General features: G+C 43.6%; 4 protein-coding genes and 1 pseudogene across 10 annotated transcripts; 3 read left to right on the top strand and 2 right to left on the bottom strand.

Moving 5' to 3' along the window:
• The first annotated feature begins 47,056 nt into the window (after nucleotides 1-47,056).
• On the top strand, nucleotides 47,057-54,491 carry LOC136499170 (cullin-3A-like). Its single transcript, XM_066494867.1, has 2 exons — nucleotides 47,057-47,423; nucleotides 52,266-54,491. The coding sequence occupies exons 1-2, from the start codon at nucleotides 47,242-47,244 to the stop codon at nucleotides 54,307-54,309; spliced, it is 2,226 nt and encodes a 741-aa protein (XP_066350964.1). The 5' UTR covers nucleotides 47,057-47,241; the 3' UTR covers nucleotides 54,310-54,491.
• A 197-nt stretch (nucleotides 54,492-54,688) lies between these two features.
• On the top strand, nucleotides 54,689-56,229 carry LOC136499174 (V-type proton ATPase subunit D-like; annotated as a pseudogene).
• Nucleotides 56,230-56,385: 156 nt separating this feature from the next.
• On the bottom strand, nucleotides 56,386-58,687 carry LOC136499173 (uncharacterized). The gene is made up of 8 exons (XM_066494874.1): nucleotides 58,350-58,687; nucleotides 58,133-58,215; nucleotides 57,943-58,026; nucleotides 57,497-57,572; nucleotides 57,282-57,354; nucleotides 57,084-57,157; nucleotides 56,909-57,002; nucleotides 56,386-56,790 (listed from the first exon to the last, which is right to left on the bottom strand). Exons 1-8 carry the CDS (start codon nucleotides 58,576-58,578, stop codon nucleotides 56,718-56,720), a joined length of 786 nt encoding a protein of 261 aa, XP_066350971.1. The 5' UTR covers nucleotides 58,579-58,687; the 3' UTR covers nucleotides 56,386-56,717.
• Nucleotides 58,688-58,712: 25 nt separating this feature from the next.
• On the top strand, nucleotides 58,713-67,649 carry LOC136499169 (uncharacterized). 2 transcript variants are annotated; one of them, XM_066494866.1, is made up of 6 exons: nucleotides 58,713-58,926; nucleotides 59,080-59,164; nucleotides 59,264-62,534; nucleotides 63,187-63,446; nucleotides 64,142-64,735; nucleotides 65,144-67,649. In XM_066494866.1, the coding sequence occupies exons 3-6, from the start codon at nucleotides 59,295-59,297 to the stop codon at nucleotides 67,554-67,556; spliced, it is 6,507 nt and encodes a 2,168-aa protein (XP_066350963.1). In that variant the 5' UTR covers nucleotides 58,713-58,926; nucleotides 59,080-59,164; nucleotides 59,264-59,294; the 3' UTR covers nucleotides 67,557-67,649. The 2 variants fall into 2 exon arrangements, with proteins under 2 accessions (XP_066350963.1, XP_066350962.1); XM_066494865.1 differs by having other exon boundaries at nucleotides 58,713-58,996.
• Nucleotides 67,650-68,145: 496 nt separating this feature from the next.
• LOC136499171 (uncharacterized) lies at nucleotides 68,146-70,838 on the bottom strand. 6 transcript variants are annotated; one of them, XM_066494872.1, is made up of 9 exons: nucleotides 70,708-70,811; nucleotides 70,527-70,552; nucleotides 70,260-70,442; nucleotides 69,980-70,129; nucleotides 69,143-69,221; nucleotides 68,893-68,961; nucleotides 68,731-68,806; nucleotides 68,612-68,656; nucleotides 68,146-68,509 (listed from the first exon to the last, which is right to left on the bottom strand). In XM_066494872.1, exons 3-9 carry the CDS (start codon nucleotides 70,428-70,430, stop codon nucleotides 68,281-68,283), a joined length of 819 nt encoding a protein of 272 aa, XP_066350969.1. In that variant the 5' UTR covers nucleotides 70,431-70,442; nucleotides 70,527-70,552; nucleotides 70,708-70,811; the 3' UTR covers nucleotides 68,146-68,280. The 6 variants fall into 6 exon arrangements, with proteins under 6 accessions (XP_066350969.1, XP_066350966.1, XP_066350967.1 ...); XM_066494869.1 differs by having other exon boundaries at nucleotides 70,527-70,630; nucleotides 70,708-70,793; XM_066494870.1 differs by having other exon boundaries at nucleotides 70,527-70,603; nucleotides 70,708-70,764.
• Nucleotides 70,839-71,266: the final 428 nt, after the last annotated feature.

Genomic DNA, 71,266 nt, shown 5'->3' with positions numbered 1-71,266 from the left:
TGATATGTATGTTTAGACTAAACATATTATAATTTAGATACATATTTATGTTAGCAACTAGTCATGTTAAAACTTATTTGCAAAAGAGCATTGTATATAATTATGTTGCTTTTATTTATAAAAACTAGTTGCATGCATATTAATCAAATTAATATTTAAGCATATATATATATAAGTCACTTGACATGAAAAACGATGACACTAGCATGTAGATCACATTGATACGAATCTAACACAATTGGAACGACTCGAAACGGACTTAAAACGAATATACGACAATGATATTATGAACTGGTGGTAATTTTATAATTACCTCGTCTTTATCCTTTGGCCTCCCGTATAGCCATCATATGACCATGGCAATAGCAGCTGCGCTGGTGTGGGCTCGACTTGTTGCACGAAGGAGAGGATGGCCGGGCTGGGCAACGCGGCGGTGACGGCGACGACGACGACGAGAAGAGGAGAAAAATCTAATTTACTACACGAGGGATTTTCCAAACTAGGGGCTCCCCTTATGGTAGTTTTGTTGTGCTTTACCCAAGGTGTTGGTACATATTTATGGGGAGAAAAATTCCTCATATCTACACCAACTAGCAATATGGCACTAATTGATGTTGCTTCCTCCATATTTACTAATGTGCCTAAATAATCATTAAAGCCTATTAGTAAATAAATGCATGGGCCTTTAGGATTTATTAGGATTATTGCACTTGGGCTTTGAGCATTGCGAAAAATAAGAATTTATTATTTTTGGAATTAATTAATTTCATGGATAAAATAATTCTAGAAAAATCTAGAATTGATATTCAAGCCATGAAAAATACTCTAAGACCTCCGAAAATTTGGAGAAATTTCCCAGAGACACTTTGGAACATGATGAACCCAAATAAAGTATTTGGAGCCCATTATAAGATAATTTGGAGTATCTAAAAATTAAATTATGCTCACAGACAAGTAGAAACAAGTTCTAGAAAAAGCTAGAAAAATTCCCGAGAAGTTTGTAGAGATTGATTGACGGACGAGGATCCGAAAGGAGTGATTTGCGTTACAAAGAAAAGATTTTAGGAATCTCCCAATGAAAACTTGAGCCAAGAAACAAAGAATTTGATTGTAGAAAAAGATAAAGGCGTACTAGAGAAGGAAAATCGACCTACTAACGTATTTTAAAGACTTTGCTCACTCTCAACACACAAAGAAGTAACAAGCAAACATCACATCATCTAAAAGCCCATTAAAATTAGAAAAGTTTGAAAATTCATATTTTTCCTATAACTAGATTTGCGCTAGCTCAAACTAAACTTGGTAAATTTTATCCAAATATTAAAATAATTTATTTTATTTAGTGTTTTCTATGAACAACCCAAAATCGGAAATTTTGGGGTGTGACAGACCGGCGGTTGGCTTGAGATTGCCTAAACTCTCAATATTGTTCACTGCACTCTGGGCAATTATTTCTAGTAGGCAATTTCAAACCTTCATTCCAATAATGTCTGAAGAAAGGACAATTCCATTGTGACTCAGCTTATTTTCTTTCATACCTCTCCTCTTCTTGTTGATGCTGGTATTCTTTCTCTTCCAACCAATGCTGATAATCTTTTTCCTTCTGCCATTGCCATTTATTCAACAAAATTCAAGATGTGACATGCAGCCTTATCACCCCAATCCTTGACGTATCTCCCTGCTCATATTGGCTCTTCTGTTGGTCACGACGCCTTTTAATCTCTCTATATTCATCAGCCGATATTTGCATCTTTGGATCGACGGTTCTGGTTTCTTTTGCCCTAGTTGATGTTAGGACTTTAGTCTTTCCTTTGAGCAACTTAACATCGACCATATTCTAATCTCTTGGGAAAGGATTATCATCAACTTTCATCTTTCGAGGTGTATCAAATTTAAGTTTCCCTTGCTGAATAGCCCTCTGTATATGTTGCCAGAAAATTCTACACTCGTTAGTAAAATGAGAAGTAGAATTATGAAACTTGTAGAACTTCTTATCCTTCAACTGATCAGGAGGTAACATAACATGATTGGTGAGCAATTTGATCTGTCCTCTCTCAAGCAAGATATCAAAGAGTTTGTCTGATTTTGTGACATCGAAATCATAGCTCTCCGCAACTCCTTTTCCCTAAGGATTTGGCACCATCACTGTCTTCTTACCCCAATTCCATTTGGTCGCAGCAATCTCTTCTTCTTCATCGTCCTCATTGCTATCATCAACTAAATATAGATTATAGGCTTTAGCAATTACGGCACTCTTCTGGAATCGGTTATCTCTACGTATATTCTGGAATTGGCTATTGAGTGCTGCCACTCGTTGAGCCAACTAACCTAAATTATCAAATTCTCGCCTAAGCAGCTTCTCTCTCTACGTTGGCAACATTCCTTGAACGGCCAAAGCAGCTAGCTGATCATTAGTCAGATTCAATGAAAAGCACAAATTTCTTGTTTCTCGGAACCTCTGAAGAAACTCAGCACCCGATTCATTAGTTCTCTGCCTTATGGTCATCAAATCTATGATTTTTTTCTCCTATCCTAGTATAGAAATATGTATGAAACTTCTTCTCTAGGTTAGTCCAATTGGCAATGAAATTAACTAGTAACGATGAAAACCAGGTGAAAGCTAGTCCTAATAGGGACAAGGAGAAGAAATGAACTCGATGAGCCTCTTCAATGGATGCTTCACCCAACTGTGTAAGATACCGACTGACATATTCTATTGTACTTGTGCTATCTTGGCCAGTGAACTTAGCAAATTCCTAGAGCCTATAATTTGTAGGAAGAGCGACTAAATCATACCACTCTAGAGATGAACATTTGTACGAAAAGGTCCGCCCTTTTGGTTTCAAACCGAACTAATTCTTCATCATCTTGGTCACTCTGAGCAACAACTCATCAGCATTTGAATCTGGATTTCTTGATAACTACTGACCCATCTACGGATTAAAATTTTAGGTACCTTGATACCCCAGATTTGGAATCATATGAAGAGTATTATAATCTGTGCCATAATGATATCCTTATGGAATCTCTATCTGTTGGGTCCTTTACTGATTTGTTGCTTGAAGTCTCTGGTTGTATATGTTGGGATCTATATCTCTAGGAATCCTTTGAACTGATGATGCTATTTTTTGAGCCAACAATGGTATTTGGCCTGATGTGCCAAAATTAACTATTTGATTCTGAACTTGCCCTGTCGACTGCTGCACATACTGCACTGATGATCCAAAATTATTTTGTATTTGATTAGTAGTGGTACCTTGAACTTGCTTAGATGAGCTCTAAACTGCTTGGACATCATCATTACCAGTAAGTGTTGCTTCTTGATGGCTAGTACCGGCTTGATTAGTCCCCTGAGTTGATGGATGTGGAATATTGTAATAAGCCAGTCCAACCTAATCAATTAGACATCCATGAAACACCCCTTTCATGGTATTGTGGAATGTGTTCAAGAAAGTTGTATTATGGTTCAACATGGCATCATGAATAGATTTGTTTACAACATCTACGAAGAAATGCCTATCATTAGCTTTGTCTATATCTGACTGCCCATGCATCAAAACTCTTGGTACTAGATATTTCTAAATAACTTTATTGTCACATGTCTTGGTGTAGGACAACAAACACTTATTTTGAAATTCTTCTATAGCTTTACTAATAACATCTTTATCCTCATCAGGTAGATCTTCATAAGGCACCATCAGAATGTCACTATTGTTGTGAGTTGCCATAACGATTGTGGGGTCCCACCGGGCGTGCTAGAATGTGTGTCGGTGTGAAAACATGGTAGCCACGCTGGGTGGACACGCAGCAAGCCAGAACGATCTAGAGATCTACCTGGCTTCAATGCAGGACCAGTTGATCCTGCGAACTCCCAAGGGTGTGCCAGTCAATTTGACCTACAATTGATAAGGAAAGAAAATTTATCAGTAATTTAGGTTGGAACATGCTGGTTTTGCCCATACAGTTCCAAGTATGCCGCTTCAGGAGCAGCCAGACAGGAAAATCAATCCACTACAAGAATAAATCAGATGTTAAGGACTATAACGCTCATCGGGTCATGATTGATTTTATAGTAACGAATACAATGCACCCAGTTTTAATGATCCTTTCCCTTGAGCTATTAACATATATGCATCAAAGATACATCACTAGCTAAATCAGATTTGATCAATATGTGGTGTAGAGCCAATGAATCCGGTGAAAAAGGGATATGCCACGCAAACAATCGACTATTAAATATAAAGGGATCTATGAACTGTCTAGATCTAATTCATTACCACCAACAGTGAGGTTTGACCAGATCAATGCAGCTATGATGATGATGATAATCTAAAACCAGAAAATCCATAGAATCGATCATACGTCAACAGGTTCATGAAAGCGTGCCATATCTGTGAAAGCGCAGACGAATTGGCTAAAATAGCCGATTTAGGTAGGAAAGGGATTACAGCATGTGAACAATCGACTATTTAATATGGACAGATCTATAAACTCATCAAATCTAACCTGTTATCCTTAACAGTGGGGTTCAACCAGATCGATGGCAGCCATAATAAAGATAACAAATCAAACCTTCAAAGTAAACAGATCCATTCATATTTAATAGAATCATGAAAACACACTATAAGCATTAAAGTACTGGCAATCGGCTATTTAGCCGATGCAGGCATAGCAAATAGCCAAGTGTAATACCTTGAGTGTTAGCCTTGCATAACTTGACTCGCATAGCATGAGCATGATCATAAAGCATTCATATACAAGCTTTGACATTTGAAACATTCGATTGAAACATGTGCAACATTCTTATTATTTCATGTTTCCATATGTATGTGCATATGATCATGAGTATAAACATGTAGATGATTGTGTGACCTTGCAAATAGCTTAAACATGTTTAGAATATCATCATGAATAACTTTGGTATTTAGGGCTAGGGCTAATTAGGTCATTAAGTCATAGTTTGAGTATGTATCATCATTTGAATGTAGCTTGTTTGACCAAGTTTGAACTAGGTGTTAGAGACCTTGCATGGAGGAGATCACTAAAGCAAAGTTGTAGTGTTTGACATAAGGAACAACTTTTATTTTTAGGTCATTGACTGATTCAGCTCCTAGCATGCTTGAATGGGTCCCACAAAAATTAGCAAAATCCAGATTTCAACACTTAAGAAATTTTTCTAAGTCTTGTACCCTAACCGTGCTGACAGCCGATGTTTGGGATGATTTTACTCCATTTCTATTGTGAATTAGAACAAGTTCGTTGAATAAGAATTGTAGCTGGTACTTCGAGCTTCAACTTTGGTTTAGGAAGTTTTGACTAGAAGTCCACGGATTAGGAGTTTGATCGACTCGAAAACCCACTGTCAGGCTCGGCTTCGTGGATGACTAACGAACTGAATCGAAATCTTCAGTGGCCGACCAGTTCAGGCCGTGGCCGCCACGTGGCGTGGGAAATGGCCGCGTGTCGCCGGCGTTCTGCCCAGCGCGGCAGTGACGCACCAGAGTGTGGCCTTGACACCACCAGTGCCCGCCCAACCCCTTATGCGCTCCCTTTTGCATTTCCTCTGCTCCTCCTTCATCCTTGCACGCAGCCGCTGAGCTCCCGTAGCACCGAGCAGCTCCGCCGTCGCCATAGCCAACACCAGCCTGCCCTCATCATTTCTCCACCACCGCAACCTCTCCACCCTCGTCTCAGCGACTCACCGCGCCCGCACTAGCTCGCTGAGAGCGCTTAGTAAGCCACAGCAGCGCACATGCTCTCGCCGGAGCTTCACCGCCGTGTTCCGTCGTCGTGGCCACACCGTTATAGTCTACCATTCCATGCGATAGCGGATGCGCTAGGTTCGCTGTAGGACACTGGTGCTCGTCCGAGCTTTAGGTCGAGCCACCGAGGTCATCATCGGTGTAGCGCCGTTGTCCAGCGCCACCGATCCGCCATGGTCGCCGCCGTCGTCACTAGAGTCGATGTTAGGGCCGGGCATGTAGTGCAAACGATGCGCCTCGTCGAGTAGAACGTCTGGTGAAGATGTCACCGCCGGCGAACTTGCCGTCGTCGAGTTCTAGCCGCACCCGTAGAGTAGCGCCGCCGGCTCTGTTTTGTCTCGCTGACAAGTGGGGTCAACTGACCAGTGTGTCCCGCGCGTCAGCGACTCCATGTTTTAAAGCCAGTTCATTTTGAATGCAGATTTCACATGTTTTGTAATTTTTGTATCTTCAGTTTGTTAGCTTCAAAAATTATGAAATAAATTTGTTAGTGTCCCTTAGGAAGTTTAGTATTTAGGAAAAATATGTTCTTGACATTTACAGTAGAAATTTTTGGAGATTTAAATAGGGATTTGAAATGTGCTTTTGAATGCATTCAAATTTGTTTATTTTATATCTAGAGTTCCTGTGCTCCAAAAATTATGAACTTTTTGTGGTAAGCTAGTCTTAGCATATATGAACTCTGGTAAAAATTTGAGGACCAGTGCATGTGTAGATTTATAGTTATAGATTTTTCTTTTATGAATAGTTAATCCTTGTGTAAATTTTTATAAATTATTTATGAATCCAAAATTCATGAAAATTTTTGGAGGTAATCCTAGTAGTATATGGATGCTAAGAAAAATAGGAAATCTATTGCTTGACACTTTTCAATAGGGTTTTCCATTTATGCTATTTCAAGCCTTGCTGCCTTATCATTTTTGTATAGGATGTTCTACTAGGTAAAATGACATGAAATTTTTATAGTAGTCCTTTGATAGCATTAATAAGGCACTGTAAATTTTTGAGAATTTATGAAGTACATCTGATATATGTTTATTATTTAACCTAAATATCTCAGTAAAATAATATAGGCATTTAAATAAATAGTTTGAGCTTCACCATTGTATTATCTTAAATGTATTTGGTATGCTTAAACTGTTGGTAGATTTTATGTTGTCAAATTTTGAATGATTACATGAAGTAGAAGTATTGTTACTTTGTATTGCATATTGAATAGTTTCCTGACAGATTCTGGATTTTGATGAGTTGCATGTTGAAAATGATGTGTACTATAAAAATGGTTAATAACAAAGTTGTAGAGAATTTGATAAGCTTTCCAGAAAGTCTAGGATCACTATATTTGGATTAGTAGAACTCCAGTTACGAGTGAAACAAGTAGCTACTGTTTTGCGGCATAATCGATGCATTGTGAAAGTAGATGATTAAATAATCGAGAAGAGATATGCACCTACTCAATAAACATGATGCACTTGTTAACATATATGCATTCGTAATACTTATGCCATACTCATGCATCTAGGATCGGAGGAAGAGATAACGTTGCTAGAATTCAAAGAAGCAGAGGAAGGGGACCAGCAGGAGAATTCGCAAGCCGTAGCTCCCGAAGGCGTGGAGCAGAACCCTGAAGAGCTTCCGGAGTGCCCTGACCACCGCCCTACTTCCTTTCTATGAGGCAAGCCTCGGAGCATTATAAGTCTCCCAATAATTTACAAATGTTTACTTAAGTACTTATGATTGATGCATTAGGTTATAAGAGTTGAATGGAACCACTTGATGCATGTAAATTCCTTGTCCAGATATTAACCCTTTAACCGGTATAGGTCCAGGATCAAATATATGCTTAGCCATGCTTAGATCGGTAGAAGTCGGGTGATGTCCTATCACCTGCGAGATGTAGGTGGATACCGGAGCACGGTTGGCTATATCTGCTATCGTGGAACAGAACCATGGAGTAAAAGTAAATTGAGACCGGACGGGAAGTCGATAGAGAAGCAACAAGACATGGAGGTCTTGGGTGTGGATCTATCCCCGTTTGTGTCGATTAAGGACCATACCATTGTTGGCGCTTCTGACAAGATTGAACGCATGCCTCTCACTTAGCTGGCCGGATAACTCGTTCCGACCGCGAAGCCGAGTAATTCAACTTAGGCCGGGATCCGTTCTGTTGTGCACTCCTTCCGAGGAACGATCAGATTGAGCCCAAGGGTAGGCTTGGCCTGAGCATCCTGGCATCTGGTGTTCCAGATTGTGTGGCGCGGTACGGACCCGCGAAATGTGTACCTGAGTTGTACCAAAGGTGACCTAAGGCTATCGTGGCTAGTAGACCTGGGTTTGTGTTAGGAATAAATTCCCAGCTGGTTGAAATCGATTCGAATCGCCGTCTCTCCCGAATAGTGAGAAACTTGGCTAGTCCCAACATCATAGCAACTGTGTTATGAAATATGATGGTTCGGATGAATATGGAATTACAATACCTGCTATGGTTACTATTGTATGCTTCTAAATGATATACCACATGTTTGGCACATGATAGTTGCTAATCTAGAAATGGATAGTTATAATTAACCTGGTAAAGAATTTGTAACTGTACCATGATTCAATTGCCTTTTACGCAAAATGTTGTCAAGTTATGTCCACTTATACATCTTTGCATAATCCTTGGAGTCGTTTTATTTCTGGTTCATGACGGGTAAGTCTAGCTAAGTACCTTCTCGTACTCAGGGTTTATTTTCCCATTATTGCAGATGGCACTGTGTATCATGGTTATTGCAAGAGTTGCTTCTATCCCACCGTGGATGAGGAGTAAGCCTTGGGCAGGCTTCTTTATTAATTCCCATCCTTGCTTTTGTGGACCGTGATCCGACTTGGCACTGTATTAAACTATGTTGGAAACTTTATTTTCGAACTTAATTGCTTCTGCTTTATTTATCAAACTCGGTTTGTAATAACTTTTATTCGTACTCTGATGACGAAATGTATCTGTGAACTTTATGTAGTATGTGGCATGTATGTTGAATCCTATATGATCTTGGTTGTTGTAAATCGTTTATTGAGACTCGTCGTGGTACTCGACGGACTACCGGGTTTATATGGGTTCAAGTATGACAGTGCGACCGCTTGCGGGCTGCCATTGTACTTGTACTCTTATAAATTGGTTGGTTCTGCGACAGCTTTGCAATAATGGGAAAATAAACCCTGAGTATGAGAAGGTACTCAGCTAGACTTACCCATCATGAACCAGAAATAAAACGACTCCAAGGATTATGCAAAGCTGTATAAGTGGACGTAACTTGACAACATTTTGCGTAAAAGGCAATTGAATCATGGTACAGTTACAAATTCTTTACCAGGTTAATTATAACTATCCATTTCTAGATTAGCAACTATCCTATGTCAAACATGTGGTATATCATTTAGAAGCATACAATAGTAACCATAGCAGGTATTGTAATTCCATATTCATCCGAATCATCATATTTCATAACACAGTTGCTACAATGTTGGGACTAGCCAAGTTTCTCACTATCCAGGAGAGACGGCGATTCGAATCGATTTCACCAAGGTCACGCCTGGTCGAAAGCAAATCTACCAACTAGCATACTCCGATCTAAAGTGCTAATAGTGGGGATCGACCGGATCATTATACCCATAATAGCGAGCTATAGACCAGATTCAACTAGCTAGTAAACCTCCTCAAGATCAGACATGCCATAGCCGCATACTATGCATGATCAAGATTGAGGTAGAACGACCGATAAAACATAATCCGTCGTTTAAAGTAAGAACCATCGCAATGTGACAAAATAAACAATGGACTAAAAGGATGTGAGGTCGTTCTAGATCGATCTCGATTGGGCAGGTTGATATTGCTAAAAATCGATGACAACAAGAATATCATCAAGATCGGTAACTTAATGAATCTACCCAAAGGATGTCACCCTTAGGTAGAGCCGATAACTTGACCTTAATCTAATTCGAGCAGTGGAGGTTGAACTTAACCGATGTAGCCATACTTGAACTAGATAAGGATCGATAACTAACTTATACTAGAGCTCGTAAGAGGTCAGCCGAACCGATGTAGACTTACAAACAAAAGTATAAGCCATGACGGTACTTATAGACAAGTCAGAGGTCGACCGGATCGATGCAGCCCTGCTTATTGAAGAACACGCTGAGATCTACAATACTCCTACTCCTAAGGGTGGCATGAAGCCAAAAAAAAGTAATTGGTATTGATTGATTGTTGGATCTCTTACAATAGCCAGGGTCTAATATTTATACCTGGAACTTAAACATGAATCCTACTCAAACATGACTTATTACAATCTTTGAAATAAAAGGAAACATTCCTAATTTAAGATAACTTGGACCCTAATCCATTCCTTTTTGTAGAGTCCAACATATCTTCCTCCCCCAATGCCATCTGTACGTAATCTGTTGATGTTATCTGCTGACGTCATCTATAAAATAGCCGATTTCCGACATCGCATCAAAACTGGCTGATATTGATTCACATCTGATCGACCCCTTGATGATACAATCTTGGAAGCTTCGAGTTCCCATGTTCTTCTCTTCCCAAATTTTGGTGTAAACAGTTCCAAGTGACACTAAAGTTCTGGAGATTTACTTTTTGAAAAACACAAAAAATACCACATAATGAGTTCCTGTATGACAAAGATTGAATTCCCACCAGAGCCATACATGTTATTTATGGAAGAAAAACTTCCACATATATGTTGCTTGTAATTGCATTGAGTTTTGTCAAGCTTTGTTGACCCTTATGAGAGGTTTGTCACGCTCTTAAGATCAAGATCACGTACACACCACCCATATATGCACTACTCCTACACTAGGGGTAGACGCAAAAACATGGTTTCCATCTAGATCCACCCAAAAATGTTCTGCTCCTATACTAGGAGTGAATACCAAAAACATGTTTGTTAGGTTTTTCATCCATCAAATAAATGCTCCAAGTTCTTGTTACTATCTCTCATAAGTTTTGTTATGGAAAAGGGACATGGGGCTATGCAAAAGTTATTCATAAAAAAAAGAAAAAAAGAAAAAAAAAAGAGATGAGAAAAAATGGACAAGTGTCTGAGATATTTAAAACAATGGGTACTTAGATGCCCACCTAAAAAAAGAGAAGAGAAAGAGAGATGAATAAGATAGCCCCTGCTCTCTAGCAAGTGTTTCTAAGTTTCAAAAGAGAGATATATTTTCAAGGAGCAAAATAGAATTAGGTTAGCCACCATATATTCCACACACATGCACATCTTGATTTGATTGTATGACTCATTTCTCTTTGGATCCGTTGTTTGACTTTATAATATATGCATTGCAAGTATGACCTAGTTTTCTCCCTACCTATGAACTCCACATAAGCCTTAGTAGTAGGAAGAAGAAAAGGCATATCATCTTTATTATCTTGGTGAGGATCCATAAATACCATATATATTGAGAGACTTGAGAGTGTCATACAATGGAATCTCTAAGTTTTATTTTGAAAACTTTTAAAAAACTCCAGAGACTTAAGACATAGTGCTTGACTTGATTGTTCTATCTTTCAATTACTCAAGACCCAAGTGAAGGTTGAGAAGCCCCATGGTTGAAGGTAATATGGGTAAGTTTGAAAGCCAGATTAGTTTATTCTAATCCGAAGGAGAATTTTTGATTGAACGCATGTGTACTTTTGAGAAGTGAAAATATTATAGCAACTCCTGATCCATTGCTGAGTTAAAACTTTGCTCAGGGACTGGCAAAGGTTAAGCTTGGGAGAGCTTATTGATGGTCACTAATACCAATTATAAACCATCAACATAACATGCATATATGCTTAATTCCATCACCAAACATAGGTATAGGGGTTTAAACTAATAAATTCCACAAGTTTTCGTGAATATATGACTGTAGAAGGATTTAATCAGAAAACAACCAAGGAGGACCTACTTGTCAAAGGAAATTATGGAATTTTGCCGCGTAAACAACTTGGGAAGGATCTAGAAGACACCAGAAGGCAATACACCGAGGCAGGGCTCGAGAGGCTGCTAGGCCTACAGGCCCCCCGGCCACCTAGGCCCACCAATCGCCCTTCGCCGCCTCATACTCCTTCCTATAATCTACACCATTGATTCTAAGGCGGTTTTAGGTCGGTTCATCCAACGGTTATCGAGGGAGTTGACGTGGATCGATGACGTGGTGATTCCATGCCCCCTACTCCACCTCAGCATATATATAGCAGCCTCTACCCCTTCCCTGAGGCATAAGTCAAAGCAAAAGATAGAGATCAAACCCTAATCTTCATAGCTCCATTCTAGAGCATAGCTAGCTAGGTTAGATCTAGAGAGAGGCAAGCAGGCTTCACTTGGATTCCCGTTCTTATCAAGAGCGTGGTTTGGTATAATTTTTGTACCCCCTCTCTTTTGTATCTCCATTAATTTTATATGCTTGCTACAATTGTTATGATAATATTAGTATTCATCTCATTCATGTTTTTCATTATAATGTTCATCGTCTACTTTGATTATATGCTTAGTATAGCTAGTTTATCATTATGTCCATGCATTAGTTCATATAGCGCTCACTCCACTGCGCACAGGGTGAGTGGTCGACATTGTGTAAGTGTGGTATTTATACGTTGTTTACCTGTGGATACACCCTATATTCTGGGTCATGTGGTAGATCATAGATGTGACACTCCCATTGTGTCCTTTGCAGTCCACTCCCCGAATATAGGCGCACGTAGGATCCAGTTACGAAGGAAGAACAAGCTCTGTTCTTAATCTTCCTTAGTAATATCCCTTATGTGTAGATATAAAGATGATCTTAGTCATGACTGCTAAGTGTAATTGCACTAATCATCGTATGCTTTGACTAGTAACTAAGAATGACTTAGGAATTATCTCTCTAATTTCTACCTGGTCATGCTAATGTCTTAGAAAGGAGTACTCTGGGTGGTTAACTATTCATTATCAATGCTCAATTATCATGTACTTATCATATATATCTTATCAAGAACCCTTAGTTAAGTTAGACCATAGTTAGTCTCACATGTTTTCCTATGGATACAATACTTAGAATACTTCCGGGTGAAAGCTACAGCTGTATCCGTGCACTTACAGATTTATCTGTGTGCGCTAATTTATACCAACAGGCTCTATAAAAGGCATGTGGCCAGCTCTACCTCACCCTCTTGGCCATTTGCATTGATATAGCAACCTTGTGAGCTTAGCCAAAGCCCTCCCACTTATCTCCATCATTGATTCACCATCTTTGTGAGATTGGGAGTGAATCCAAGTGCATTGCTTGAGTGATTGTATCTAGAGACACTTGGTGTTCGTGTTTCGCTGTAGGATTTGCTTGTTTCTCTTGGTGGTTGCCGCCACCTAGATGGTTTAGTGCAGCGAGGATCATCGAGCGGAGGAAGGTGATTGTCTCTGGCTCCGATCATGGTGATTGTGAGGGGTTCTTGACCTTTCCCTGGTGGAGAGCCAAAAGGAACTCTAGTATATTGCTCATGGCTTGTGGATCCTCATCTTATGTTGGTTGTGCGGCACCTGATTGTGGGTTAGGCGTGTGATGCTTATTAGCGCGTGAACCTCTAAGTGAGTCAATCGCCACAATAGGGACTAGCTTACCGGCAAGCAAGTGAACCTCGGTGAAAAATCATTATGTCATCTTGTCCTGAGGATTTCTTGGTATTCATTGTGATTGATTGATTGATCATCGCTTGCCACGGCGATATATCTTCACAACCTTACCCTTGTACTTACATTCCTAGTGTAGCTAAGCTCTTTAGTGTAATTAGTTTTCAGAGCTAGCTTGTGTCATGTCTAGTGGTTAGTGAGGTTCTTTAGTTAGTCTTTAAGAGCTCACTAACTTAGTGGTAGTGACATAGCCTCTTTGTGTGAATTAGATATCATAGTGACTAGAATTGTTGATAGGAGGCTTACATCTTGAGTAGGCTAGTGCAACACTCGCTTTGCTTCATAATTGTCTAACCACCTTGTTTAAGTGTTGCTATAGAATTTTTATAGGCTATTCACCCCCCCCCTCTATCCATTAGGGCCTTTCAAGTGGTATCGGAGGCGTGGTCACCGTGATTTGAGGCTTAACAACCTTCGGTGTCAAAATGGCTCAAATCAACAATACCAAGAAGCCACCCTAATTTGATGGCTCTAATTATCCTTATTGAAAGGTTAAGATGACAACATACATCAAGTCAATGAATAGAATGATGTGAAAGGTGGTGGAGACCAAGATTGAGATTACCAATGCAAAAGCTCCCACCACGGCCGAAGAAGTATTGCTCCAAAACAATGACATTGCTCTTAGTGCCATTCATGGTGCATTGGAAGAGAGGATATTTGAGCAAATCAAGAATATTGAGATGGCTCATGAGGCATGGAAGAAGTTGGAGGAATCCTTTGAGGGCACTTAAGTGGTGAAGGGTGCAAAGGCATACATTCTCAAGGAGAAGTTTGCAAGTTTCAAGATGAAGGAGGATAAGGGTGTGCCAGAGATGTTCCATAGGCTTCATGTGCTTGTCAATGATCTCAAAGCACTTGGAGGAGAGGTGAAGGACAATGACTTTTCACATAAGTTCTTGAGATGCTTGCCATCAAAATTTGGCACATTGGTCACTATTCTAGTGAGGAGTGGTTTGGACACCATGATACCAAATCAACTATTGGGTGATGTGATGACCGATGATACATGAGATGATGATGAGAAGAAAGAAAGGAAGGAGAAGAAAGATGAGAAGAAGGATGAGAAGAAGAAGAGTGTGGCATTCAAAGCCACATCATCTAAGGGCAAGGCCAAGCAAGACTCATCAAGTGAAGATGAAGGTTCATTCTCTTGGGATGATGATGATAATGAGAAGATGGCTCTCTTTGTAAAGAGATTTGGTAAGTTCATGGTGAAGAAGGGCTATCGTGCTAGAAGGAAGAAGTCTTTATTCAAAAACAAGGAAGAATCAAGAAGGTGCTTCAAGTGTGGAAGAAAGGATCATCTTGTTGCTCAATGCCCATACAATAGCGACAATGATGATGATGACAAGAAGAACAAGAAGGAGGACAAGAAGGAAAAGAAAGAGAAGAAGGACAAGATGACCTTCAAGAATAAGAAAAAGGGTGGTTTATATGTGGTCACTTGGGATAGTGATGCTTCCTCAAGTGATGATGATGATAGTGATGATGACAAGACCATTAAGAAGAAGGCTCTTGCAAGCATTGCCATTAATGAGAAGCCTTCTCTATTCGACACTCCATCGACTTGCTTAATGGCTAAGGCCACTAAGGTACAATCTGATGATGAGTGTGATGATGAGGAACATGATAAAAATGAAAATGATAGTGATGATGATGATGATGAACCAACTAAGGATGAACTACTTAACATGTTAGATGATGCTAAAGAACATTTTGACATTAAGAGAAGGGAACGCAAAGACTTGCGTAAGGAACTAAAAGCCCTTAAGCAAGCCTTTGATGAGCTCAATACATCTCATGAGAGTCTATAGGAAGCCCATGAGAAGCTTAGCAAGGCTCACAAGAAGCTTGAAAAATCTCATTCATCTCTACTTAATGAGAAAAATGAGAAGAAACATGTTGCAACATGTGAAGTAGGCTTAACCTGTGATATAATTGATGAGTCTTTCTATAAGCCTATCATTGTTGCTCCCATGAACCCTTCTTGTAGCACTTCCACTTCTAGCTCATCTAATAGTGATGGTTTCACTTGTGATTCCTCACTAATGGCTGAGAATGAGACCCTCAAGAAGGAGGTAAATGAGCTCACTCGTGCCTTAGGCAATGCCTATGGTGGTGAGGCCCGCTTGCTAAAGTGCTTGGGTAGCCAAAGGTTTTCTCTCAACAAAGAGGGATTGGGCTATATACCCAAGAAAGAAAAGGTGGCCTTTGCTCCTCACAAGACTAGTTTTATGAAGAACAATGGTCGGTTTTACAATAGATGCAAGCAAGTTGGGCATATAGAGCAATATTGCAAGAACAAGAACACTAATATATCCTCAATTAAGTTTGATTCTTGTTATTTGCTTACCAAGGGTGTGAATGGAGTGAAGGCCAAGTTTATTAGTACACCAATTGTGGGCACAAAGAAGAAAGCCATTTGGGTGCCAAAGAGCTTGGTCACTAACCTTCAAGGACCCAAGCAAGTTTGGGTACCTAAAAGGAATTGATCTTCTTTTGTAGGTCAATTATAAAGCTGGAGGAAGGCATTGGGTTCTTGATAGTGGGTGCACTCAACACATGACCGGTGATGTAAGAATGTTCAACTCAATCAACACCAATGATAGCAATGGTTATGATAGTATCACATTGGTGACAATGGCAAAGGCAAGGTCAAAGGGCTTGGTAAGATTGCAATATCAAATGACATGAGCATTCCAATGTGTTGCTAGTTGAGAGCTTGAACTTTAATTTGCTATCCATGGCTCAATTGTGTGATCTTGGATTTAAGTGCATATTTGTGGTAGATGATGTAGAGATCATAAGTTTAAATGGCTCTAATTTGATCTTCAAAGGCTTTAGATATGAGAATCTATACTTGGTTGATTTCAATGCTAGTGAAGCTCAATTATCAACATGCTTGTTCACTAAGTCTAGTATGGGTTGGTTATGGCATAGAAGACTTGGTCATGTTGTAATAAAACAATTGAATAGATTGGTTAAGCATGACTTGGTTAGAGGCTAGAAAGATGTGGTATTTGAGAAGGATAAACTTTGTAGCTCTTGTCAAGCTGGCAAACAAGTTGGAAATACACATCCTAAGAAGAGCATAATGAGCACTAGCAAAGCATTTGAGTTATTGCACATAGATTTATTTGGGCCAACACAATACACTAGCATCGGTGGAAACAAATATGGCTTTGTGCTAGTGGATGACTATACTAGGTACACTTGGACATTCTTTCTAGTGGACAAGAGTGATGTGTTTGCAACTTTCAAATCATTTGTCAAGGGCATTCACAATGAGTTTGAAACAACTATCAAGAGAGTTAGAAGTGACAATGGCAGTGAGTTCAGGAACACAAGAATTGATGAGTTGTGTGATGAATTTGGAATTAGACATCAATTCTTGGTCAAGTACACTCTACAATCAAATGGTCTTGTTGAGAGGAAGAATAGAACACTTATTGATATGGCAAGGTTCATGCTTAGTGAGTACAATGTGAGTCAATCCTTTTAGGCCAAAGCAATCAACACGGCTTGTTATTGTAGCAACCGCTTATATTATCACCCATTGAAAGAGAAGACACCAATGACCTCTTGAATGGTAGAAAGCCCAACATTGCATATGTGGGGGTATGGCCCCCAAGACATGGGCCGCACCATCGGAGGTGGCCCAGCCCACAAGATCAAGACGTGCACGGTGCTGCTCAGCGTGCACCGTAAGATATTGTATAGTACCAAATAGGCTACTTTACTTGTAACCCTACCTCCTCCAGAGTATATAAGGAGAGGTAGGGGTCCCCTAGCGGATAGGATCTATCAGATCGGATCTACATACAGATCAATACAATACACCAAAGACACAGGACGTAGGGTATTACATCGATCAGATGGCCCGAACCTGTCTAAATCGCTGTCTCTGCACCTTGTGTCACTATCTAGTTCCTGATTACGCGCACCCCCACTGACAAATCTACCATCGCGGGATACCCCTCGGTGGACTATCGAGCATATTCTATCAACAGTTGGCGTGCTAGGTAGGGGTGTGCGCTTGATCCATGGCGAGCCAAATGGACCTCAAATCAACATCGCGTTCTCGTCATCAATCTCGTGGAGACCCTGCCGATTCATGATGACGATTCATCGCTGGCTACATCAGCCCCTGCGATAACAGATCTGATCTCGGAACCACCTCCGAGGTCGCCTTCACCAACAACTCACTGCTCGCCGGGTGTTCGCCGTCAATGCCGACCAGATAACACCATACGTCGCCGACTAGACGCTCCGTCTAAAGCTAAGTCACGCTTTAATATTCTTCTAAATATTCTCCAATCTCCGTATATCACCATAATGTTTCTCCGAGTTGTTTTCTCCATAGTTGCTCTCCAAATGATTTTCCGAACCCTCGAGATTGAATATAAATATATTTTCATGCCAACTGATCGCCAAGCTGCATACGCCATTTCATCACCATTGCTGATTTTTCTCTAGAGTTCAGTTATTTTTACATCATGTACTACCCATTCTATATGTTTGTATTGTAGGATCATCGTCCACCTAGTGCTCGGACTTCTCCATCGATCAACTGGTCGGACCGCTTGGTTCATAGACTCCATCGCCGACCAGTTGATCAAACTAATTGCTAGCTACGCCGGTTACTCCTCGGCGCACGGATACTTCGTGCTTGAGGACTAAGTGGGCACACTTCACCGCACTGACATCGTCAGCTACGTCGATGCTCGGACCTTGCCACCTACGTCGAGAACTCCTTGGTGCTCGGACATCGCCGCCTACGCCGGGGACTCCTCGGTGCTTGGTCATCGCTAGTGACGCCGGAGACTCCTCGCTCCTCGGTACTCGGTCATCACCAGCGATGCTAGGGACTCCTCGCTCCATGGTGCTCAGACATCGCCAGCGACACCGGGGACTCCTCGCTCCTTGGTGCTCGGACATCGCCAGTGACACTGGGGACTCATCGCTCCTTGGTGCTCGGACATCGCCAGTGACGCCAGGGACTCCTCGCTCCTTGGTGCTCAGACATCGCCAGCGATGTTGGGGACTCCTCGCTCTTCGGTGCTTGGTCATCACCAGCAACACTAGGGACTCCTCACTCCTTGGTGCCCGGACATCGCCAGCGATGCCGGGGACTCCTCGCTCCTCGGTGCTCGGTCATCGCCAGCGACGTCGGGGACTCCATGCTCCTCGGTGCTCGGACATCGCCAGCGATGCCGGGGACTCCTCGCTCTTCGGTGCTCGGTCATCACCAGCGACGCCGGGGACTCCTCGCTCCTCAGTGCTCGGTCATCGCCAGCGACACCGAAGACTCCACGCTCCTCGGTGCTCGGACATCGCCAGCGACGTCGGGGACTCTTTGCTCCTCGGTCATCACCAGCGACGTAGGGGACTCCTCGGTGCTTGGACATTGCCGCCTACGCCAGGGACTCCTCACTCCTCGGCGCTCGGTCATCGCCAGCGACGCCGGGGACTCCTCGCTCCGCGGTGCTCGGTCATCGCCGCCTACGCCGGGGACTCCTCGCTCCTTGGTGTTCGGACATCACCGCCTATGCCGGGGACTCCTCGCTCCGCGGTGCTCGATCATCGCCAGCGACGCCGGGGACTCTTCGCTCCTCGGCGCTCGGTCATTGTCGCCTACGCTAGGGACTCCTTGCTCCTTGGTGCTCGGTCATCGCCGCCTATGCCAAGGACTCCTCGCTCCTTATTTCTCGGTCATCGCTAGCTACGCTAGGAACTCCCTGGGTGGTCGGACATCGCCGGCCATGCCAGGGACTCCTCGGTGCTTGGATCTTGCTATGTCTCGTTAGTATGCTATCAAGCTGCTCCATGCTATTCGAATCAGGGTGCTGATCTTGGGTAGCACGTCTGGGGTCTTGATACGTGCATGTCAGACGACGTCGGCAAGCTTTTAGACTTCTTTGACCATGCTACAAGATTCATTCTTCATCTTCCAGCAAGCTCGGGGACTAAGTGGGCACACTTCACCTTGTAGTGAATGTGCTTGTTCTCATCTTGAGGCTACGCCCCGGGGACTGGTTGCCTGCTCGGCTGGTCTTCTACTTTATGACCCTGGCACCACGTGACTGCATCACCTACTATTAGGCATGGGGACTAGCTGTGGGTGTATGGCCCCCAAGACATGGGCCGCACCATCGGAGGTGGCCCAGCCCATAAGATCAAGATGTGCATGGCGTTGCTCAGCGTACACCGCAAGATATTGTATAGTACCAAATAGGCTACTTTACTTGTAACCCTACCTCCTCTAGAGTATATAAGGAGAGGTAGGGGTCCCCTAGCGGATAGGATCTATCAGATCGGATCTACATACAGATCAATACAATACACCAAAGACACAGGATGTAGGGTATTACATCGATCAGACGGCCCAAACCTGTCTAAATCGTTGTCTCTGCGCCTTGTGTCACCATCCGGTTCCTGATTACGCGTACCCCACCGACAAATCTACCATCGCGGGATACCCCTCGGTGGACTGCCGAGCATATTCTGTCGACAACATATTTTTGGGTCATTGGTTGCAAATGCTATATGTTGAGAAAAGGCACTAGATTGAGCAAATGCGATAAGAAATGTGATGAAGGATTCTTGCTTGGTTACTCCACTACAAGCAAAGCATATAGAGTTTGAAATTTGGCAAGTGGTACTCTTGAGGAAGTTCATGGTGTGGAATTTGATGAAACCAATGGTTCCTAAGATGAGAATGAGAATCTTGAAGATGTTAGAGGCATTCAACTTTCAAATGCCATAAAGAACATGGATGTTGGTGAATTGAGGCCTAGACAAGTGATTGATGAAGAAGATGATCAAGTGCAAGTGCTCTCTAATTTCAAATATGCAAGTTGACATAGATCAAGCAAGTACTAGTGGCTCTCATGACAATGAATAAGATCAAGTGGCTAGCTCATCATCTCAATCCAATGAACAAGCAAGTGTAAGCAATAGTGTTTCAATACTCCAACCAACCAACATTGCAAGAGATCATCCATTGGATACTGCAATTGGAGATATTTCAAGAGGTATACAAACACGATCAAGATTAGCATCATTTTGTGAACACTTCTCATTTGTGTCATCCATTGAACCAAAGAACAAGATAGAAGAAGCATTAATGGATGTTGATTGGGTGAATGCTATGCATGAAGAATTAAACAACTTCACAAGAAATCAAGTATGTGAGTTAGTTGAGAGACCAAAGAACCACAATGTGATTGGAGCCAAATGGGTCTATAGAAACAAGCAAGATCAAGATGGGATAGTAGTAAGGAACAAAGCAAGATTGGTAGCACAAGGCTATACACAAGTTGAAGGTCTTGACTTTGGAGAAATATATGCCTCGGTTGCTAGATTGGAAGTAATTAGAATCTTGCTAGTCTATGCTTGTGCCCACAACATCAAGCTCTATCAAATGGATGTCAAGAGTGCATTTCTTAATGGCTACATCAATGAAGAAGTTTATGTTGAGCAACCTCCTAGTTTTGAAGATGATAAGAAGCCCAACCATGTGTACAAGTTGAAGAAGACATTATATGGTTTGAAGCAAGCACCAAGAGCATAGTATGAGAGGTTGAGAGATTTTATCCTCTCCAAGGGGTTCATTATGGGCAAGGTTGACACCACCCTTTTTACCAAAAAGATTGGCAAAGACTTATTTGTGTTGCAAATATATGTTGATGACATTATCTTCGGATCAACCAATCAAGACTTTTGTGAAGAGTTTGGGAAGATCATGGCTAATGAGTTTGAGATATCCATGATTGGAGAGTTGAGTTACTTCCTTGGTCTTCAAATCAAGCAATTGAAGCATGGTACATTTGTGAGTTAAGGCAAGTACATCAAAGACATGCTTAAGAAGTTTGGCATAAATGAGAGCAAGGCCATTAGTACACCATTGGGAACAAATGGCAATTTAGATAGTGATGCAAGTGGCAACATGGTGGATCAAAAGTTGTATCGCTCTATGATTAGAAGCCTACTCTATGTGACTGCATTAAGGCCAAATGTTATGTTTAGTGTGTGCATGTGTGCAAGGTTCCAAGCCTCACCAAGAGAAAGTCATTTGAAAGCAATAAAGAGAATATTGAGGTACTTGAAGCATACACAAAATGTTGGTTTATGGTATCCCAAAGGAGTAAAGTTTGAGCTAGTTGGTTATTCCAACTCAGATTATGCGGGATGCAAAGTTGAAAGGAAGAGCACCTCAGGCACATGTCAACTATTGGGAAGATCACTTGTTTCATGGTCATCAAAGAAGTAAAATAGTATTGCATTATCAACCGCCGAAGCCGAATACATATCCATCGGTAGTTGTTGTGCATAAATTCTTTGGATGAAGGCCACCTTGAATAACTTTGGAATCAAGTTCAAGAAAGTGCCATTACTATATGACAATGAGAGTGCAATCAAGCTAACCAATAATCTAGTTCAACATGCAAGAACAAAGCACATTGATGTTCGCCATCATTTCATAAGAGATCATCAACAAAAGAGGGACATTTGCATTGAGAGTGTGGGCATCGAAGATCAACTTGCTGACATATTCACCAAGCCACTTGATGAGAAGAGGTTTTGCAAGCTAAGAAATGAGTTGAACATATTGGATTTCTCAAATATGTGTTGATGCACCCCAACTAATATGACATGCCTCTCCTTCAAGCAATCTAAGGTAAAAGTTGATTGGCATGCATACATCTTTGCTAAGGACATGTTTAGTATATCTAGTCATTCCTCATGTGTTATAGGCTCATTCATGAAAATCAAAAGAATTTGATGCTTGTATGGTACCACTATTGCTTCTATGCTTGACTTGATCTAGTGGTAGCATATAACATGTTTGTGGGCATGCAATTCTAGCGTTTGGTCTAGAAAATTAGCCATAAGTGTTTAACTCAACATGGTCAAGATAACCCTTGAAATGAGGTGTGAATAAGCTTGTCCTTGGATCAAACCAAGTTAAATATTTTGGGCAAGTAATCTAGACTGAACCAAATTTGGAAAATGATCCTCACCTCATTGCTTGACATTAATAATCTTAACCTATCTAAAATTGAACCTTTGTGGTCATTGATGACAAAGGGGGAGAAGTAATTCACAAAGATAGGGGGAGAGAAACAAAGATAACATAATGGGAGAAATATGAAAGTAAGGGGGGATCAATTAAAATTTGAGCACACAAGTAGGGGGAGCAAGCTCATAAACTTGATTGATGCACTTGAATGTGTATTTCATGTGTTTGCTTGCATGGCACAAGTTTTAAATTAAAATTCCATGCTTGTGTGGTGTATGCTAGTTATAGGTTTGGATGATGAAATGAAAAACTAGAATGCATAGGTGATAGTTAGATATGCCTTGCTTTGTTTTCACAGGTAATACTAGAGCCTTGCTTATAATGTTGATCTTACGAGGTATCTAGTTCTTGTCTTTGCAAGTGATATCTAACTAACAATGGTGCTAAGGATGGTATATTTGGTGCACTCCGATTGGTATCACATTTCAAAGGTCCATCTCTTATACCTTAGCATCATTTGATAGACTTTACTCTCCCATAACTCTAATCCATGCATATATGCAAGCTTCAATCCAAACTCTTAGTACATATGTAGGGGGAGAAAATGCTATCGATTTGGGTTTATAAAACTTGTCCATATCCTTTTACACATGGTAAATATGCTTGGGCAAGTAACATGGATTCAAATGAATTCCAATTCATATCTTTGTGAAAGGGTTGTCATCAATTACCAAAAAGAGGGAGATTGAAAGCTCTAGTTTGGTTTTGGTGAATTGATGAAATTGCTAACCTACTTGCTCTAGTGATCATGAGAATAGGGAAGCACATTCCAAGTGGTGGAGCAAACAATGAAGATCATGGTGATGGTGAAGAGGCCATGGTGATCAAGTGCTCGGCTTGGAAAAGGAGAGAGAAACAAAAAGCTCAAGGCAAAGGTGAAACTTGACAGGAGCTTTTGTGTTTTGGTAATCAAGACACCTAGTGGGTGTGATCACATTTAGGATAGATAGCCATACTATTAAGAAAGCTAAAACTCATATCAAAATATGGTTATCAAAGTGCCACTAGATGTTCTAACTCATTGCATATGCATTTAGATCTAGTGGAGTGCTAACACCCTTGAAAATATTCGTGAAAATATGCTAACACACATGCACAAGGTGAAACACTTGGTGGTTAGCACATTTCAGCAATGGTGGATAAGTTGGTGAAGTGGAGACACTAATTTTCAGTGATCGGACGTAGCCTTCGAAGTGCCCGGACCCGGTGTGAGTGCGTCCGGTCAATTATAGTGGAGCTGGCACGCTCGGGCTCTATTTGGCTAATGACCAGACACTACACAGTGGATGTGACTAGATGCGTAGGGCCTACGTTCAGTCACAGGTGACGTACGCTGATGCAAACGAGCTTGGCATGATCGGATGCATCTGGTCATCATTTTTCCACTCTAGATGCTTACTGGAATCGATCTGACGCTGGGTTGTCGTGGGGAGCGGCGCGTCTGGTCGTTGGGTGAAGCAGTGAGGGCATGCATGAGTAGGCGAAGCACCAGCACGTTTGGACTTTTGGACCACGTGTCCAGTCATTACTTAACCGCATGGGGAAGGCTGGTGACCCTTGGGATCATGCGACCGAGGTTAAATCGCGAAGACATGTGGACGGCATCGCAGGATCAGACACTGGCTACACGACATCCGGTCTATCGGACCTGCGTGTCCGGTCACCCCGAGCAGGGCTCTATGGTGAGCCCAATGGCTCTTTTCGAAGGGAGCTTTATAAAAGGCATGTGGCTGGCTCTAGCTCACCCTCTTGACCATTTGCATTAACATAGCAACCTTGTGAGCTTAGCTAAAGCCCTCCCACTCATCTCCATCATTGATTCATTATCTTTGTGAGATTGGGAGTGAATCCAAGTGCATTGCTTGAGTGATTGCATCTAGAGGCACTTGGTGTTTGTGTTTCGCTGTGGGATTCACTTGTTTCTCTTGGTGGTTGCTGCCACCTAGACGGTTGGTGCAGCAAGGATCGTCGAGCGGAGGAAGGTGATTGTCTCTAGCTCCGATCATGGTGATTGTGAGGGGTTCTTCACCTTTCCCTAGTGGAGAGCCAAAAGGTACTTTAGTGGATTTCTCGTAGCTTATGGATCCTCATCTTGTGTTGGTTGTGCGGCACCCGATTGCAGGTTAGGCGTGTGATGCCTATTAGCACGTGAACCTCCAAGTGAGTGAATCGCCACAATAGGGACTAGCTTGCCGATAAGCAAGTGAACCTCGGTGAAAAATCATTATGTCATCTTATCCTGAGGATTTCTTGGTATTCATTGTGATTGATTGATTGATCTTTGCTTGCCACAGCGGTATATCTTCACTACCTCACCCTTGTACTTACATTCCTAGTGTAGCTAAGCTCTTTAGTGTAATTAGTTTTGAGAGCTATCTTGTGTCATGTCTAGTGGTTAGTGAGGTTCTTTAGTTAGTCTTTAAGAGCTCACTAACTTAGTGGTAGTGACATAGCCTCTTTGTGTGAATTAGAGATCATAATGACTAGAATTGTGGATAGGAGTGAAAGCATCTAGGCCCCTAGTTCGGTTTCGGTGATTAATGATGACATGAGATTACTATGACTAACGTATGTTTTGTAGAGGCAATTTGAGTTAGGTCATGATAATGGCAATTGATTGGGCAATCATGGTTGTCATGCCCCTGTTGACGAAAATCATTTTAGTTTTCAAAGGATGGACGATAAGGTTAAGGACGGACTAGTTCTAAGTGTCATTTGGTGATGGAGAGACACTTAGAGTAGTTTAGGACTTTGTTTTTCCTTTGGCTGTACTATTAAGGGGGGTATGGACTAGTAGCTTAACCTAGGTGAGTCTAGTGGGTTAGGTGTGGTGCACACTTGTCAAACCTAGCACTAGGTAGCTCAAGAATAGCCCTAAGATCAATTGGAGTAAACTTCATTCATAAAGGATTTCGAGTTGGAAGTGAATAGAGGGTCAAATGATTGACCGGACGCTGGTCTAGTTGCGACTGGACGCTGGAGGGTGTGTCCGGTCAGTTCATTTGGTCAACTAGAGTTGTCTGGTACTGATCGGACGCTGAGTGAAAGTGGACCGAACGCTGGGTAGCTACGTCCGGTCAACTCCAAAGAGGTTCCAGAGAGGCATTTTCTTGACCGAACACATTCGGTTGGTGCTGACAGGACGCTGGTTAGGGTTCGATAACTGATCGAATGCTAAATAGTAAAGTGACCGGACTCTAGGTGCCAGCGTCTGGTCAACATCAGTAAGGTTCCAGAGAGCGTTTTTCTTGACCAGACGTGTCCCGTCAGTGCTGACCGGATGCAGGTCAGAGTTTGGTCAGAACTTAACGGCTCTTTCTGATACAGTGGCGGGTATAACTGATCGGAGCTATCCATGGCTCAATTGTGTGATCTTGGATTTAAGTGCATATTTGTGGTAGATGATGTAGAGATCATAAGTTTAAATGGCTCTAATTTGATCTTCAAAGGCTTTAGATATGAGAATCTATACTTGGTTGATTTCAATGCTAGTGAAGCTCAATTATCAACATGCTTGTTCACTAAGTCTAGTATGGGTTGGTTATGGCATAGAAGACTTGGTCATGTTGTAATAAAACAATTGAATAGATTGGTTAAGCATGACTTGGTTAGAGGCTAGAAAGATGTGGTATTTGAGAAGGATAAACTTTGTAGCTCTTGTCAAGCTGGCAAACAAGTTGGAAATACACATCCTAAGAAGAGCATAATGAGCACTAGCAAAGCATTTGAGTTATTGCACATAGATTTATTTGGGCCAACACAATACACTAGCATCGGTGGAAACAAATATGGCTTTGTGCTAGTGGATGACTATACTAGGTACACTTGGACATTCTTTCTAGTGGACAAGAGTGATGTGTTTGCAACTTTCAAATCATTTGTCAAGGGCATTCACAATGAGTTTGAAACAACTATCAAGAGAGTTAGAAGTGACAATGGCAGTGAGTTCAGGAACACAAGAATTGATGAGTTGTGTGATGAATTTGGAATTAGACATCAATTCTTGGTCAAGTACACTCTACAATCAAATGGTCTTGTTGAGAGGAAGAATAGAACACTTATTGATATGGCAAGGTTCATGCTTAGTGAGTACAATGTGAGTCAATCCTTTTAGGCCAAAGCAATCAACACGGCTTGTTATTGTAGCAACCGCTTATATTATCACCCATTGAAAGAGAAGACACCAATGACCTCTTGAATGGTAGAAAGCCCAACATTGCATATGTGGGGGTATGGCCCCCAAGACATGGGCCGCACCATCGGAGGTGGCCCAGCCCACAAGATCAAGACGTGCACGGTGCTGCTCAGCGTGCACCGTAAGATATTGTATAGTACCAAATAGGCTACTTTACTTGTAACCCTACCTCCTCCAGAGTATATAAGGAGAGGTAGGGGTCCCCTAGCGGATAGGATCTATCAGATCGGATCTACATACAGATCAATACAATACACCAAAGACACAGGACGTAGGGTATTACATCGATCAGATGGCCCGAACCTGTCTAAATCGCTGTCTCTGCACCTTGTGTCACTATCTAGTTCCTGATTACGCGCACCCCCACTGACAAATCTACCATCGCGGGATACCCCTCGGTGGACTACCGAGCATATTCTATCAACAGTTGGCGTGCTAGGTAGGGGTGTGCGCTTGATCCATGGCGAGCCAAATGGACCTCAAATCAACATCGCGTTCTCATCATCAATCTCGTGGAGACCCTGCCGATTCATGATGATGATTCATCGCTGGCTACATCAGCCCCTGCGACAACAGATCTGATCTCGGAACCACCTCCGAGGTCGCCTTCACCAACAACTCACTGCTCGCCGGGTGTTCGCCGTCAATGCCGACCAGATAACACCATACGTCGCCGACTAGACGCTCCGTCTAAAGCTAAGTCACGCTTTAATATTCTTCTAAATATTCTCCAATCTCCGTATATCACCATAATGTTTCTCCGAGTTGTTTTCTCCATAGTTGCTCTCCAAATGATTTTCTGAACCCTCGAGATTGAATATAAATATATTTTCATGCCAACTGATCGCCAAGCTGCATACGCCATTTCATCACCATTGCTGATTTTTCTCTAGAGTTCAGTTATTTTTACATCATGTACTACCCATTCTATATGTTTGTATTGTAGGATCATCGTCCACCTAGTGCTCGGACTTCTCCATCGATCAACTGGTCGGACCGCTTGGTTCATAGACTCCATCGCCGACCAGTTGATCGAACTAATCGCTAGCTACGCCGGTTACTCCTCGGCGCACGGATACTTCATGCTTGAGGACTAAGTGGGCACACTTCACCGCACGGACATCGTCAGCTATGTCGATGCTCGGACCTCGCCGCCTACGTCGAGAACTCCTTGGTGCTCGGACATCGCCGCCTACGCCGGGGACTCCTCGGTGCTTGGTCATCGCTAGTGACGCCGGAGACTCCTCGCTCCTCGGTACTCGGTCATCACCAGCGATGCTAGGGACTCCTCGCTCCACGGTGCTCAGACATCACCAGCGACACCGGGGACTCCTCGCTCCTTGGTGCTCGGACATCGCCAGTGACGCTGGGGACTCATCGCTCCTTGGTGCTCGGACATCGCCAGCGACTCCTCGCTCCTTGGTGCTCAGACATCGCCAGCGATGTCGGGGACTCATCGCTCTTCGGTGCTTGGTCATCACCAGCAACACCAGGGACTCCTCACTCCTTGGTGCCCGGACATCGCCAGCGATGCCGGGGACTCCTCGCTCCTCGGTGCTCGGTCATCGCCAGCGACGTCGGGGACTCCATGCTCCTCGGTGCTCGGACATCGCCAGCGATGCCGGGGACTCCTCGCTCTTCGGTGCTCGGTCATCACCATCGACGCCGGGGACTCCTCGCTCCTCAGTGCTCGGTCATCGCCAGCGACACCGAAGACTCCACGCTCCTCGGTGCTCGGACATCGCCAGCGACGTCGGGGACTCTTTGCTCCTCGGTCATCACCAGCGACGTAGGGGACTCCTCGGTGCTTGGACATTGCCGCCTACGCCAGGGACTCCTCACTCCTCGGCGCTCGGTCATCGCCAGCGACGCCGGGGACTCCTTGCTCCGCGGTGCTCGGTCATCGCCGCCTACGCCGGGGACTCCTCGCTCCTTGTTGTTCGGACATCACCGCCTATGCCGGGGACTCCTCGCTCCGTGGTGCTCGATCATCGCCAGCGACGCCGGGGACTCTTCGCTCCTCGGCGCTCGGTCATTGCCGCCTATGCTAGGGACTCCTTGCTCCTTGGTGCTCGGTCATCGCCGCCTATGCCAAGGACTCCTCGCTCCTTATTTCTCGGTCATCGCTAGCTACGCTAGGAACTCCCTGGGTGGTCGGACATCGCCGGCCATGCCAGGGACTCCTCGGTGCTCGAATCTTGCTATGTCTCGTTAGTATGCTATCAAGCTGCTCCATGCTATTTGAATCAGGGTGCTGATCTTGGGTAGCACGTCTAGGGTCTTGATACGTGCATGTCAGACGACGTCGGCAAGCTTTTAGACTTCTTTGACCATGCTACAAGATTCATTCTTCATCTTCCAGCAAGCTCGGGGACTAAGTGGGCACACTTCACCTTGTAGTGAATGTGCTTGTTCTCATCTTGAGGCTACGCCCCGGGGACTGGTTGCCTGCTCGGCTGGTCTTCTACTTTATGACCCTGGCACCACGTGACTGCATCACCTACTATCAGGCATGGGGACTAGCTGTGGGTGTATGGCCCCCAAGACATGGGCCGCACCATCGGAGGTGGCCCAGCCCATAAGATCAAGATGTGCATGGCGCTGCTCAGCGTACACCGCAAGATATTGTATAGTACCAAATAGGCTACTTTACTTGTAACCCTACCTCCTCTAGAGTATATAAGGAGAGGTAGGGGTCCCCTAGCAGATAGGATCTATCAGATCGGATCTACATACAGATCAATACAATACACCAAAGACACAGGATGTAGGGTATTACATCGATCAGACGGCCCAAACCTGTCTAAATCGTTGTCTCTGCGCCTTGTGTCACCATCCGGTTCCTGATTATGCGTACCCCACTGACAAATCTACCATCGCGGGATACCCCTCGGTGGACTGCCGAGCATATTCTGTCGACAACATATTTTTGGGTCATTGGTTGCAAATGCTATATGTTGAGAAAAGGCACTAGATTGAGCAAATGCGATAAGAAATGTGATGAAGGATTCTTGCTTGGTTACTCCACTACAAGCAAAGCATATAGAGTTTGAAATTTGGCAAGTGGTACTCTTGAGGAAGTTCATGGTGTGGAATTTGATGAAACCAATGGTTCCTAAGATGAGAATGAGAATCTTGAAGATGTTAGAGGCATTCAACTTTCAAATGCCATAAAGAACATGGATGTTGGTGAATTGAGGCCTAGACAAGTGATTGATGAAGAAGATGATCAAGTGCAAGTGCTCTCTAATTTCAAATATGCAAGTTGACATAGATCAAGCAAGTACTAGTGGCTCTCATGACAATGAATAAGATCAAGTGGCTAGCTCATCATCTCAATCCAATGAACAAGCAAGTGTAAGCAATAGTGTTTCAATACTCCAACCAACCAACATTGCAAGAGATCATCCATTGGATACTACAATTGGAGATATTTCAAGAGGTATACAAACACGATCAAGATTAGCATCATTTTGTGAACACTTCTCATTTGTGTCATCCATTGAACCAAAGAACAAGATAGAAGAAGCATTAATGGATGTTGATTGGGTGAATGCTATGCATGAAGAATTAAACAACTTCACAAGAAATCAAGTATGTGAGTTAGTTGAGAGACCAAAGAACCACAATGTGATTGGAGCCAAATGGGTCTATAGAAACAAGCAAGATCAAGATGGGATAGTAGTAAGGAACAAAGCAAGATTGGTAGCACAAGGCTATACACAAGTTGAAGGTCTTGACTTGGGAGAAATATATGCCTCGGTTGCTAGATTGGAAGTAATTAGAATCTTGCTAGTCTATGCTTGTGCCCACAACATCAAGCTCTATCAAATGGATGTCAAGAGTGCATTTCTTAATGGCTACATCAATGAAGAAGTTTATGTTGAGCAACCTCCTAGTTTTGAAGATGATAAGAAGCCCAACCATGTGTACAAGTTGAAGAAGACATTATATGGTTTGAAGCAAGCACCAAGAGCATAGTATGAGAGGTTGAGAGATTTTATCCTCTCCAAGGGGTTCATTATGGGCAAGGTTGACACCACCCTTTTTACCAAAAAGATTGGCAAAGACTTATTTGTGTTGCAAATATATGTTGATGACATTATCTTCGGATCAACCAATCAAGACTTTTGTGAAGAGTTTGGGAAGATCATGGCTAATGAGTTTGAGATATCCATGATTGGAGAGTTGAGTTACTTCCTTGGTCTTCAAATCAAGCAATTGAAGCATGGTACATTTGTGAGTTAAGGCAAGTACATCAAAGACATGCTTAAGAAGTTTGGCATAAATGAGAGCAAGGCCATTAGTACACCATTGGGAACAAATGGCAATTTAGATAGTGATGCAAGTGGCAACATGGTGGATCAAAAGTTGTATCGCTCTATGATTAGAAGCCTACTCTATGTGACTGCATTAAGGCCAAATGTTATGTTTAGTGTGTGCATGTGTGCAAGGTTCCAAGCCTCACCAAGAGAAAGTCATTTGAAAGCAATAAAGAGAATATTGAGGTACTTGAAGCATACACAAAATGTTGGTTTATGGTATCCCAAAGGAGTAAAGTTTGAGCTAGTTGGTTATTCCAACTCAGATTATGCGGGATGCAAAGTTGAAAGGAAGAGCACCTCAGGCACATGTCAACTATTGGGAAGATCACTTGTTTCATGGTCATCAAAGAAGTAAAATAGTATTGCATTATCAACCGCCGAAGCCGAATACATATCCATCGGTAGTTGTTGTGCATAAATTCTTTGGATGAAGGCCACCTTGAATAACTTTGGAATCAAGTTCAAGAAAGTGCCATTACTATATGACAATGAGAGTGCAATCAAGCTAACCAATAATCTAGTTCAACATGCAAGAACAAAGCACATTGATGTTCGCCATCATTTCATAAGAGATCATCAACAAAAGAGGGACATTTGCATTGAGAGTGTGGGCATCGAAGATCAACTTGCTGACATATTCACCAAGCCACTTGATGAGAAGAGGTTTTGCAAGCTAAGAAATGAGTTGAACATATTGGATTTCTCAAATATGTGTTGATGCACCCCAACTAATATGACATGCCTCTCCTTCAAGCAATCTAAGGTAAAAGTTGATTGGCATGCATACATCTTTGCTAAGGACATGTTTAGTATATCTAGTCATTCCTCATGTGTTATAGGCTCATTCATGAAAATCAAAAGAATTTGATGCTTGTATGGTACCACTATTGCTTCTATGCTTGACTTGATCTAGTGGTAGCATATAACATGTTTGTGGGCATGCAATTCTAGCGTTTGGTCTAGAAAATTAGCCATAAGTGTTTAACTCAACATGGTCAAGATAACCCTTGAAATGAGGTGTGAATAAGCTTGTCCTTGGATCAAACCAAGTTAAATATTTTGGGCAAGTAATCTAGACTGAACCAAATTTGGAAAATGATCCTCACCTCATTGCTTGACATTAATAATCTTAACCTATCTAAAATTGAACCTTTGTGGTCATTGATGACAAAGGGGGAGAAGTAATTCACAAAGATAGGGGGAGAGAAACAAAGATAACATAATGGGAGAAATATGAAAGTAAGGGGGGATCAATTAAAATTTGAGCACACAAGTAGGGGGAGCAAGCTCATAAACTTGATTGATGCACTTGAATGTGTATTTCATGTGTTTGCTTGCATGGCACAAGTTTTAAATTAAAATTCCATGCTTGTGTGGTGTATGCTAGTTATAGGTTTGGATGATGAAATGAAAAACTAGAATGCATAGGTGATAGTTAGATATGCCTTGCTTTGTTTTCACAGGTAATACTAGAGCCTTGCTTATAATGTTGATCTTACGAGGTATCTAGTTCTTGTCTTTGCAAGTGATATCTAACTAACAATGGTGCTAAGGATGGTATATTTGGTGCACTCCGATTGGTATCACATTTCAAAGGTCCATCTCTTATACCTTAGCATCATTTGATAGACTTTACTCTCCCATAACTCTAATCCATGCATATATGCAAGCTTCAATCCAAACTCTTAGCACATATGTAGGGGGAGAAAATGCTATCGATTTGGGTTTATAAAACTTGTCCATATCCTTTTACACATGGTAAATATGCTTGGGCAAGTAACATGGATTCAAATGAATTTCAATTCATATCTTTGTGAAAGGGTTGTCATCAATTACCAAAAAGAGGGAGATTGAAAGCTCTAGTTTGGTTTTGGTGAATTGATGAAATTGCTAACCTACTTGCTCTAGTGATCATGAGAATAGGGAAGCACATTCCAAGTGGTGGAGCAAACAATGAAGATCATGGTGATGGTGAAGAGGCCATGGTGATCAAGTGCTCGGCTTGGAAAAGGAGAGAGAAACAAAAAGCTCAAGGCAAAGGTGAAACTTGACAGGAGCTTTTGTGTTTTAGTAATCAAGACACCTAGTGGGTGTGATCACATTTAGGATAGATAGCCATACTATTAAGAAAGCTAAAACTCATATCAAAATATGGTTATCAAAGTGCCACTAGATGTTCTAACTCATTGCATATGCATTTAGATCTAGTGGAGTGCTAACACCCTTGAAAATATTCGTGAAAATATGCTAACACACATGCACAAGGTGAAACACTTGGTGGTTAGCACATTTCAGCAATGGTGGATAAGTTGGTGAAGTGGAGACACTAATTTTCAGTGATCGGACGTAGCCTTCGAAGTGCCCGGACCCGGTGTGAGTGCGTCCGGTCAATTATAGTGGAGCTGGCACGCTCGGGCTCTATTTGGCTAATGACCAGACACTACACAGTGGATGTGACTAGATGCGTAGGGCCTACGTTCAGTCACAGGTGACGTACGCTGATGCAAACGAGCTTGGCATGATCGGATGCATCTGGTCATCATTTTTCCACTCTAGATGCTTACTGGAATCGATCTGACGCTGGGTTGTCGTGGGGAGCGGCGCGTCTGGTCGTTGGGTGAAGCAGTGAGGGCATGCATGAGTAGGCGAAGCACCGGCACGTTCGGACTTTGGGACCACGTGTCCAGTCATTACTTAACCGCATGGGGAAGGCTGGTGACCCTTGGGATCATGCGACCGAGGTTAAATCGCGAAGACATGTGGACAGCATCGCAGGATCAGACACTGGCTACACGACATCCGGTCTATCGGACCTGCGTGTCCGGTCACCCCGAGCAGGGCTCTATGGTGAGCCCAATGGCTCTTTTCGAAGGGAGCTTTATAAAAGGCATGTGGCTGGCTCTAGCTCACCCTCTTGACCATTTGCATTAACATAGCAACCTTGTGAGCTTAGCTAAAGCCCTCCCGCTCATCTCCATCATTGATTCATTATCTTTGTGAGATTGGGAGTGAATCCAAGTGCATTGCTTGAGTGATTGCATCTAGAGGCACTTGGTGTTTGTGTTTCGCTGTGGGATTCACTTGTTTCTCTTGGTGGTTGCTGCCACCTAGATGGTTGGTGCAGCAAGGATCGTCGAGCGGAGGAAGGTGATTGTCTCTAGCTCCGATCATGGTGATTGTGAGGGGTTCTTCACCTTTCCCTAGTGGAGAGCCAAAAGGTACTTTAGTGGATTTTTCGTAGCTTATGGATCCTCATCTTGTGTTGGTTGTGCGGCACCCGATTGCAGGTTAGGCGTGTGATGCCTATTAGCACGTGAACCTCCAAGTGAGTGAATCGCCACAATAGGGACTAGCTTGCCGATAAGCAAGTGAACCTCGGTGAAAAATCATTATGTCATCTTATCCTGAGGATTTCTTGGTATTCATTGTGATTGATTGATTGATCTTTGCTTGCCACAGCAGTATATCTTCACTACCTCACCCTTGTACTTACATTCCTAGTGTAGCTAAGCTCTTTAGTGTAATTAGTTTTGAGAGCTATCTTGTGTCATGTCTAGTGGTTAGTGAGGTTCTTTAGTTAGTCTTTAAGAGCTCACTAACTTAGTGGTAGTGACATAGCCTCTTTGTGTGAATTAGAGATCATAATGACTAGAATTGTGGATAGGAGTGAAAGCATCTAGGCCCCTAGTTCGGTTTCGGTGATTAATGATGACATGAGATTACTATGACTAACGTATGTTTTGTAGAGGCAATTTGAGTTAGGTCATGATAATGGCAATTGATTGGGCAATCATGGTTGTCATGCCCCTGTTGACAAAAATCATTTTAGTTTTCAAAGGATGGACGATAAGGTTAAGGACGGACTAGTTCTAAGTGTCATTTGGTGATGGAGAGACACTTAGAGTAGTTTAGGACTTTGTTTTTCCTTTGGCTGTACTATTAAGGGGGGTATGGACTAGTAGCTTAACCTAGGTGAGTCTAGTGGGTTAGGTGTGGTGCACACTTGTCAAACCTAGCACTAGGTAGCTCAAGAATAGCCCTAAGATCAATTGGAGTAAACTTCATTCATAAAGGATTTCGAGTTGGAAGTGAATAGAGGGTCAAATGATTGACCGGACGCTGGTCTAGTTGCGACTGGACGCTGGAGGGTGTGTCCGGTCAGTTCATTTGGTCAACTAGAGTTGTCTGGTACTGATCGGACGCTGAGTGAAAGTGGACCGAACGCTGGGTAGCTACGTCCGGTCAACTCCAAAGAGGTTCCAGAGAGGCATTTTCTTGACCGAACACATTCGGTTGGTGCTGACAGGACGCTGGTTAGGGTCCGATAACTGATCGAATGCTAAATAGTAAAGTGACCGGACTCTAGGTGCCAGCGTCTGGTCAACATCAGTAAGGTTCCAGAGAGCGTTTTTCTTGACCAGACGTGTCCCGTCAGTGCTGACCGGATGCAGGTCAGAGTTTGGTCAGAACTTAACGGCTCTTTCTGATACAGTGGCGGGTATAACTGATCGGAGCGTCTAGTCACACTAACCGGAGCGTCTGGTCACCCCATAGAACGCTGACTCAGCCTCCAAACATTATGTTTTGAATGAGGGGGTATAAATACTTACTCTACTCGTCCAAGGGAGGTCTCTTGCCCATTTGTTCAGCTAAGAAACACCTTGAGAGTGCAAGAGAGAGCAAGAGCCTAGTGAGGTGATTGAGATTTGAGAATCCAAGATTAAGGTCCTCATTAGTGCAAGGAGAGTAGCAAGTGCGCATCCACCCTTCTCATTAGGCTTGTCATGGTCAAGTAAGAGTTTGTGCTTGTTACTCTTAGTGATTGCCATCACCTAGATGGCTCGGTGGTGATTAGGAGTTTGGTGATCATCCAGCAGAGCTTGTGGATGACCCAACTCAAGTTGTGAGCGGTTGTGGGTGATTCACGGAACAGAGTGTTGAAGAATCAGCCCATAGAGAGCACTTGATCCTTGTGCGGATCAAGGGGGAGCTACACCCTTGCACGGGTGCTCCAACGAGGATTAGTGGGGAGTGGCGACTCTCCGATACCTCAGGAAAATATTGCCGCGTTCCTTTCCCTCTCTTTACTTTGAGCATTTACATTTGAGCAATTTATTTCTTGTCTTTACATTCCTAGAATTGCCATGCTAGAGTAGGATTGGAACCTAGGGTGTAAAACTTTTGTGCGGTAGAATAATATAAACATATTCTAGGCACAAGGGGTGAAGTGGGCTAAGTGTAGGGTTTAATTATTGCTAAAATTTAGAATTAGCCCAAATCATCCCCCCCCTGTTGGGCATCTTGATCCTTTCAAGGAGGCTTGCATTTTGAGTAGGCCAGAGAAACACTCGCTTTGCTTCATAATTGTCTAACCACCTTGTTTAAGTGTCGTTGTAGAATTTTTATAGGCTATTCACCCCCCTCTAGCCATTAGAACCTTTCATCATCTAGCTTCGTTAATCCTATTGAATGGAGCTCATTGATAATTAGATTCAAATGAGAATACATATCATGAACAAGCATCATCATCATTCATTTTAAATGAATCATAATTTTATTTAGCTAGACAATGTTTTTGCTCATGGACATTACTCGTGCCGTCATGGAGCTCTTGCAATTTTAACCAAATTTCATGTGCCATATTTAGGGTGAACACTTGGTTAAAGACATACATGTTGAAAGATTCAAACAAGCAATTTTTAGCTCTAGCATTGAAATGCATTTCTTTTTCTTCACTCTTAGTGGGTTTATCGATATTCTTAATGGGTTTTATCCTATCACGAGTGACTCTCCAAACACCTAAATCAACTGCCTCAAGGTGATAAGCCATTCTAGCTTTATAGTAGGGGAAGTTAGTGTAACATAACCAACCAATTTATAAGAGCACAAGTACAAAAGCAATCACCGGAGTGATCAAACTGTCATACTTGAACCCATATAAACCCGGTAGTCAACTGAAACCACAAAGGATTTCAAACCAACTTGCATAAAACCGAGATCGTACTCGATTCAACATAACAAGCCACATGTTACATACATTTCACAAGTAGTTCACAAGTATCTCATACATCGGAGTTCATATAGTTATTACAACACAAGTTCACAAATAGCGGAAGCAAAGTAGTTGGAAACCATCACACACACTTAATTCAAATACAAGCTAGTTCCATAGTTATATCCAGCAAAAGCATCATGATAAGATCACATAGAAGATTATGCCCATGATCTAGTCTTCATCACCAGCAGGGTGGAGACAATACTTGTAGTAGCCGTTATAAAGCACGTCATCTGCAACAAGAGGGAATAAACCCTGAGTATGAGAATGTACTCAGCTAGACTTACCCATCGTAAACCAAAAATAAATGACACCAAGGAGTATGCAAGGCTTTATTCGGTGGATCTTGCTTGACAACCATTTTACATAAAAGCTTTAATGATGTAAGAGCATAATTTAAATTATTAGTTAAGCAGCCAGTTACCAATATTAAACCTGTCATCTAGATTAGCACCTGTACTAGAGCAAGCACTTGATTAAACTCCAAACATTAGTAACCATATCCGATATAATGTTGTAACATCATCATCATCATTATAACCATCAAATTCAATTAAGTGTCTCTACGTTGTCGCTGCTCAGTCAAGTTCTCACTATCCGGGAGAGACGGTGACTCGAATCAATTCCTACCTAGCTGGGGAATTATTCCTAACACACATCCAAGCAACCTAATCAGTGGTCGCCTCGGGTCACCTTTGGTACAACTCAGGAACTAAATTCGTGGGCTTGAGCAGCGCCGTGCTCTTAGGGAATCCACTCTGCCAGGACATCAATCTGCCCTTTGGACTTACACCAATGGCTCTCCACACATCCTTACTACCGCCAGAGTGCGCACTTTCACTTCCTGGCTTCCAGCCTGAGTTGAGCTACTCGGCTTCACGGTCAGAACGAGTTATCCAGCCAACTAAGTGATAGGCATGCGTTCAACATGACATGAGGATGTACAACGAATTGGTCCTTAACTGACATAGATGGGGATAGATCCGCACCCAAGACCTCCTTGCCTTGTTGCTTCTCTATCAACATCCTGCCCGGTCTCCATTCATTATTAACACTTGATTATTTCTACGATAGCAAATATAGTCAACCATGACCAGATATCATCCTATCTTGTAGGTGACAGGAAATCACCTAGCTTTACCGGTCTAAGCATGACTAAGTATTAATTCGCTTCTAGACCTAAATAGAATTCATGGTACATTTACTGGACAAGGAATAGATAGATATGCAACAAGTATTTGCATCCAACTCCTATCACTTAATGCATCAAACATATAAAGATACTCAAAGTAATCATTTTTAAAACATAGGAGACTTAGAATGCTCTAGGGCTTGCCTTTCAGAAAAGATGAAGGTTGGTGATTAGGACACTCAAGAACTTCTTTTTCATTGGCTCCTCCTTTTGGGGCTTGCACCTCCTGCTCCTGCACTTGCTGCTGCTCCTCCGGAAGTCCTTGTTTGAATTCTAGAAGCGTGACTCCCTCCAGAACACCTATTGCATGCAGATGCATAGCATAAGAGTCATGCATGCAAAAAAGATGGAATGTGGTGATGAAATGTACAACCATGTAAAGATGGGGACATGAATGACATGATGATTCAAGATTAACATTGATTTTAATGAGTAGATGCATATCTCTTCTAAAAAACAAGAACTACACACTCACCAAGCTCTAACAACCTAAGATAAAGTTGTTCATCTTCAGTAAGAGGTCTAGCACCTGCAACTAACAATTTATCTTAATTAGCCTAAGCATCTAAATCATCACATTAACTCATATAAAGCAATCAAGTCATTCACTGCATTCATAGATTCAAGGCTGCAAACAACAGCTGCTAGTTTAACTCATAACTTGTACTGACCCAAAAGACATGCAACAAGATAATCTAGAAATCTTATGAAATTGTCTACAATTCATATTCAATCATCTCACCATGATTCCCAAGTTAACAAGGCCAAACAAGCACATTTATCAAACCTGGTTCAGAAATTTTAGAGAACAACTAGTTCTGAAGACCAACTTTGAACAGTCATAACTCACAAACCATTTGACCAAATGCTATGAAAATTTAACACAAGCTATATAAGTGAGTTAGCTACAACTTTGTTATAGACAAGATTCACAGCAAACATCATCTTCACCATGTAATTTGCTTAACTCTAGAATCTGTCCAGAAAATCACTATAAGTGAATTTTAGCGAAAATAATATTTCACTACATACAAGAATGGTACTTTGAGCACTACTAATGTTACCAACAGTTAACATACATCAAATGAGCACTAGAAAACATAGTGGCCACTCCTAAATAAATTCTTTTCATGCCTTTATTAATTTATTTAGATAATTAAGTGAAATAATAAACATATAGCAAAAGTGCACAATAAATTCCACAAAAATTACAGTAGCTTATATATGTCCCCAATAGGCTACTGTGTAAATTTCATACCATTCTAACAAGTATAACATCCTACACAAAAATGTCAAGCTAGCAGGGCTTAAAATAACATAATTAGAAAATCCTATTGAAAAGTGTTAAACAACAGCATTCATATTTTTCTTAGCTTTATCATAGCACAAGGACATTGTGCAATAAATTTCATGCTCATTGGATACATAATTTTACCATGAAAAATAGCACCAGAATCTAGCATTTATTTAAGATAAATAGCAAACTCCTATTTCTAGCAAGGTCACTATGCAACCAATATTTTTCCCAGGTAGTACATGACAATACAAGACCAACAAAATTGGAATCACATTTTTAGCACTTTCCTAGCTCAAGTTATATATTTTACAAGATTGAAACCATTTAAAAAGCATTTATCTAGCTCTAATTTATTCTCCTAGAAAATACCAGAAATAGTGCATTTCATATTTTTATCAAATACTACACTTCATGAGGAATCCAACAAAATTTGGTTCACTCAATTTGGACATTCCGAGCTCCAGATATTATTTTCCAAAGTTAGCACAAAAATCTGGAAAAGAAATAAACAAAACCTAGAACTACAGTCGCTGACACGTGGGACCCAGCAGTCAGCGGACCCCACTGGTCAGGCACACAGAGACAGGGTGGTGGTTTGACCGGTGCTAGCTCACCGACGGCGAACCCTCCGGCGAAGCCGACCCCACCATGATGTTCCTCACTCTCTCCCACGTCGATAGAGGTAGGTGGTTGAGGCGGAGATACACCGACGATAGCTCGTCGTCGGCCATGGCGGCACGGTGACATTATGCGGAGGTGCGCCGGCCGTCTCTAGCCATGGCTAGGCTAGGCGAGAGAGGCTATGGCATCATGGTGCTCAGGCAAAGCTACCAGGGCTACTCTAGGGTTAGTGGGTGCGCTAGGGAAGCCTGGCCGCACGGCGGCGGAACTCACTCTGGCGAGGCTCACACATCGGCAAGGTCGGAGGGGTAGAGGTTAGGCGAGTTACGGTTAGAGCATCAATGAGACACAGGGAAGCCGATGCGAAGGAAAGGAAGCACGGAGGCACGGTGGTTAGCTCGGGCCACGGTGAGCTCGAAGTTTGGCGCGGTTCCAGCCATGGCGACGATGATGGGAATGGCCAATAGGCCCTCACCTTGGCTCAAACGGTGCTGCAAATGGGTCGAGGGAGTAGAGCAGAGCAAGGCACATCTATGTGCATGAGCAATTGCACAATGGCTGGCCGGTGGGCTCTCGATGGTGATGGCAGTGACACGGCGTGTTGCTTCGCGTGGCTCGGACAAGGCGAATGGACGCGAGTGAGGCCAGTAATGTGAAGCATCAAGCGCGGGGCGTTGAGGTGTCCATGATGGCCTGACCAGTGGGGGCAATGCTAGCGTACGGCTTCCATCTGGCGCACTTGGACTAACGGCGGTCGGCCATGATGGCCCAGTCACGACGGCCATCAGGCTCAGCATCGGTCGACTGATAGCGTGCTTTCTCCCCCTCCAAACTCTAAAACCGTGGTGAGTTAGCACAAATTACATTAATAAGAGTTGGAGATCTATGTGAGGGCTACCAGATTAATTTGGAAATCATCTTCTAATTCGCAAAGGTTTAGAAGTTACATCAACCCAAAGTAGGATACATCAAACTGTGAAACCGAGTTAGACTTAGAAATTTTCCTAAGTTTGAAAAACAATATTGCAATGATTTTTGTGATCCAAATTTAAGCATGTTAGGAGCTGAATTAGCCTATAACCCAAAAATAAAAGTTGTTACACTACTCAAGTACTACAACTTTGTTTTAGGGTGCATATCCATGCAAACACTCTAGGTTATAGTTCAACTTAGGTCAAACATCCATCATGGAAATGGTAATTTACATTATAGATATGACTTAGAAACCAAACTAGCCTTAGTCATGAATACCAAAGTTGGTCCTGGTGATATTCTAAACATGTTTAGGGTACCCCTAAGGTTCCACAAGCATTTCATACATTGGTCACACATAAGTACTTCCTAGGTCAAACAAGCATGTCATCACTTAGGAGCTTAATTAGGTAAAGTGATCCCCATGAACATTATTCCATTAGGCATCCTAAGTGTAGCTAAGGTGTTTTAGTGACCAAACATCACCCACTTGCACTTAATCACACATGATCACAAGCATACACATATGGAAACATAGAATAACAAGGCATGTTTCAATTGTATGTTTCACGGATAATTGCTCATATATGAATGCTTGATGCTTATGCTCATGCAAATGCAAGTACAATTATGCAAGCCTAACACCTAGGGTGTTATAGTTAGTGCCATCAAAGTGTGAAGGCCTAGAGGTATCCATCCCAATCACTCTAAATAGCGTCAGCTCAACAACAATGAAGCCAAAAGTCTAAATTGAGCCAACTTGCTCTAATACCACTTGTAAGGGACCGTGACGCCTAAGAGGGGGCTGAATTAGATAACTTAAAATTCTACTTCTAACTATGACCTCTAATTTCCACCTTAGCAAAACTATGAAAGAAAGTAATATATCTAAATGTGTAACTATAGTTTTGTTAAGTGTGTTGCTATCTCTACCACAAAAGAGTTATGCAACCTAGGCTCTAATCCTATCAACTAAGCTAGGAAAGTAAAGCACACAACCAAGGTAGCAATGTAAATGTGGAAGGTAAAGATGAGGTAGAGATGTAAACTTCCATCAACGACTCTGGTATTTTTACCGAGATATCAAGAAGCGCTCAAAGTTCCCCCTAGTCCTTGTTGGAGCCCCTCGTAGGAAATTCCTCGCAAGGGCCAAGCTTTCGATCAGGTAACTCTGTGGATAGCCCCAGGCTTTCCCTACGTGCAAGTGGGTCTTTAGTGTGCCTTTCAGCAAGCCTCTCCCAAACCGCTCCCCACCGTCTTCACTATCAAGCTTTCGGCCGAACCGCTGCGGGCCTTGTTCCCTTTGGTACACGGTGGCGGCCACACCACAAACATGGTTGGTGTGATCTCACAAGACTACAAGCCTCTTCGATGTACAACATGGTGCATGCAAGCACCTTAGGTTAAGAGGTCTGCAAACCTCACTAAATGCTAGGCCTAAACCTAGAGTAAGCGCATAAGCGGTGGTCTAATCAACCTAAGCACTTCGCAAAGCATCTACGCTAATCACCTAATATTTTGCTAAGCACTATGCAAGTAGAGATCACTAAAATGGTGTATCAACACCCTTGGTATGTCTCCTCAACTTTTCACACATGTCTTGGTCGGTTGAAGGCATATTTATAGCCCTAAGTGAGAGAACTAGCCGTTGGAATCAAAACCAACGTTTCTGCTAGTGACCGGACGCTGCTGTCGTCCTGACCGGACGCGCTCAGTCTCTCACAATGGTCAAAGTGACCATTGCCAAACGTTGGAGAGCGCACGCTGATCGGACTCACTGCCAAGTTCGGTCATCAGTGATCCGACACGCCCGATCATGTCTGCGTCGCTCTGGAACCTCTCAGGATACGATCGGACGCTGCTCTCGGGTGCGTCCGGTCGTCCTGCCGTCGTGTCCGGACATCGCTGAGAAACTGCCACGCTGGTGAACAGTGTCACCTATGCATCTGGTCACTGCTTTGCTTAGCGTCCGGTCGTCTACTGACGCTCGCGCGCTGCCTAGAACTGCCCATCGGACACGTCGGCCCTTACGAAAGGCGCGTCCGATCGCCTCTGCTGAGCTCGTTTCTTAACGGTCTTGTGTCCGGCTTTGTTCCAACTTCGTGCCTTGGACTTTGCTTGGTCTTGTATGTCTTCCATTGTGCTTCTTAGGTCTTGCTCGAAGTGTTGATCATCGAATCACCTTGTCGCCTTTGTCCAAGTCACTTTTGCACTTTATTGGACTACAAAACAAACACTCGCAAACACATTAGTCTTGTTGATCATCAAATACCAAAATCTAAAGTAAATGGACAAGGATCCATTTTCCTTACTGTCACTATGAACTGTGGGGCATCTAACTCATCGTCCTCATATGTGTTGATCCAACCAAGTGCAACGTTGATCGGAATATCGATCTTCTCCTACTTTGCTGGCTTAGTGACTGTATTGGGCTTAGGCATAACACTAAGAGTCCTACTTGCGTTGACGAGGTCTATGAAACCTTTTGACATGCAAGTATGCGTTACATACATGAAAGTATTATTTTACGTGTTAAATGAAACAGTCATATATGAAATATAATATAAGTTAAATATTATGCCAAGTGGATCATGTTATCCGTATTTATTTGCAGAGTAAAATGCACCATAGGTCCATTAACTTTTAGAGAGATGTCATATAGGTTTATCAACTTTCAAAGTGTATTTCTGGGTCCATAAACTTTTAATGTTGTGCACCGTAGGTCCAAACCTGTTTGGGAGCTTGACATTTTTTCATTAAGCCCCTTTTTCTCAATCTCTCTCAAAAGAGCCCTCACCGAGACGGTAGACACGCCATCGCCCGGGCGAGCGGGCGCGAGGGTGGCTGCGACGCCAGGCTCCCCGTCGCCGGGCGTGCAGGGCAGCCATGCCGCCGCCGCGCGCGAGCTGCCGGCCAGCCTGTGCCGGGTGAGCAAGAATGCGGGCAGGTGGCCGCGCCGGGCAGCCACGCCGTCGCCTAGACAAGTGGATGGGCAGCCGCGGGGGACCAACCATGTCCGCCGCTGCGCAAGCGGGCGGGCGGTCGCGCAGGGCCGGCCATACCGCTGCTGCTCAACTCCTACACGCTGCCGCTCGCCCTCAGGGCTGCATGTTCCTCGCGCTTCGCCTCCGCCGTACGTACACGCCCACCTGGACAGCTGGACGTCGCCAGGCGCCAGCTAGGTCCTTGTTGTATGCCAGAGCTCGTTGGCGTGGGCCAGGCTCGCCACGTGTTCGACGCAGTGCCGGTGAGGACGGTGTGAGTGTGACCCACTGACCCCGACGCAGCTTCGGCCGCGTTCGCGCGCATGGTGGCGGCCTGGGCGGCTGGGCACTCCCAGACGTTGTGACGTGGACCACGCTGCATGCCTATGCCTCTTTGAAGGGCTCGTCCGTGGCTACCTGTTTGTCAGCAACTCATTGGTGTGCATATACGGCAAGCTTGGAGAGATGGAGGAGGCCGAGAAGTTTTCTAGGATGCTGGGGCGAAGAAGATGCGATGATGGTCATGCGGTGCTCAATGTCGGGAGCTGAGCTAGAGTGCTGTCATAGGTGGGTTCGCGTCATCAGTGGACATGGAGCAAGCACTGAGCTCTTGCGGCAAATGCAATAACGAGTGAACTCAGTCATTGCAAGGTTGATAGAACCTTCAAAAATCCTGTCAGTCAGACATCTGCAGAAAAAGATCAGTAGTATGTAGGAGCTGCTTGTGCTAAGGTTCAGTGAAAAAGATCAGTAGTTGAATGGTGACATCCCAGTTTTGAATGGTATTCCGTTAGCTCTCTGAAAGAAGCTAATGCCTAATAGTGTTTGTTCATCTCAGATGACGTAATCTATATTTGATCATTTATACGGCAAGCTTTGTGGATCAAGCAAGTTACACATCTAAGTAACACATTTCATACAGAAAGCGAAAAAGAACTGAAGAAGAGCTTGGCTACTAAAGATGTTGTAGAACGAAGTAGGCCATCAGGGTCCTGCAGATCTATGGCTCTGCCATTGCGCGACGCCGGCGCCGCGACGTAGACGGGCTTGCTGTAATCCCAACTCCCAAGCGCGGCAGACAGATTGGCAGGCAGAAGTGTCAATGCTGTAGGCGAGTCCGACACGCAGAGGATGAGACGCGACGAGACAAGCGCTGGCCGCCCCCTCGCACGACGGTGACGTGGCGCTGGTCCCGCGTGGCTGCTCACCCAGTCGCCCGGCATCGGCGTGCCTTCGCTGTGCGACCGCGCCCGCCCGCTCGCGCGACGGCGACGTGGCACTGGTCCCGCGCGGCTGCCCGCCCACTCGCCCGGCGACACCGTGGCTGCCCGGCGACAGGTTGGCTAGCCCGTCGCGGCGGCGGCGTGGCTGGCCCACACGCCCGGCGACGACGTGCCTGGCGGCGCAGCCACCCTTGCGTCCGCTGGACGCGCGTCCTACGGTGGGGGCTTTCTTTGAGAGAGAGATTGAGGAAAGGGGGCTTAATGGAAAAATGTCAAGGTCCCAAACGAGTTTGGACCTGCGGTGCACAACGTTAAAAGTTTATGGACCCAGAAATACACTCTGAGAGTTGATGGACCTATATGACATCTCTCCAAAAGTTAATGGACCTATGGTGCATTTTACTCTTATTTGTAAAACAGAACTTTTAAGTGGTATGGTGATGTTTTTTAAAAGGTATTTTGACATGAAATGGCTCAAATAATGGAGGTTAGAATTTTGGTTGTTGCAATAAAAGAGTTTTGTTTTCCATGTATGCAAAACAAGAACCTTTTTGCCCTTTTTGTGTTTCCTTGCAAGCATCACCTTTAGATGCTTAACACATCTCTGCCACTTGTAAGCTCGGTCCAAATGATGGTGGAGGCGCCTTGGCGATGCCGATGTGCTAGGAACCATGATCGAGGAGGAGGTGGATGCGGTGGTGTCGCTGGTTGAGCAGAATAGCAAGTCAGGACAAAACAACCGGGCCAGATCAAACGACGAGGATGACGTTGAGGCAGATCGAAAAGGTATGGAGAGTGGAGAGAGGTTGACACGTTGCCGGAGGCGAGGAATCAACATAGGCGTAGTGGGGAAGGAATGATGCGACGTGATCGAACAATATTGACAAAGTGCAGAGTGGTGCGAAGAAGACGCTGGCTCGACAAGTAACGGTCCACGGGTGAATATAGGCCTTGTTTAAATTCAGGGCGTAAAGTTCTAGGGTGTTACATCGAGTGTGTACACGCATAGGGTGTTTTGATACTAATAAAAAAAATAAATTATAGAATCCATCAGTAATCCACGAAACAAATTTATTAAGCCTAATTAATCAGTCATTAGCACGCGCATTACTGTAGCGCTACATTGTCAAATCATGGACTAATTAGGCTTAAAAGATTCGTCTCGCAAATTTGTCGCAAATTGTGTAATTAGTTATTTTTTTAGTCTATATTTAATACTCAATGTATAAGTCTAAATATTTGATGAAATAGTGAGTAAACTTTACGACGAGGAATTAAACAAGGCCATAGACGATATGAAGTTTCTACTTACCAGTATTAGATCCCGCTACGACCCAACGAATGCTGGAATAAAACTAACAGAATCAAACGTAATCCACTGCCTATGACAGGTGAACCAAACAACACCTACATGTAAATTCTTCTTTTGTCGTACCAAGTACAATGTATCCAAGCAAAAACATAGCCTGAATCCTCGTAATCTTGTCAGTTCAAACATAAGTTAGGCCCTGACAGCCTGTTGGACACTTGGACGCACAGAAGCGAAAGAAAGCCAGAATCGCAGACGCCAAAAATAGATTATAGGATCGTAGAGGCCCAAACTCCAGAGTTTAAAAAGGTCAACAAATTCACCGATTACAAAATCCCAACGAGAACATCGTTTCTGATCCCTTTCTAGCACCTCCCTCCCTTCGCAGCCACGCGACGACGAAACCCTAGCCTCCTCCTCCCCACCAGGCCACCACCTCGCTGGAACCCCAGCGCCTCGCCGGAGCACGGGGTCATCGGCCCCCGTCGGCCGCGGCTGCGGAGGAGCGGAGGAAGATGATGAACGGCGGCGGCGGCGGCGGCGGCCAGAAGAAGCGGGCCCCGAGGATCGAGCCCTTCCGGCACCGCGTAGAGACCGACCCCAAGTTCTTCGACAAGTCGTGGCGGAAGCTCCATGACGCCATCCGCGAGATCTACAACCACAACGCCAGCGGCCTCTCCTTCGAGGAGCTCTACAGGTTAACATTGTTCGCCCACACCTCGTTCCCCCGAATTTTTGGTTGCCCCCCTGTTCCGTCAGATTCTGTTCCACGCGATTAGGTCGCGCTGTATGATCGCGGAATGATTCGGATAGGTAGCGGCCATGAATGGATTGATTGCTGTGCTGATTGGTGATCTGTATTTTTTTTCATATTTTATAATTGATCCTTCTGTGGGCTTGTATGCATGTGAGATGATGATATGCGAATGTTTGTGAATAGATTGATCTTGATTCATATGTCTTATCATTAGTGTAGTAGGGCTTGTCCTGTAATCATAATTTGTCAGCATGATATTAGGATCTTTTATTTATTGGTTCATGCTTGCTCATGGCCTTATTTTTGTGTACTATTAAATTTTGGTAGTTGCTTGAAGCCTTCAGGCCATTTGCAGCGTCGTTTTCTCGGTGTCGGCATTAAATGATTATACGGTTGGAATTCTTGTTTTAATTCCTTGCTATGCAAGTAAGGAAATTTGGGTTCAGACAATTATGGAAAAAGAACTGGATGTTTCTGTTTTAACTTTTGGGCTACATATGCCTACTCCAGAGCTGAACCGATGAGAACTGCCATCTAGACTTTATGTAAATATTATTTATTATTATCTAGAGAACTCCCTTAACGATCTTGTGCATGTGTTCCTGTACTCCCTAATTTGTTACCTTAGTTATATATACATACACTTGATATGTCACGGCATTGGTACCCCATAGTTGGCACCTAGCAGTCCACGTGGATGGGTTGCACCGTTCCCTTGTTTACTGAACCGAGAGATGCAACTATCGTGCTCGACCACTCTCCATGCATGGCTTGGTAGGATTAGCAGTCCACGTGGACGGGTTGCACCGTTCCCTTGTTTACTGAACCTAGAGATGCCACTGTCGTGCTCGACCACTCTCCATGCATGGCTTGGTAGGATTATTACAAATATTTTGTAGTATTTATTTCTAATTTCCTACCTTACAAGGTATTACTTGTTATTTTTGTTTCCAGTGCCTAACCATCTAATAGGTAGGTGCCTAGGAGTCCTGATGTATTGCAACTAGGATTTATGACTCTGTATGCATTGTGACCAAGGTGAAACTCATATGTATTAGCAATAGCAAGCCCACAACAGAGCTGGATGTCATTTACTTTACGTAACAGATCCAGATATCTGCCACACTCCAAACCATAAAGAACAGAATCAGATCTTGGTGATCAAGAACGAACTTTTCAGTCGACATTGAAGCATAAATTGATGTTTGTTCCAAAACTGAAGTTAGTAATCTCTTTTAGTTTAGGTCATATAAGCTTTTGAATGCCTCCTCCTAAGTTGGCATGCTAAGCAACATGAAGTTTGATGGAATTAAAAGAAACCATCAAACTTGTTCTGACTAATGTGATAGTATAGCAGAATGTGCATACATATGAAGACTTTGCAGCTCGTGAGGACTTGTGGAGGTCTATCATGAGCTAATTTCTCAGCATCAGATGCAGGCAGCTATGAATGTTGTTAGTAAACCTGAAAACACAAGAGGAACTTGTTTAGTTAAATTTTTGCAACTGCTTGCTTCTGTTTAGTTTGGAATTCTCAGACCTTCTGTCTTCAGCAATTCTTTCTTCTTTTGGCACATAGTTGTAAGGTCTGGTACTGTACTATTTATCTATAATTCTGTTTACCATTATTTATAGTGAACTACTTTTTAGCATGTTGCAGCCTTTAAACTTTCCAAATTGTATGTGAATACATCAGTGATGCAATAGATAAGTATGTTCATACATCAAGATTATGATATAACTCAGTTGTACTTCATATATCACTTCCCATGATTGATCCTTGTGTCTTTGTTGCATTATCAAACTCAAAGTTAGACAATTAAATAAACAGTATTAAAATTCTTCTGTAAGTTTGTTGTCTAAAAAGAGAAGTGATTTTCCTGTCTGTTTGGTCTGTAGAAACTTATTTTCTTCAGGCTATTATTACTGTTATAAAAAGAATAGTTGCCGCAGCATATAGGAAGCAGATGCTTTTTCTATGAACCTTGCACCAGTTCTTAATACTGAAAACATAACTGTATGAAAGAAACAAGGACTGACAACCCCAGGCCTGCTCAGTCCTCTCCCAAAAAAATATATTGGTGTGTTTAAAATTTGTGTGTTTTAACATAACTATGTGTGTTTTTTAATAAGACAAGTTATGGAGCGGTATAGGGAGAAGAAGGACCTACACATGGTTTTTATTGACTTGGAGAAGACTTATGATAAAATACCAAGGAATATTATATGGTGGGCTTTGGACAAACATAAAGTCCCAACGAAGTACGTCGGGCTCATTAAGGACATGTACAACAATGTTATGACTAGTGTTCGAACAAGTGATGGAGACACGGATGACTTCCCAATTAGGATAGGACTACATCAAGGGTCAGCTTTGAGCCCTTATCTGTTTGCCTTAGTGATGGATGAGGTCACAAGCTAAGTTGCACGGATACGGATACGCGTATCGGTATCGGAAGGATACGGATACGCGGATACAGCAATTTTCTAAGAAACCCGATACGCGGATACGTTTTACTGTTTTTAATAAATATAGATAATAACGCATATTAAAATTGCGAAAGAGTGAAAGTAGTAAATTACCTTGCAATAGCAATTACCAGCCAAAGCAAAGACCGGAACTCCGGAAGCATCTCCATTCTTCAATTGTCCATTCTCGAGTTCTCCAAGACTCCAAGTCCAGAATTTGCACAGAAAACCAAGTAACCAACTATCAATCAATTTATTACTAAAACTTGACTACTTGAGTATTCCGTAATCACTAATCAGTAGTAGTTCAGTAAATCACCTTGCAGTTCATGCAGCAGCAGCCAGCAAGTTCCTATTGTCTGAACTCTGAACTCTGAAATTGATGCAGCAGCCAGCAAGTTCATGTAGCCAGCAAGTTCATGTTTGTGGCTGCAGATCCTACACTAGCACTGCTCATATTTGGAGACGCCATCTACTCTCTACTAGTCTACTGCATACAAGCAAAGCAACAAGAACTGCACTTCATCAATACGAGAGACAACACCGACATGGTTCAGAGTCTGGAGTCTACAGGAGAGGTAAGGAACGGGGGCAGGCTTACCTCACCACTTTGGAAGGGGAGCTCGCCGGATGGATTGGAGAGGCCTCGTCGCCGGCACTACCTCGCAGACCTGCAGAGAGAGAGGAAGAAGAGGTGAGGACGGACTGATGGAGAGGATCCGTGCGGCTAGCGGAGAGACAACTAGTCTCCATGTGAAAAAAAGGGACAGTGGAGGAGGGGGTGCGCTGCAGGCCTGCAGAAGCAAGGGGAGGGGAGGAGCGGTGCTGTACTGCTGTGGACGGCGCAGACCCGGGCTGACATGGATCCGGCCGTGGGAGGAGGCGATGCGCCTAGACTCACCCGGAACGGAGGTAGCGCGCCGGAGAGGAATGGTTTTCGCCGGAGGAAGCGGTGAGGCTGGTGGCGCCTGGAGGCGGAGGCGGAGGCTCGTCGCCGGTGGCCGGCGGCCGGCGAGCAGGGTTGCGGCGCGACGCGCGGGCGCAGCCGTGAGCTTGTCGCCGTGCGGGACTGCGCCGATGCGGACTGCAGGCGTCGGGGTAGAGGATAAGGTACGTCTTCTGGGCTTCTACTGGGCTGGGCCGTATCTGGACGACGGATACGTGTCCGGTGGCGTATCCGAATATTACAAAAATAATAAAAAACCGGATACTCGGTGGATACGTATCCTACGCGTATCGGACACGTATCCGTATCCGATACGTATCGGATACGCGATACACGCCTTCAGGGAAGTATCCGTGTAACATAGGTCACAAGGGATATACAAGGGGACATCCCTTGGTGTATGCTTTTCGCGGACGATGTAGGGCTAGTTGATGAAAGCCGGACATGAGTGAATCAGGAACTAGAATTATGGCGGGAGACTTTGGAGTCCAAAGGTTTTAGACTCAGTAGAACTAAAACTGAGTATATGAGATGTGACTTTGGCACTACTACTCGGGAGGAGGAAGATATTAGCTTGGAAGGTCAAGTAGTGCCTAGGAAAGATACCTTTCGATATTTAGGATCAATGCTACAGAGAGACGGGGATATTGATGAAGATGTTAGCCATAGAATCAAAGCAGGGTGGATGAAGAGGCGCCAAGCATCTGGTGTCCTATGTGACAAAAGGGTACCACAGAAGCTAAAAGACAAGTTTTATAGGACGATGATTAGACCTGCTATGTTGTATGGTGCTGAATGTTGGCCTACGAAAAGACGACATGTTCAACAGATAAGTGTAGCGGAAATGCGTATGTTGCGTTGGATTTGCGGTCATACAAGAAGGGATCGGGTTCGGAACGATGATATACGTGATAGATTAGGGGTAGCACCAATTGAAGAAAAGCTTGTCCAACACCGATTGAGATGGTTTGGACATGTCCAACGGAGACCTCCAGAGGCACCGGTGCGTAGTGGAATCCTAAGCCAGGATAGTAACGTGAAGAGAGGCAGAGGAAGACCGAAGTTGACTTGGGTAGAGGCAATAAAAGGAGACTTGAAAGGATGGAATATACCTAAAGACTTAGCCTTAGATAGGAGTGCTTGGAAAACAGCTATTCACGTGCTTGAACCTTGATTGCTTCTGCTGGGTTTCAACTCTAGCCTACCCCAACTTGTTTGGGACTCAAAGGCTTTGTTGTTGTTGTTGTTGTTGTTGTTGTTGATGATGATGTGTGTGTGTGTGTGTGTTTTATCATAGCCACTCTGTGTGTGTTTAAAATGTCCTTGAATATATTGGTGAATATAATATTTTTCTTATATTATGGCAGGACTGCTTATAACATGGTACTGAACAAGTTTGCTCCTCAGCTCTATGAGAAACTTACAGAAAACATGAAAGAACATCTTGAAGATATGCGCACATGTATAGACGCTGCTCAAGGTGGTTTGTTCCTGGAAGAGTTGCAGCGAAAATGGAATGACCACAACAAGGCATTGACAATGATTAGAGACATCCTGATGTATATGGACAGGACTTATATTCCCACTAACAAAAAGACACCTGTCTTTGATCATGGATTAGAGCTTTGGAGGGATACCATAGTCCGGTCTCCCACGATTCAGGGGAGGTTGTCTGACACGCTTCTCGAGCTCATACATAGTGAAAGGACAGGTGAAGTGATTAATAGAGGCTTGATGAGGACTACAACAAAAATGTTGATGGATCTAGGGTTGTCTGTTTATCAGGATGATTTTGAAAGGCCATTTCTTGAGGTTTCTGCTAGTTTCTATAGTGGTGAGTCACAACAATTCATTGAGTGCTGTGCTTGTGGTGAGTATCTGAAGCAGGCTGAGAGGCGCCTCTCCGAAGAATCAGAGCGTGTGTCACAGTACTTGGATGTCAAAACCCATGAGAAAATTACTGCTGTTGTGGTGAATGAGATGCTAGCAAATCACATGCAGAGGTTGATTCTTATGGAGAACTCGGGGCTTGTGAATATGCTTGTTGAAGACAGGTATGAAGACCTGACCAGGATGTACACTTTGTTTAATCATGTTCCTGATGGGCTCACAACAATTAGATCTGTGATGGCATCTCATATTAAGGATACCGGCAAAAGTTTGGTAACAGATCCTGAGAGATTAAAGGACCCAGTTGATTTTGTTCAGCGGCTTCTTAACATGAAGGATAAGTATGACAATATCATCAATGTGTCATTTAGCAATGACAAGAGTTTCCTGAATGCTCTTAATTCCTCATTTGAGCACTTCATAAACTTAAACAACAGATCCCCTGAGTTCATATCACTGTTTGTTGATGACAAACTGCGGAAGGGGGTGAAAGAGGCCAATGAGGAGGATCTTGAAACTGTCCTGGACAAGGTGATGATGCTGTTTAGGTATTTGCAAGAAAAAGATCTATTTGAGAAATATTACAAGCAACACTTGGCAAAGCGTCTTCTTTCTGGGAGGGCTGCTTCTGATGATTCTGAGAGAAGCATGCTTGTGAAGCTGAAGACAGAATGTGGCTACCAGTTTACTTCAAAGTTGGAGGGCATGTTCACTGATTTGAAGACCTCTGAGGATACTACTCAAGGGTTTTATGCATCTACTTCCTCGGAGCTGCTGGCAGATGCCCCCACAATATCTGTCCAGATACTCACCACTGGGTCATGGCCAACACAAACCTGCAATACCTGCAACCTTCCCCCTGAAATTGTCTCTGTCTCAGAGAAGTTTCGGGCTTATTACCTTGGCACGCATAATGGCAGGAGGCTAACATGGCAAACAAACATGGGGCATGCTGACATCAAAGCAACATTTGGAAATGGCAGCAAGCATGAACTGAACGTCTCAACATACCAGATGTGTGTTCTGATGCTGTTTAACTCATCAGATGTCTTGACTTACCGTGAAATTGAGCAGTCTACAGCAATACCAGCTGCTGACCTGAAGCGATGCCTCCAGTCGCTAGCTCTTGTGAAAGGTAAGCAAGTCCTGCGAAAAGAGCCCATGAGCCGGGACATTGCCGATGATGACAGCTTCTTCGTGAACGACAAGTTCACCAGCAAGCTCTTCAAGGTGAAGATTGGCACTGTGGCGGCACAGAAGGAGACCGACCCTGAGAAGCTAGAGACACGGCAGCGGGTCGAGGAGGATAGGAAGCCGCAGATCGAGGCGGCCATTGTGCGGATCATGAAGTCGAGGAGGGTTCTAGACCACAACAGCATAATGATGGAGGTGACGAAGCAGTTGCAGCCCCGTTTCATGCCAAACCCCGTGGTGATCAAGAAGCGGATCGAGTCGCTCATCGAGCGCGAGTTCCTGGAACGGGACAAAACAGACAGGAAGATGTACCGCTATCTCGCCTAAAAACAACCTCCCCTGTCTTTGGAATTTAAATTTCATTATATGCTACCCGTATCATATAAACAGACCTTGATCCATGTACTTATGCATAGAAGGAAATGGATCTCTCTGCATCCCGTGACACTTTTAGTTGAAACCGGTTTTTGCTGGGTTTGTCCAGTTAGTTGCTAGCGTAGCTTCCATAACATCTTGCGCTGGGTTACATGTTAATGCTATAGATTGATCTTGCTGGCTCCGACGCAATGCTCTCTTTTGGTTGCTGCTTCAGAAAGGTGATCTGATCGCTGTCAAGGTTGACCTTTTGTGGCTTGATGGATGATTGGATGTCACTGAAATGATGCTCAGATGATATTCTACTAAATTGCTCTATCCAGTTTGCAATGCAATGAAGTGCGTGTGGCTTCCAGAAGTGTGCTGCATGTCACATGGACATATGGTGGCATCCTTAAGACATATTTTGGTTTGTCATGGGTTGCGATTTATGACCAAAGTTGATGATGCTTCAGCGTAAAGTCTCCTTAATTTTGTTGATTGTGTATCTGATCCATGATTTGTCAAAATTCGAGAAGAGATTATGGTCGGGTAATTGGGGATTTAGAGTTCGAGGTAATGGTTTCAAATTTCTGTTTGGGTGCCAGGTGAGGTGGACATGGGCGCCGCCCTAGGTTGTGCAGGTGTCTCCGGCGCTGGCGACGCGTGCAAACTTCGATGTACATGTAAGGAAATTCTTTTGTTAGCTTATATGGAGGCAGATCCGTTTTGTGATGATGATGAAGTTTGTGTGATTAATTTGTTTCATTCGATGTGCTAATATATGTTGTAGGCTGCGCAGTTATGCACAAATGGAGCACGACAAGTATTTAAACTCGCAGTGCATGCACAGATGTTGTCATCGCTTTCAGTCACTCCTGAACCATCGCGACACCACGCGTCGACTTCCGACCCAACCCAACCATGCAAAGCTGCTCACGCAGGCGGCAGGCCAAGTTTACATACATGGACACGACGGACACGATGGTGGACAGCTGAGCTCGCTCGAAGAAAAGCGTTCGATCGTCTTCAGCTTCGTCGAGCCAAGTGCGGCGGCGTGCGGCGCGAGCGATGGCGGGGCAGGGGCAGCAGCGCCTGAACGTGGTGCCGACGGTGACGACGCTGGGCATGGTGAAGGCGCGGCTGGCCGGCGCCACCCGCGGCCACGCGCTGCTCAAGAAGAAGTCAGATGCGCTCACGGTGCAGTTCCGCGCCATCCTCAAGCGCATCGTGTCCGCCAAGGACGCCATGCGCGCCGCGTCGCTCTCGCTCGCCGAGGCGCTCTACGTGGCGGGCGCACCGCTCCGCCACGTTGTGCAGCAGTCCGTCTCCGGGCCCGCCAGGCTCCGTGTGCGCGTGCACCAGGACAACATCGCCGGCGTCCGCCTCCCGCGCTTCAAGAGCTACCGACGACGGCGCCGCCGCCGGCGGTGGCTCAGCGTCGCTCGCGGGGCTCGCCGGCGGCGGGCAGCAGGTGGCGGCGTGCCGCGCGGCGCACGCGCGCCCCCTGGTGGAGCTGGCGTCGCTGCAGACGTCGTTCCTCACGCGGCCATCAGGATCACCAACCGGCGCGTGAACGCGCTGTACATCCGGGGCGAGCTGGACGAGCACGAGCGGGTGGAGTTCTTCCGCCTTAAGAAGATCCAGGGGTACAAGAGCGGGAGCTCGAGCGCCAGAAGGAGGCCGCCACCCGCTACGCCGAGGAGAAGGCCGCCGGCGAGGTCGCGCTCAAGCGCGGCGTTTCCGTCGCCACTGCGGAGAGCATGCTGGAGAACGGCGACACGGACGAGGATATCATCTTCTGATCCTCGTCCCTCCGTGCCCATTACCAGAGCCTGTCGAGTCCTGTGATAATAATAGAGCTTTGCTGTGGCTGTGCTGCAGCTGCGGCAGCCAAACAGCTAGAATTTACAGTATTTTTCTCTCACAACAAAACAGCTTCAGCCGGCTTTAATACCAGCCGAACAGGCCTAGCTGCAGTCGGAGGCTACGTGTACATTCCATCTCAGCATTAATCCATGTATGTATGTACTCAGGGGGGCAGCAGCAGTATTCAACATTTCACATGTGTGTGTTTGCTCAGTAGTAATACACTTGTACTGAGGATAATGTTTACATGCAAATCACATAGCAAGCAGAATCTTTCATGACTCATCTGCAGTTCTGCAGTGCTGCCTGTGACGAATAAAAAGGTTCATCACAGAATGCAAGAAGAATGTGAAGGAACAGCATTACTTCTAGTCGTGGCATAGCTTATTTCATGAAAGCAAAATGGACATGCCAGCACAAGAGGAGGAAGAAAAAGAAGGAATTAAGAGAAAAAAAAGGAAGGAATAAAGAAACAACTGTCGTGTTGGTCTTGCAACATGCCAAATCCACACTCATTGAGGATCATCTGTAATCAGAATCCGCTCCTGTATTTCTGAAAATGTCTTCACATCCTCACCCCACAGCCTAAAACAGTTACATCAGAGAAAATGACGAAGTAATCAGCGATCCAATCGCATTTTAACAGACCGAAGACTTAACATGGTCCGAATATGGAAACACAAAGGAAAAATACTCTGCATACCAGCATTCTAGTCCTATAGCATTGGCACCTGCCTTGTCTGCAGTTTCATCATCTCCTACATGCACTGCCTTGCTAGCTTCCACACCAATTTGATCTGACAAACAGAAAACAACAACATTTATTGGTTCTATAGAGAAACTGCATGATCTTTCACAAACGAGATTCGATTTTATACCTAATGCTATCTTGAAGATCTCTGGAGCAGGTTTCTCATATCCCACCTCTGATGATACCACAATGGCATCAAACCTGGATAGCTCAAGGTCTGTTAACATATAGCCATTACTCACAAAACAATATATATGTGTAAAACATATAATATTTAAGTACGAATGAAGTAATTATTTAGATAGGCCAATTTATAGGTACTTACATATCAGAGATGTTAAGGTCCTTAAGTAATTTCCGTAGCCTCGTATCAAAGTTAGATACAACAGCTAGCTTAACTGAAATTGAGACACATTAATATCAGCCATTTGTACTGATGGAGTAAGTTAAGGGCCTGATTGTGGAAAGCCAGATATTAATTGCTGTAAACAACCGAGAATTGAAAATCAAGAACAAAGAACATAGGAAGTAGCTTCTAACCTCCAGCATCCTTCAGCTCACGCAGTGCTGTGTCTGCTCCAACAGGCAAACGCCAAGCATCTCCATGTGCATAATACTAAAGAAACAATAATCCATCCATTAGACACATGGTATGGTTTTGAACATTTGAAATACCAAAAAAATTGGAATGCTTCCTTCATCTTAGAAGAAACTAAATATATTTGAGAGCTGTGAACTTTATTGCCTGGGCTTCTGTTCACTAACAGCATAGTCAGAACATTAGTTGTTGCCCAATTTCGTCATAGTAGTAACTAGCAAGCTAACAAAAGCTAGCATGTGAGATCACGAGTTTCTTTAATCAGATACCGAACACATGAATACATTCTCAAATACTCCAATCAACCCTCATGCACAAAAAAAGTATTCATCCGAACAACCTTAGCTACAAATTACACATTCCCAGAAGGCCAAAACATGAGGTATACCTGATACACTTCTTCGAAGTAATCATCATCGGTGCAATCGGTCGCTTCTGCCACGACAATTCTCCAGAATGGCCGCCCATCTCCCTGCAATTACAGTCCAAAACCCAACAACACGTCGTCACCTCGAGAGCAACCACGACACAATTTCATACCTTGCGAATGCAATTCCTGCGCGTCTCATGTCCATTACCTGGTACCTGAGTGTCTTGGGCCATGGCGCCGAGAATGCCCGCTTGAACCCCTCCATGATTCTCTTCTCAGGCTTCGTCACACCTGGAGAGCGACCAAAAGTCAGGAACACCACGAGACCACACGCCAAACGTTTGACGAAATGCAGAGCACGAGAGACATCGAAGGGGATGAGAAAGTGCGAGGTGGTGGATTCTTCGGGTTGGAGGCGTACGGACCGTAGCGTCGGCCGAAGGAGGAGTACGTCTCGGCGACCGGCCGCGCGACCTGCAGCAGCGTGCCGCCGGCGTCGAGCAGCAGCCCGCCGTACGCCGGCGCCCGCCCGCCGACCCCAGCGCTCGCTGTCACCAGACGCCGCGCCATGCCTGAGCGAGAAACAGCGGTACGGCGTGCCGCGAATGGGACCGCCGGGGCCCGCCGGAGGAGCGTCGCCGCGGCGGGCGGCATCTCCAACTCCAAGAGGCGTTCACCGGTGAGTCCTCGGGAGACACGAGGTCGGAGGCGACAGGCGCGAATCTCAAAGCACAGGTGGGGTGCTAGGAGGCGTAGGGGTATTTTGGTCAGGTCTATGCAGAAAACACTCTAGCGAGGGCCGGGGGGAAGAGAGAGAATCGCAGGACCAAACCCTAAACCCCCGCTCCCGCCTCCTCTCGCTGCAGCAGCCTGCTGGCCTTGCCTCTTGCTGCTTTTGCTGGCCGCCTGATCCCGATTGCTCTTCGCCGGGCTCCCGGGCCAGCACTTGCCGGGTGCCGCCGCCTGCCAGGAGGAGCGGCACGATCGTCTACAGGATTGAAGGTTATTTGTCTGCCGATTATCGCCGACCTTGAAATCTCTGATTGCCAGTTCACGCTATCTGTAGTAGAAGGTGTGTTCTAATGCAGCCCAAGTAGTTCGTTGTTGCGTTGCACTGGTGAAAATCTACTGAACTAGCTTTGTGTGATTTGTTAGGGTGGGAAGGTTTGTGGTAGGCAACGTGTAACCTTTATTTCAAATTCCTGGATGAAGACTTCTGGCGGAACTGTACTGACTTCAGGTGAATCAATCGGCTTCTTCTTCTTATGTATGCCTGTTTGAGAGTCCAATGTGGTTTTGCTGGAAGTTTCAGTTTTGTTCGTTCATTGTTATCCTTCAGATTGAAGTCAAGGAGCTAATTTGGGGGAAGAATGTCTGCAAAGTGGCGGTCACTGCAGCATCGGCACCGGTACTCCTACACCTCGATTGTGTTCCCGAAACACTACCTTGATGCCCTAGCTCTCGTGCCGGCTGAGGTCTCCTCGTCCAATTTCTTTGTCCGATTGAACAACTTGATTTCCCTGACCTCCACTTACTCGCAAGTTGTTGCGGTCAAGGACCTTGCCTCGGCATACGTGCAGTTTCTGTCCACTACAGGGACTCCTGATGATGCAGTGCTCGCTGCCACAAAGCTTTATTTGGAGATCCTCTTCCTTGAGAATTCCCTCCCTCTCCACCGGACGCTCATATCGGTGCTCGCAAAGTGCAAGAAATTCTCCACAGTGATTAGTGGGTGTTTTGCCTTGCTCTGTGAGGAGCATGGTGGCTCTGGTAGTAAGGCAAAGAAGAGATTTATGGTGTCTCGGGCAGCCTTGTCGCTTATTGGGTACCCAAAGTTGGGATTTTTGGATGAGGCAGTAGAGAGGTGTGCAGAGATCATGGCACTGGATGTTGTTGATGGGCTTGATGGAGTGACTAAAGACATTGGTGAAGGGTCACGGCCATCTCCAGTTGTGATGGAGCAGTGCCAGGAGGCCATGTCTTGCATGTACTACTTGCTGCAGCGGTACCCGTCTAAGTTCACTGGCCTTGACAAGGCATCAAGTGTCTTCAAGAGTGTTGTAAGGACAATACTATCTGTTCTTAAGTCATCTGCCTTTTCAAGGGATTGTCTGGTGGCCTCTGGAGTGAGCTTCTGTGCTGCAATTCAGGTTTTCATGAGCACAGAGGAGATATCCTGGTTTATTTCTCAAGGTCTATTTGGCATCTGTGCAAATCATGAAGATAGAAAAAATCAATCTGTGGTCAATGTATTTCCGGACTTTGATCTGTGTGAACAAATCAGAGATCTTTCAGTTTTGAGTAGACTTTGTTTGCTAAGAGGGATTTTGACATCTATTCCAAGGACAGTACTCAACATGCACCAACTTCATTCCAGTGGACCTTTATGGACTATTTTGTATGATGGAATTTTACCTGAGCTTTGCAAGCATTGTGAGAACCCAGTTGATAGCCACTTCAATTTCCATGCTCTTACAGTGACACAAATATGTTTGCAGCAGATAAAGACATCGATTTCATCTGATTTCACTGACTTCTCTGGGGACTATAAGCCTTTTTCAAAAGATGTTGTCAACCGTATATTGGGAATCATATGGCGCAACCTGGAAGATCCTTTGAGTCAGACAGTAAAACAGGTGCATTTGATCTTTGATCTCCTATTAGATATTGAATTGTGTATTGCATCAGAAGACCATGAACATAACAACAAATTGTTCCTTTGCAATATTGCAAATGATTTACTTCGCCTAGGTCCGCGATGCAAAGGGAGATACATCCCTTTAGCTTCTTTGACAAAGCGATTGGGTGCCAAATCTCTTCTAATATTGAAATCAAATCTGCTTTCAGAAACAGCTTATGCGTACATAGATGATGATGTTTGTTGTGCTGCCACAACATTTTTAAAATCCTTCCTGGAGACTTTAAGAGGTGAATGTTGGAATGATGATGGTGTTGAGCTAGGATATGATGCCTTCAGAGCTTTGTGCTTGCCTCCTTTCATGCGGGGACTTGTATCTGGAAATTCAAAACTACGTTCTAACTTAAATACTTATGCTTTGCCTGCTCTAATTGAAGTTGATGCAGAGAGCATATTCACAATGCTTGGATTCGTCTCCATTGGCCCTAGTACAAAGGAAACTAAACTAGATGTTGTTTTGAAAAATGACCAGTGTATAGCTGGACTGGTTTCTCTGCTTAAGGTCTCACGAAATCTGGCTCTTGTTGAAGGGGACATTGATTTGGATCCTGATGAATTGTCACAGCCTGAGCAGATGGATAGTAAGGGTGCTGCAGTTATATCTGTTAAAGGGATTAAGGTTACAGTTCCTGTTAATTGGTTTGCTTTGGCACTGACACACAGTGATGAAAGTCTCCGTATAGATGCAGCTGAATCCCTCTTTCTAAATCCAAAGACATCAAGTCTTCCATCCTCCTTGGAACTGAGCCTGCTCAAAGAGGCTGTTCCATTGAATATGCGTTGTAGCTCAACGGCATTTCAAATGAAATGGACAAGTTTATTTCGGAAGTTTTTTGCTAGGGTGCGAACTGCACTTGACAGACAGGTAAAGCAGGGGTCATGGATTCCATCATTAATGTCTAGTGTTAAAGGAGCTGACTCTATTGATACTTCTGAAGCAACAGTTGTCAAGAGGGCTGAAGATCTCTTCCAATTCATGAAGTGGCTGAGTTCCTTTCTGTTTAATTCTTGTTACCCCTCTGGCCCTTATGAAAGGAAAACAATTGCAATGGAGCTTATTCTTACACTACTAGATGTATGGCCTATTTGCCGCTCTGAAGGGAAAATTGATCTTTATCCTTACAATGACAGCATAATATTGCCAGATTCAACAATTTCATTTGTAGGGTCTATAATTGATAGTTGGGACAGATTAAGGGAAAACTCTTTTCGCATTCTACTGCAGTTCCCAACACCACTTCCTGGGATTTCCTTGAGTCCATCCATAAATGATGTTATCAGATGGGCAAAAAAACTTGTTCTAAGCCCACGAGTCCGGGAAAGTGATGCTGGTGCTTTAACCTTCCGCCTTATATTTAGGAAGTATGTTTTGGAGCTTGGATGTATTCTTGTATTTTCTAAAGGAAGTGATTGCCTTGAATGTTACACACAATCTATGAATGGAGATACAGAAGTTGTTACTAGTCAAAACCCAGTTGCACAGTATATATCTTCACTCATTCAATGGCTCTGTATTGTTGTCGAAGAGGGTGAGAGGGATCTCTCTGAAGCATGTAAGAAGAGCTTTGTTCATGGAGTTCTTCTTACTCTGCGCTACACATTTGATGAGATGGATTGGAACTCTGAGGTAGTACAATCATGTATTTCTGAAATGAGGTGCCTGGTAGAAAAGCTGCTTCAACTCATAATGCGTGTAACTTCAGTGGCCCTGTGGGTGGTTTCTTCAGACGCATTGTGTCTGCCATATGACATGGATGACGTGATTGATGATGGTTCCTTCCTCTCAGATATATATGAGGAGGATCAATCTACTACCGCTTCAGAAAGAGAGGAGAAGAACGCAAAACCAGGGAGTAATGGCAAACCAGCCGAACAAGTTGTTATGGTTGGTTGCTGGCTTGCTATGAAGGAGGTAATGAGTTGATTCTTACCACTTATTAGACCCTCTTTGGAATGCAGGAATTTTTCCCGTTTCTTGCGTTTTTCCTGTGAAAATGAACTAATTCCTGGGAAACTGTGTCCCAAAGGGGCCCTTAACCTTCTTTTTTTTGTTGGTAAAAACTATGTTTCAGCAGATTTATCCTTATTTTTCCATGATAAGCTGAATAACTTCACAAATGCCATGACCTGTGGTATGCTACCATCATACTATAATCATACTATATGCATGATGCCCTCCCCTATGTTTGACACTTTGACAGTTTGACTCATCCTAGATGGGTTGACAACTGTCGATTCCAGTCAAAAAAGGGAAAAAAAAAAGCTTTTTCACGCCATCCGTCCTATCACACCAATCTACGCCAAGATAAAGAATGCTTCCAGGAACAAACCCTTTGATTCAAAGTCTTGCGTAGAATTGCCTTAAGAAAAATGCATCCCATTAATTGATCCTCTTTAGGGTAGTATAAGTACATCCTCGAGTATAGCATGAAGCCGTTCACTATACTAACCTTCCACTGATAAGCTGTTTAGTTTATTTCAGTTTCACACTATTGTGGCATTGCAGGTATGCTTAAATGTCTTTTTAAGTTTTTATGATGTAACTTCTCCATTTTACTTTTCAGGTCAGTTTACTTTTTGGAACCATCATCAGGAAGATACCATTGCCTGGCTGTTCTCATTCAGCTTCATCTCAGAATGGCTTGCCTGACAGTACTGAGGAGACAAGCATGTCTGAAGAAATTCTTGATGTGGGGCAGTTAAAGATGATGGGTGACCATTTTTTACAGGTTCTTCTTAAAATGAAGCATAACGGTGCAATAGATAAAACAAGGGCTGGGTTCACTGCCCTTTGCAACCGTCTTCTTTGCTCAAATGATTCAAGGTATGTTCAATTCTTACAGAGGCCAGTTCCTGAACCTCTTCACCCAAAGATGGGAATTCATATGCATAAAACCTTTGTTACAGTTTCTATTTAGATTCAGAATATTTACATAACAAATGAAATTTAAGCCCCGAGTTTGTGAGGCATCGCAAAACAACACTCTACAAATTTTTCATCTGTTCCATATATATAAACATATTGAATCCACTGCTGGTGCATATGCATTAACTCTGCACACCAATAACTTTGCTATATTCTGAAGGTTGAAATTCATAACTGTCAAAGTAAAACAGTCATGTTTGAATTGGTTTGCATCCCAACTTTTGCATGTGAGTACATATTTGTATGCACTATGGATATACCAAATTTCAAAATTTTCTGAACGACCAAAATGCGTTTTTGAATTGGTTTCCATGTTTCCACTTAGTATGTGGTTTCCACCACATATTTTGCCATCTGAAACAGTCTACAATGGCATACCATGTGTAAATATAAACTTTTGATAACTTGTATACTTTCTGTGAGGAACTGAGCCTAGCTCAATTGGTGGGAGGTGTGGGTGTACAGCCCCCACAACTCAGGTTTGAGTCCTAATCAACACAAATCTGGGTGCCTATTTCGTATTTACAATGTCACCTAGGTTGGTCAAGTTATTTTTGTACACATTTATGAGGATCTTTCTTTGTTGTTTACAGGCTGTGCAAAATGACAGAATCATGGATGGTGCTACTGATGGATAGGACAATTGCTAAAGGGCAAACTGTGGATGATTTGATAAGGAGAAGTGCAGGAATTCCTGCTGCATTTATCGCCCTGTTCCTGGCAGAGCCAGAAGGAACACCAAAGAAACTACTTCCAAGGGCATTAGAATGGCTGATAGAGTTTGCTAAGAACTCTTTAGCTAATTTCCAGAAAGACTCCAACCAGAGGTCTGGAGTAATGAAAGATGGTCTTGGAGAGCTATTGGAATCACAATCAGAAACTACAATAAGTGTACATTCTAATGGTAACCTATCTAAAAGCCGAGATGAGGGTGTTGTTCCCACCGTGCATGTGTTCAATGTGCTTAGAGCTGCCTTCAATGATGCAAATCTGGCAACTGACACTTCGGGTTTCAGTGCTGATGCAACAATAGTTGCTATACGTGCATTTTCATCTCCCTACTGGGAAGTACGCAATGCAGCTTGCCTTGCGTATACTGCACTAGTTCGTCGCATGGTTGGGTTTCTGAATGTGCAGAAGCGTGAATCAGCACGACGATCTTTAACTGGCCTTGAATTCTTCCACAGGCAAGTTCATAACGTTTATACATAGTTTGCAATATGATAGTTGTGGTCACGTGAAGTAATACTGCATCACTCCTCTTTGTGAAAGAAAGAAACTTAATGTGTTGCAAATATAAAGTTTGTAGCCTTTTTTTTTTCTGGTTGAGCAGTTCAGTATCTTTTACATGATACATGAACATGAGTAAATTGATCAGAAAAGAATTTAGCATCGTTGCTGTTTTGAGGTCAGATAGTTGTTTTTCTCTCTTTGATACAAAGATACACAGCTCTCCTGTGTGTTTGAAAAAAGAACTTTCTATTATTGCATGTGTTTGTGGTGAACATGAATATCCTAAGTGCTCAATCTAATTTGTACGTAAGTAGATGAGGTCAGCTTTTCAATTGAGATTTATTCCTTGTTTTCTTATGTAGGTACCCAGTCCTTCATCCTTTCCTTTCTAGTGAACTGCGAACCGCAACTGAACAGCTAGCTGATGGAGTGTCCAGCAATTTGGAGTCACACATTACAAAAGCAATACACCCTAGCCTGTGTCCGATTCTTATTCTTTTATCAAAACTTAAGCCTTCACCTATAAGCTGTGGAACTGATGATTCTTTAGACCCTTTTTTGCTTTTGCATTTCATCCAAAAATGTGCTACCCAGAGTAACTACCGGGTCCGTATCCTAGCATCAAGGGCATTAACTGGTTTGGTATCTAACGAGAGACTGCAGTATGTTGTTAGTGATATACTGGATAATTTACCTCATGGAAATCACAAAGCAATGGCTCACAGTGTTCAGCGTACTGATCCTGCCGTATCAGCTAATATGGGAAATGGAAATGTACTTCTGCTTTCTAAGTCATTCAATTCAATCCATGGCCTTTTGCTGCAGCTGGCTTCTCTTCTGGATTACAACTTTAGAGGTTTGACAGGCGGTAGCATGAAGGATCAGATTCTTGGCCTACTACTGGAGGTTCTCTCAAGATGTTCTTGGCTTGGCTGTATGAAATTATGCTCATGCCCTGTCGTAATTACATCTTACTTGCGGGTATTGGATCTCATGCTTGATGTTGCAAGGACAGGGAAAAGCAGACATACTGAAGTCATTCAGGCATTGCTGCTAGAGTTAAGTTCCCAGTGCTTGAGCAACACAGTATCAACCCAGTACGCATTCCATGATCCAACCCGTATTGAACTAAAACAACAAGCAACTGAATCATTTTTGAGCTGTGTTGGTCTTTCTAAGAAAAACGATGAAACTAACGATGAAGATGTGCAGTTGCAAATACTTGGTGAACCAACTTCAGAGATGCCTAGAGAGGACTACTCCCTTCATAAAGTACACAAGGAGATTATGTCATGTCTCACTGATCCTTCATATGATGTTAGAATTACAGTGCTGAAGAGGATACTTTGGCTCACAAAATCAATCAGACATGGTGATGTAGAAAACATTTTGCACCAGTGGGCAGGAGTTAATCTGCAGCCTGCTTTAATGGAACGGTTATTTGTCGAAGAACACCCTAAGTGCCTTTATTATAATCTGAAGATCATCTTTTCATGGAACATGGAATTCCCATTTAACAATGGAGAAGATTCTAGCACACTTTTGTCCTTGTGGGACAGGTTAGTTCATTTAAACAGCACCATGTCACATGCAAAAACCAGAGAAATAGCTCTATGTTGCATGGGTATGTGCATGAAACTGTTCACTAAACTATATGGGGGTGGTGTTTCAATGAATTGTCTTAAGACCAGTGAGATCTCTGCATCCTATGTCCGAATCAATGAAGGGAATAGATTATCTGATGCCATGCTTAGAGTAAACTTGTTTGTCACTCTTGTCAAGGACCAAAGTGAACCATCGGAAAGTGTGAATGCTCGATGGGCTGCTGCTGAGGCAATTGTTGCTTCTGGTCTTCTTGAAGAAGCAAACTACGTTGCTTCATCTGTGTCCAACATGTACTCTCCTTCAGAATTTGATGAAGGCCGTATCAAAGAGAAATGCATGGAAGCTAACGTTTTTGAATTTATCAGTCTTTATACATGCAAGATACTTGACTTATGGTTTGTATGTATTCAGTTGCTGGAGGATGAGGATGCCTATCTGAGACAAAAACTTGCGAAGGATATTCAGAAAATAATCGCTAAGGGTTCAGCTAATACCTTCTGTGATGATTCCACACCACTACAAGTTGATATAGTCATTGAATTAAGCTTGGACTATTTAACTTCTTTATTTGGCCACTGGCTGAAATACATTGAATTCTTGTTAAGGATAGTCTTGGACACTGGAAACACTCTGAACTCCCGTGGCGATTTGGTCCGTCAGATATTTGATAAAGAAATAGATAACCACCATGAGGAGAAGCTATTGATATGTCAAATCAGCTGTTTGAATATTCAGAAACTTTTGCATTCAAAATGTCAGATGGAAGCAGGAGCAAAAACTAAACTGTTCCTGCAGAATTGGAGGGAGACCTTTTTAAACCAGCTCACATCACTGACTGGTGGCTATCTTGAGAAAGAGGGGAAGAACAATTGGATTGGCGGCATAGGTAACCACAAGGACGTGTTCATATCAGTGTATGCAGCTCTGCTAGGCTTATATGCGCTCACGCAATCTGGTTCTCTGGAACAATTAGAGGACAACTGTGCAATTTATTTGCAAGAATTTTCAAACCTTGAAGGGTTTATCACACCATTCCTCAAGAATCCTTTGATTTCTAATATTTACGCTCTGGTAAAGTTATCACATGAGAGGTTCAGATCATCAGATAAGCCAGAGGACCAAGTGGGTAGTTCAGGATCAAGTTTTGACCCATATTTTCTTATCAGATGATTTTTGCTAATGTAATTGTAATTCTTCATTGTTATTCCTCTGTTGTAAGACTCAATAATAATTGCTTTTTATACAAATTGCCATTCTACAGATTCTTTTCTTGATGCTCCTTGTTTCTGTGTACCATTACATTTTACATGTTTTGAATTTTATAGCCTCTGAAATGCCATTTGCTTCAGTTCGGGAGATTGTAGTTGATGTGGAAATAGAGGCCAATGTTTGTCTGCTAAAGAGAGAAACCAAGAAACATACCCTTTTTTCTTTAATACAAGAAATTGTTTGTTACAAATATTGATAATGCCCTTGTGGCCCTGTTCGCTTCGCTGTAAAAACAAGCCGAAATACTGTTTCGGCTGATTTGTTGTGAGAGAAAAACACTCTTCCGGCTAAAAACAAGCTGAAAAGTATGGATTATAAGACATGCGAACAGGTGTGCTACTACTCCTTTTGAGATACAATTCCAACTGCACAGCTGGGGGGTGGAATGTAACACAGCTTGTACAAAGGAGAAGCTTTCTGCAGAGGACACATGTGCTACTCCTTTTGAGATACAATTCCAGCTGCACAGCTGGGGGGGGGGGGGGGGGGGGGGGGGGGGGCGCGGAATGTAACAGCTTGTACAAAGGAGATGCTTTCGACACATGAGCTTCCTGCAGAAGACCTTGCGATGTCGCACACATGAGCATCCTGCAGAGGACCTTGCGATATCGCAGCAAACCATTTTCTAGAATTTGGGCCTGCTGTTCTGGATTTGCCTGCCCACACCCATCGGTTTGTTGATGGTTGAATTGGGTCTGTGAAGCCTGCTCGCACCCATCGGTTTGGTGACGGTGATGGTTGAATTGGGTCTATGAGTCGGTTTGGTGACGGTGAAGGTTGAATTGGGTCTATGAATAGTAGTTGTTCTCACTGGCTGTCCATTAAAAGAGGTCGTCCTTATCGACTGAGATGACCTGCAACATAAGTTGAAATTACAAATTTTCACGATTGAAAGTGCATTTTTTTCTGAAACCATTCATGTCGGTGTGAACTGATGGGATAGTAATGAGGCAAACCTCGAAAAAGTATTCTTTTGGATAGCAGATTGCAATCTTGCTTTACTGCAAAACAGAATTAGACTGTGTCAGAAATAGCAACTTCTATTTATGATCATAATACCAAGAGTAACCATTACCTGTCGGCCTCCATCCTAGCCTTTTTCAGTATAGGGCTTTTGTAGCTGCAATTGGATAAACTGCTCGGTCCACTTCCTGCAAGAATATATCCTAGATTGGTACGGGAAATAACTGAGTGGAGAGAAAGTTCAGCAGAAGCAGAAACAGAAACAGGAAATCACCTCCAAAGAAACTTCTTTTGCTGCTTGGAGGCACCTTTGTACAAAGTTTAATTTGTTTGCTTTGTTTCTCTGCATAGGAATTAGGGGAAGAAGTATTAGTGACATTCTGTTGTACTAACATTAACAGTAAGCTAAAAACTCAAAAGTCAAGGCCAGGTTATGTAATGTGTACTCTCCCATTGAAACTGAGCTGAGTTGGTCAAAGTACAACTAATTTAACTCCACAATAAAGTTAAGAGTAAAGACTTACCAGCTTTCTCTGCCTGAAACTTCTTTGTGAATTTCTCAACCATCTCATCTTCAGCTTGCTTCTGTTTCTCTTTTCTCGCCTACAAAAGTTATAGGAGCCAAGTTAGTACAGGGCGAAGATAATTTATTGCGAACATAAAACCCCCAGCCACCAATTATGTAAGAGGCTTTTACCTGTGTGCCATTATAAAAGTTGGTAATTATCTATAAGCCATTAAAAAAGTTGAGTTCTCACAGGTACCACTGCTGTGAACTCTTTTACCCTCCACGCCACTTCCGTCAGATTTGGCTCTAACGGTGTCTAAGCCGCGGTTGTGAAAAGTCCAAAATACCCTCAGGTCTGAATATACAATTAACTTTTTTAGGCATCTTAATGACCTTAAATGAAAAAACTCAAAACTAAAAAGTTGTAGATCTCAACAATATCTACAATTTTTGTATAAAAATTATCTTCATTTAATTCTGTACAAAAAAATATGATTTGATATTATTAATGTCTTAAAAAAATCACATTTTTTGTACGGAATCGAAGATAGTTTTTATAAAAATATTGTAGATCTCGACGAGATCTACAACTTTCTAGTTTTGAGTTTTTTCATTTGAGATCATTAAGATGCTAAAAAATTAATTGCATATTTAGACCTAAGGGTATTTTCGACTTTTCACATCCGCAGTTTGACACCGTTAGAGCCAAATCTGACAGAAGTGGCGTGGAGGACAAAAAAAAGTTCAGAGCAGTGACACCTGTGAGAACTCAACTTTTTTAATGGCTCGTGAGCATCGTTATGTAAGCATATCAGAAGTATACTGGCAAATGAAGAAAGGAACAGAATTTTACCTCGAAGAGCCGCCACCATGTGTATTTCGCATCTGGCCGAGTCTCCTTCAGCGCCTTGAGTCTTGCGATAACTTTGTTCGTATGCTCCTGACCGAATTCTTGATAATAGAATCGCTTCCACAGCGGATCAGTCACCGAGCTAAGATCCATCTGTTCCAACAAGGGCAGCCACACAGATACTCATGCATTGCAGTCACAACAATCCAATCTCCAAGAAAGGGTTAAGAACAAATGCAGGGCTAGTGGCAAGAGAAGCAGAAGCTATGGGAATTGGCTTGACCTCGGTGTTCTTCTCGATATTGGTGAGGTGCTCCTGCGTGCAGTGCGGCAGGATGCGCTTGAGCAGATCCATCTCGACGCCGTCCACGCTTTCCATGTAGCGGAGGTTGTCGATGGCCTTCCGGACGCACAGCTCCAGAAGGCTCAGGGGCTTCTTCCTCCCGAACTCCATCCTTTCCTTTCCCTGGCAATCGGCCGAAGACGAATGTCTTAATCCGCCGAACCAGGGCCAGGGGTAGACGTACGGATCGGATTAGTAGCAACCCACCGTGAAGCAACCGAATCCGACACGATCTAATGGAGAGGACAGAGAAATGTTTCGATTTGATTCCTCGCTCGCGGCAGCTGGGAAAGATTAAGAGATTCTATATCCTATGGAACGGAATTTCTCGTTGAGCAGAAAAAAAAATGGTAATCCACATCCGCCGAAGTGAGGCCAGGCATCTTACCGACGAGAGAGGTCCGAGTCCGAGCTTGGCTGGATGGGCGTCCTCCTCTCCGTCCGATCAGAGCCCGACCAGATTGGGGAGAGAGGAGGACGGCGACAGGGAGGAGGAAGAAGAAGCTGTTCTGTTCGTCGATGCGGTGGGCTGGCATGACGTCAGATCCGGGTCAGGCGGACCATGGGCCGGTCCGACCAGAAGCAGATTGGCCGGCCCATGAACCGGGATTTTGCAGGCCGGATTAATCTCGCAAAACAGGCCAGTTTGACACAAAATAGTCCTGACGCCGTCCACAGGGAGTGGCTCTGTTTCTTTTGAATCCTTCGTTTCTCATATGAAAATGAATGGACTTTTACGAAATATCTGCATATTTTTTTATAGAATTGGAAATAATTGGCACATGTTAATAGTCCTCCAGAAGCTGATCTCCTTCATTAGTAGCGAAAATGTTAATATCTCCAAAGGGAGAGGATGATTTTTACCCTCACGAGGCACCAGCAGGTCTACAAGTAAAATTAGAGTAACATCAATTTAAGGGAGTTCACCAAAGACCGAACACAAGATA

This window comes from Miscanthus floridulus, chromosome 13 (assembly GCF_019320115.1).
Source record: "Miscanthus floridulus cultivar M001 chromosome 13, ASM1932011v1, whole genome shotgun sequence".
NCBI classification, from domain to species: Eukaryota; Viridiplantae; Streptophyta; class Magnoliopsida; order Poales; family Poaceae; genus Miscanthus; species Miscanthus floridulus.
This window is presented reverse-complemented; position numbering and strand designations above follow the sequence as displayed.

Bases quoted from the DNA above. Each gene is read 5' to 3' on its own strand.
- LOC136499170 (XM_066494867.1), top strand. From the start codon at position 47,242: ATGATGAACGGCGGCGGCGGCGGCGGCGGCCAGAAGAAGCGGGCCCCG. The intron at 47,424-52,265 runs GTTAACATTGTT...ATATTATGGCAG, and splicing joins TCCTTCGAGGAGCTCTACAG to GACTGCTTATAACATGGTAC.
- LOC136499173 (XM_066494874.1), bottom strand. From the start codon at position 58,578: ATGCCGCCCGCCGCGGCGACGCTCCTCCGGCGGGCCCCGGCGGTCCCA. The intron at 57,355-57,496 runs GTTAGAAGCTAC...TCTCAATTTCAG, and splicing joins TGAGCTGAAGGATGCTGGAG to TTAAGCTAGCTGTTGTATCT. The intron at 57,158-57,281 runs GTAAGTACCTAT...TGAGCTATCCAG, and splicing joins GACCTTAACATCTCTGATAT to GTTTGATGCCATTGTGGTAT.
- LOC136499169 (XM_066494866.1), top strand. From the start codon at position 59,295: ATGTCTGCAAAGTGGCGGTCACTGCAGCATCGGCACCGGTACTCCTAC. The intron at 63,447-64,141 runs GTATGTTCAATT...TGTTGTTTACAG, and splicing joins CTTTGCTCAAATGATTCAAG to GCTGTGCAAAATGACAGAAT. The intron at 64,736-65,143 runs GCAAGTTCATAA...TTTCTTATGTAG, and splicing joins GGCCTTGAATTCTTCCACAG to GTACCCAGTCCTTCATCCTT.
- LOC136499171 (XM_066494868.1), bottom strand. From the start codon at position 70,430: ATGGAGTTCGGGAGGAAGAAGCCCCTGAGCCTTCTGGAGCTGTGCGTC. The intron at 69,222-69,979 runs GTAAAATTCTGT...TAACTTTTGTAG, and splicing joins CATGGTGGCGGCTCTTCGAG to GCGAGAAAAGAGAAACAGAA. The intron at 68,657-68,730 runs GTAATGGTTACT...TCTGTTTTGCAG, and splicing joins GCTAGGATGGAGGCCGACAG to TAAAGCAAGATTGCAATCTG.